The sequence below is a fragment of the Nothoprocta perdicaria genome, unplaced genomic scaffold (genome assembly GCF_003342845.1).
Source record: "Nothoprocta perdicaria isolate Ctin4 unplaced genomic scaffold, notPer1 scaffold_87, whole genome shotgun sequence".
In the NCBI taxonomy this organism is placed as follows: Eukaryota; Metazoa; Chordata; class Aves; order Tinamiformes; family Tinamidae; genus Nothoprocta; species Nothoprocta perdicaria.
The window spans coordinates 2,716,622-2,788,710 of NW_020456165.1; the positions used below are offsets into that span (position 1 = coordinate 2,716,622).

At 42.5% G+C, this 72,089-nt stretch overlaps 1 protein-coding gene and 1 long non-coding RNA gene across 2 annotated transcripts; one reads left to right on the forward strand and one right to left on the reverse strand.

Moving 5' to 3' along the window:
* The first annotated feature begins 12,256 nt into the window (after positions 1 to 12,256).
* LOC112958465 lies at positions 12,257 to 12,596 on the forward strand. The gene is made up of 2 exons (XR_003251423.1): positions 12,257 to 12,433; positions 12,554 to 12,596. It is a non-coding gene; the product is annotated as an uncharacterized LOC112958465 (long non-coding RNA).
* Positions 12,597 to 18,170: 5,574 nt separating this feature from the next.
* TBX20 (T-box 20) lies at positions 18,171 to 52,157 on the reverse strand. The gene is made up of 8 exons (XM_026052332.1): positions 52,031 to 52,157; positions 50,061 to 50,295; positions 48,691 to 48,855; positions 43,578 to 43,686; positions 37,203 to 37,361; positions 33,143 to 33,219; positions 21,752 to 21,861; positions 18,171 to 18,511 (listed from the first exon to the last, which is right to left on the reverse strand). Exons 1-8 carry the CDS (start codon positions 52,155 to 52,157, stop codon positions 18,171 to 18,173), a joined length of 1,323 nt encoding a protein of 440 aa, XP_025908117.1.
* Between the last annotated feature and the right edge of the window lie 19,932 nt (positions 52,158 to 72,089).

Sequence of the window (72,089 nt, forward strand, 5' to 3'; positions counted from 1 at the left end):
TACAAGAATGAAGTAAGGTTTCTGAACAATCCACTTCCGAGTGTGCACATATATTCAAACATATGTGTGTGCATGTATTTATAAGAAATAGCAATCAAAAACTAAAATTCATACAGTACAGCTGGGAACAAAGCCATATTTCAAGTGTAGAAGACAAAGTTATCTTTATTTAACCATTTTGCCATGCGACTGCTAAATCATAAAGTCATAGATAATTTCAGTGATTCTGACTAAGGTCACAGACAAATCCAGAATGGAACTGAGGCTGCACTGGAAGAAGGAAACAGTATCCCAGGCTCTAATCTTGAGTTTCCTCAGGAAAGCTGCTCTCAAAATTGTCCCTTGATGGAGGGAGAAAAGGCAAAAGAACTGAGGAGTGTGGTGGATGGAGTGATGGTCAGTGCTCATTACTGGTGCAAGAACATGTTGTTGGGACTATAAAGATAGTCTATGAAGAAAGCTTTGTGCAGGAGTGAAATGCATAATGACCACTAGCAATAAGTGCTGAAATCGTAACAAATCTTTTGTCTTTAGAGAGGTTTCCTTTTTTGTGCATGCTGAGGCAATACTTCAAAAAGTTCTATCTACTTTTCAAAAAGGAAGAGCTTCACTGTCCGTGCACAGCTCACAAATGACTTTGGGAGCAGATTTAAAGTAACTTGATGTTTACACATACGTATGCAGAAGTGCTTCCCGGGAAACCCAACTCAACCTAGAGACCATCTCTAAGCATGTCAAGGAAAAGATGGTTATCAGAAGTACTGAGCATGGATTCACCAAGGGGAAGTCATGTTTGGCAAACCTGACAGCCTTCTACAATGGAATGACTGGCTGACTGGATGATGGAAAAGCCGTGGATGTTGCCTGCCTTGACTAAAGCCATGGATGTTGTCTACCTTGACTTCAGCAAGTCTTTCGACACCATCTCCCATAATATTCTAATAGGAAAGCTCTGGAAGTGTGGACTGGACAGGTGGACAGTGAGGTGGATTAAGAACGGGCTGGATGAGGGTGGTGATAAATGAGTCTGAGTCCAGTTGGAGGCCTGTGGCCAGTGCTGTCCCCCAGGCATCAGTACTGGGACCTGTGCTGTTCAACCTGTTCATCAATGACCTGGACGAGGGCACTGAGTGCACCCTGAGCACGTTTGCAGATGACACCAAGCTAGGTGGAGCGGCTGACACTCCGGAGGGCTGGGCTGCCATCCAGAGGGATCTGGACAGGCTAGAGAGTTAGGCAGAGAGGAACCTCATGAGGTTCAACAAGGACAAGTACAGAGTCCTGCACCTAGGGAGGAATAACCCCAGGCAGATCAGGGGGTCAGATCATCAGTCCCAATTTGGGGTTGACCTGCTGGAATGCAGCTTCCTGGACAGGGATTTGGGAGTCCTGGTTGACACCAAGTTCACCATGAGCCAGCAGTGCCCTCGTGGCCAAGAAGGCCCATGGGATCCTGGCTGCATCAGGAAGATGTTGCCAGCAGATTAAGGGAGGGAATCCTGCCCCTCTGCTCACCTCTGGTGAGGCCGCACCTGGAGACTGGGGACAGTTCTGGGCTCCCCAGGACAAGAGGGTTGTGGAGCTTCTAGAGAGGGTCCAGCGTAGGGCAACAAAGATGATTAAGGGACTGGAGTATCTCTCATACGAGGAAAGACTAAGTGAGCTGGGCCTGTTTAGCCTGGAAAAGAGAAGGTTGAGAGGGATCTGATCAATATGTATAAAGTTCTTCCATGTGAGGAAGAACTTCTTCAATGTGAGGGTGACAGAGCCCTTGCACAGACTACCCAGGGAGGTTGTGGAGTCTCCTTTGGCGATCTTCCAAATCCACCTGGATGCCACCCTGTGCCCTGGAACAGGAGGGTTGGACTAGGTGGTTCCTAGAGGTCCATTCCAGCTTCAACCATTCTGTGATTCTGTGAACCTCCAGATTTCAGATAATGCTTATCAGCCTTATAGCCCAGGCTATTAGACATGTTACAGTAAAAATAATGCAAAATACACTAAGACTGTGCTGCTTTACTCTCTTTCATTCAAAAATCTCTTTCATTGTAGTGAAATCAATCAACACTGTTGCACAGCCGTAAGGAAACTAAGTGGTACACTGCATACGTAAATAGAAGTTTCATATCTCATGTGTGAAGTCATCTATTGACCCACTTAACACTAGTAAAATCTCAGTAAGGAATGTATCCGAGAATGAGCACTGTGTTTCAGGAACGATACATAGAGCAATTTAAGAACAGGTTTTTGTTTAATTTTTTTTTTCCCTTGTATTATCCTTTTGCACCTTATTGCAATATTTACTGCATTCCAGTTATGGTAGTTACAGAATATACCCTTCAACACACATGTACAGCAGAAAAAAACACAAGGAAAATGTGAAGAACAGCCTGAAAATGAGTGAAATATGGGGAGATACAACGTCAGTTTTCAAATATGCAAAAGGATGTTGCAAGGAAGAGACACAAGCCACAAGATAAGAAATCAAGAGCTAAGATTACAGTGAGGGACTCGCTAGATGTTAGGGCAGACTTCTAAAGTAAGAGCAGCTAAACCTTGCTGCTGAGGAACCTTGGAAATCTCCACTGTCAGAGCTCTTAGGAGCAAATAGGACAAACATCTTTCAAAGGTAGTTTAATTATAAACTCATCTTGGCTTGAGCCAAGGAATTGATCTCTGAAGAAGCCTTCCCACCTTATTCTTTATTATGATAGAGAACCTCAGAGGTGTTGTGGTTGGCAGGGACCTCTAGAGATCACCTAGTCCAACACTCCTACTCAAACAGGGTCTAATGCTCAATGAATTTTATGAAATAAATCTTACTCTAGGTATTTCCTAGCCCAGCTGTGGGATAGAGATGATGCAGATGATCCAGAGCCCCTACTCTATGGACTTATTTTTTTTCCCCTCTGACTCTGAGCTAGCATTCTGCGGTTGTTCGTCACAAAGGCTCTGTATAGCTCAGGGAAGATTAATCTTCTGCAGTGAAATACATAGCAACCACTTCTAACTACGTTAGTGTCTGAGGAAAAAATAAATAAAAGAGAAGAAAATGAACTCTAGAAGCAAAGGAACAGGAGCATTTTCTTGGGTTTTTGTTTTAGGATGGGAAAGATGACAAAGAAAGAGAAAACAATGAGCTTTCAGTGAAAAAAAATAGCTTGGGTCAGAGGCCTGAGTTCCTCTAATGGATCCGCCAGGGACCTTCTCTCCTTTTGCAAGTACAGTGGATGGTCTAATATGAGAGTGATAACAGAGAAGGAAGGGTTTTGTGGCAGTGATGGTTAGCTTGATTAGTCAAGAGACTGAGAATGCATTTTCTCCTCCAGATTATAATAAATGCTGCACTTTTATTTATTTGGTAGAATGACACCCAGTCTATTTGCCACATTCGAAAAATGGGTCTGTGTCATGCCTTTCTCTCTGAAGCAATAAAAGTCTCTTCTTTCCCAAGGTACCAGATACTACAAAGGTGTCTGGTAGGGCATGTACTTCCTCATCATCTGTCACTATTATTGTATGAAAAAAGAAAATTTGGATTCCTCACACTTGAAAGAGAAGAGCCCTAAAGAAGGTAAAGGAGTTCACAACAATAAATCCTTGTTACTTCAGAAGGAAACTTCAAGTTTGTCTTGCATTCATCTTCTTGTTAGCTTTATCTCAATAAGAACTGTCAGATTTCTATTCTGTCTACTCTTCAGAGATGTTTTATCCTTCTCTTATAGCCCCTTTATTTCTGAGAAACATAGAAAGAAACTCCTCTTTCCAAAAAGCCCCCAAAGATGGATTGGAAAGACAGGGAGGAATTCAAACTTCGTGACCTGTCAAGCATGTGTTTCTGCTCCTCAGAGATGGCAAGGTTGCATCTGGAGTTAGACACATGTTCTGTACCTAAACATTTCCATCAAAAGGAGCTTTATTCTCCTTTAACTGGAGAGTCCAGCTGAGAAACTCTCATCCTCCAGCAGAGACTATTCTATATCTTTCAAGGCATGATTTCTTTCTTTTCATTGTGACCATTAGAATAGAGAATCAAAAAAAAAAAAAAAAAACAGAAGTTGAAAATGTAGGTGTCTAAGCTCCCAATTTGTACTTTGTTACCTAAAGAAATAATATTTAAAACTCTGTATATTCTTACATGAGTTTGCCTAGCTGTGTCTGACTACTGTTCAACCAATTTAAACTGAATTTGACAGTCACACTTTACAGTAGTAGCAAGGTGTTTTATTAGCCAGTTGACTTTATTAGCCAGTTGACTTTTTGAATTAACAGTTTTAGTCTGTGCAAATAGTAGAATGAAGAGAAGGTAAAATTTTGGGAGTACTGCAAACAACTAAATCACAGTGGATTTTTTATAGTTCATTTTCATCCTGCCCAAAGTGAAGATCCAAAAATGTATGTAGATTATTTCTCAAAAAGGAAATGCATTCATCTTAATGCAACTATTCCACCTGCATAGCTGTTCTCCGAGTGAAGTGCTAGGGGTGCCACACTACCCAGATCAGCAGCAGTGAGTCCTGGAAGACTATCCTGTTACACAGTTCTGGCATATAAGGAGAGCTGTAAGTGCACACATCTGCTTTAAGGTTTGTAATGCTTCCTGAGCATTATAAATGGGCTTTTGTGTAAATGAAAATAAAGCTCTGTATTTTCTGACTGGTACCATGTGGGGTACATGCTCCAAAAATATTTAAAGAAATCTCCTCTTAAGATATGGACTGGTGTATTTGATTTGCCTACTGAGAAGAAATTAGAAGACATGTGAGTGTGAGCTAATATTTTCTCTTTTCTTAAATAGTGTTTGTTATAGACAACACTAGTATCTGTTGAAAATATGTAAAAATGAAAAATAGTCTTACACCCATAATAGAAAGAGACATTACAAAAGACATCATGGCTTCTTGGTTGGCAAGAATCCAGCTGTATTAAAACATAAAAAATAAAAAAAGAAAGAGAAAATCCCACTCAACTTCAGAAAAAGAAAGGGTCATAAAAAGCTAGCAGGTACAAGTCAGCATCCTTTCACTCATTTTTTGGATTTCACACCTGAGGATCTGATAGAAAATCTGTGAAGATAAATTATGAACACACGTTTTATATTGCATAGAAAAAAAATGATGCCGAAAAAATGCTTGAAACCCCCAGATTAATTTTTTTGCAGTGGTAACAGAGTAGATTCCGGGGTGGGGGATAGATTGTGGGATAGAACTGAAATGATCACTATTGAGGACAGAGGCTGAGAGCTAGGAGAAGAACCAAGGAGTTTGGGGAGTCCCAGGAACAGGGGTGCAGGAAAAAGTCTGGATAGATCTTTTTTCTTTTTCTCCTTCCCCTTTCCCTTCTTCCTCTCTCCCTGCCCCGCATGGCCCCCCTGTGCTTGCAGCTCCCTGGATTTCCCCTAAGCCACAACACGGAGATGCCAGGACACGCATCTCGCGTGCAGCAGGACACGAGCACCGCGCACATCTGCTGCTGGTGGCCCAGGAACCGCCGCCGGGAAGCCGGCAGAGGGCACAGAAAGCGCAGGAAATACGGGACTGCAACAAGGCACTTGGAAAAACACACATTTGCTGCTTCGGGTGTCAGTTGTCTTCAAGCTTTAAGCGCAGGAAGGGAATGATCAGGTGATTTAAAAACCTTAGCTTTGATTAGAAAGAAAGATGGATGGATGGAAGTTGTTTCAGGGCCTTTCTACCTCAGATCTACTTCTGCATTTCTACCTCAGGTGGAAATCTAACCTCAGGTCCAACCAACAGTTGGGGCAAGAAGGGGAGGTAACAAAACCCTCTGGTGTGCCCAAGCCATGGAGAAAAGGGACTGGTACCCACAGCCGGCAGGGAGCTGCTCTGCTCCCAGGAGGCAGCTTTGGGAAAGGCTTCCCAAGGCTTCCGCGAGGCCCGAGGGCCATGGCGAGGCCGGCTGCAGGGGACACCCGTGCCAGGGATCACACGCATGGATATCGGCATGGGAGCAGGGCACAAACTGACGCTCAGCGGGCGCTCGGGAGGGATCTCTGCATGGAAACTGCTGCAAAGGGCAGGACTGCAGCCCCCGGCAGCCTTTGCTATAGCCGGCACCGCCATTCCTTGTTTGTTTGTTTTCCACCTAATGATAGAAGAGTTTAAGTGTGACGACACACAGGGGAGCAGAGCGGCGACTAGGTATTCAAACAAAGGACCTGGCATGGCCAAAAAGCTCAGTAATGACTGAAATTGTCAAATGAATAACCTATTTCCTTGAAAATGAAGTGAGTTTCCGAGTGAAAGACAGACTGAAGGATAGACGGAAAGACAGAAAAAAAAAGTTATGTTGATAGGTGATGAAGTTGATAGGTGTTTTAATATTTCATTTTGAACAAGTGCAAATAAATTACTAAAGGAAGAATGGCAAATATCCTGAGGACACAATCAAATATTTTCAGTGAAGGCAACATTTCAGACCTGCCTGCACTGTGTTTCTAGCCCTTTTTGTCCTCCAACCTCTGCTTTTCCATTTTCAATCCAATCTGAATCAAGTTTACCCTAATTTTACAGTCCAACATCCAACTAAAAAGCATCCCCAAGCCCATTATTTCAGATACTTAAATACACCTGTGTAAACAGCAACACAGAAAAGTCTCTTTGACATTACAGCTTATTTTGATTATTATTAATTTGGTTATTATTATTTTGGGGTAATTATTTTAGAAATGAGTGTATTTGCTGGCATAGCAACATCAGCAAAAATTATTTTTAATATTGGTACTGGTAATAGCAAAAGTTAAATATAACCCCACACAAGTCATGACCTAATTAGAATCTTACTTGTTTTAGAGAGTATGACAATGGTTTGGGACTATGTTTTTAATCTTACTATCATTTGGGCGCAGAGCTTTAAACTAGATTTAGTTCACCTCTATCTATTTGGAAATTTCAAGGGTTTCCCCTTAAAGGAATTTGGAGTTTTTATGAAATTTTGGTTCTTAGAGGTATATTTTCAAGGAGTAAAAAAAATAGAAAAAAAAATTAAAAAAAAAAAAAGAAACATCACAAAACACAGTAAAAATACAAAAGAAAAAAGTCCCAGAGGCTTTTGCAGGAGAGGGAAGCCCTCATGCTGAAATTAAATGTTTCTGTTTTAAAATCAGATTGCGGGGATTGCAGCCATCCTGTATTCAAATTTAAAATGAGCTGTGTACCTTACAGCTCTCCATCCATATGTTCCCTTCATGCGATGTTGGGTGGAGAGTCCTAAAGCATACTGCTTATAACCTCTTCCAGCTATCAACAAGGAAATCCAATTAAAATTGCTGAAACCACATTTAGATTTCATGATCCATCTCCCCGATATAAACTTCCTTTTTTTTTTTTTTTTTTTTAAACTAACAAGCGCATACCCTCTTATATAACATTTCTATAAAGGCTCACTTTTTATTTTTAAGCCTCTGATTTCCACATTAGCTTAAGATATCTCTTTTAAGTGCTACTTCTCAAAGGAACTTCACATGAAACCTATTTTAAGGCATTCATTAATTCACCATTGGTGAGGCATAAAGCATACTAAAAATGAAGTCATTATTCGTTTTAGGATTATTTATGTCATATGCAGTGGTGGGGGATATTTTGCAGAGCTCTGTTTCCTTCCTCAATTTCATTCCAACAGCTTGGTGCACTTATTAATTCTTATGGCTTTCATTATTTAAGTGAAGATGAAGTATAGTCCTCCATTTCCTTTCCTGAGGTCCTTTTTGTCTTCTCCGACTAATTTATCCATCTGGATGCATGCTCAGCCTTTGTCACGATTCACAGATAAAGCAGAAACCCATTAGTTTTTGTCCCATTTATTGTATCTGTCTATCTGAACCACTGGTTTAGTCCTGGCCATGCAAGTTATTTTATGTGGGCACATCCCTAGAACCAGGGAGGTAAATAGGGAATCAGCACTGCAACACAGCAGCTCGGGTAAGCACTTGATTTTCTTGCACTTGAACACAGTTTATGGCTGATTTTTAACATCTGCCTGAATCAGGGTCTGGTATTGCAGAAATTGTCGTGTATGTTTTATTCCTTCAGGTTATATAACAGAACCCTGTGTCCTATGCTACAGTAGTCTTTAATCATGTTGTAACTTTGTTTATGGTCATGAAACTAATTTTTTGGGGTTTTTAAGATTTTTTTGTTGTTTGCAATCTCTCATACAATTTTATGTTTTAAAATGTCTCCCCTGGTCTTCTGTTATCATACAGGGCATATTCAGTGCAAAGTTTTACATGGGCACATAGAGCAATTCATCTCAAAATGACATGTTATTTGCTTAATTTGGTATTTCTATTTACAATGACTCTAAATACCCACTTGGATCTTATTCTCAGCTTCCTATTTATTTCTACTGTAGCATCTGGAAAGTTGCTATTCATGTCTTTCTAGCTTTCCCAGTCTGTTCCTTCTGGTGAAAGTGCCCATCTCATCACAGCTGCATTGTGGATTTCCAGAATAATGCAAGCCTTAAAAATATTTAAGTCAACAACTTTTGGATATCCCATTTGTGGACACATTTCTATTTGCAAAAAGTGGCTTTACCAAAGCCTTACTAAAGCTTGGACTTTGGGGGTAAGTATCACCTCAGCTTCTCACAGCTGTCCACTAGTGTTTTAGCCAAAGGCAGGACGAGGACCTTGCTCAACCCCAACATGCAGTTAGGAGACCGAGCTATGAATGAGGCTTGAACAGCGCAGATCTTAACCTCTAGGTCCCTAGATCACCTCAGCCTTGAGTTAAGCCAGCTCTGCACACAGGCATCAAAGAGTCTGTGTGTTTGTGTGTGTGGACAGGCACACAGAGCAGCCCCAGTTCTGCTACCTACTTTGCTCCCTTTATCAAAGCCCTGTAGAGAAAAGCTTGCTGAGGAGGGTACTCGAATGGCCAAGGCTATTGACGGGACAGGAAAACAAAGACATGATGTTATGGCATGGGATAAAAGAAACTTTAAAGTTAAGTTGCAGGAAGGGATGGCAAAACTTCTAGGTTTTAGTCATCAGAATAAGTAACAAGCCTGTCAAAAGAGCAAATGCGATGCCTAAGACTGTCAAAACAGGATGGAGGAGTTAGAAGCATGATTCTTACTAAAATTAGTGGGATGTGTGCATCTATATACCTGGTTGGATTTTAAATCTCAGCCTATAATATTCCTTATCAATCATTTCTTTTCCCTCTTGCAGGCATCTAGGATGGAAAGCATTTTCTCTGACTGAAAACACAAGTTGCCCAGAAGAATTGGAAACAGTGCCAAATTTTTAGGCAGTATACACAGTACATGCTAATTCATTTAAAAACAACTGAAAAACACTTAAAGCCTTGTAAAGGAAATTAAGGAGGCACCAGCATTTGACTTTCGTAGGTGCAAACAAAAACGTGTGATGTTCCTGGTGCACTGTAAAATGAAAGAGCAGAGAAGGACAAAGGCTTTTACCTTCTAAAACAATCTAATCATCCTCTGGAAATACACTTTCCAGTATTTTGGAGTGACTATGTTAACAGAAAATGGGAATGATTAAATAAAGTTAGGCTGATAAATCTCCTGAGCATAACTAACTTATCTTTAAAATCATTGAAGTCAGGTAGCATGACTGGTGTCTCAAATCTAAAAGCTATGACATTGAGAGCAAGGTGATTGAAGCTTGCCGTTCCAAAGCCCTGGGTATATGTTCAGATATTTTCAATGCAAATTTTACAACCAAAGATTTGCATCTAGATAAAAATGATTTCCTCTTTCAGCTCTGTTGGAATCTATGGAAGAGCAAGGGAAGCAATAATAATAGACTTGTAAGTGACTCTGCATCAATCATGGCTAAGATACAAACAAAAAACATGAAAAAAATCTCTTCACAATCAATTTTTACAGTAAAAGAACATCAGAGATGATGAATAGACTTGGTGTCTCAAAAAAAAAAAAAAAGAAAAGAAGAAAAAAATACAACAAAATGCTGGTGCTGACAGAGGTGAGGAGTCCCAACTCCCTATGGAAAGGCCCCTCACTGATCACGGCCACTTCCAGCAGCTCCTATTAAGCACAGACAACCCATTTAAGAAGCACAGCTCATTGCAGCTCTGTGCTAACGCAAGGAGAGACACAGAGAAAGTGGATTCTGATGACAAGGGCCCGAACAATTTAGGGAGTTATATTATGCATTGTACCTAAAAAGCTGACTGGAAGCCAGTGCAGGCTTTATTTAGAAGGAATCATGAACTTCTGCAATTTCATATTGCTTTCAGGAAAGACACAAAAACTATGATGTGTAATTCATCCTTTCTATGAATCTCTAGGGACACTCGACCATAAGTTAAGCACCTAAACAGAAAAAAGTTGTAGATGCTCTAAGACTTTCATTTTTGAGAGTGTCAACAACTATGTATTCAGTAGCAGATATTTGCCCTTTTCAATTAATCATATTTTTTGATCTGGTTCTCTACAGACACTGACTGAATTAAAACAGATGAAAAGCTAGTGGAGTGTCCTTTGCACATCTGAATCACTGTTATGTGTGTCACCACCATTCCTATTAACCACCTTTTTCTCCACACAGAAGTTTAAAGCAAATACTCATTAACTCAACCAAAACCAGGAGATTTTCTAGGACACAAAAACCTGAAGCCACTCCAAATTAACAGTAGATATTCCTGGCAAGCTTCACAATCAGAATAAAAGCAATTCAAAGTCAATTAGCAACTTAAAATGAGCCAGCCTGGCCGACTGTAATTCAACACTAGAAGAAGATAACACAGAGACTGCACTAATTTGTTTCAAATCTGTTTTCCAACATAGAAGTACCAAATGATGCCAGGTTTTGCTATATCTGCTTGCAAACCTGTGTTCTCTATTTCCATAAAAAGAAAACAGAAAAATAATTGGCAGAGCTAAAGAGGCTGCAGTGACCAGACAATACACTCTGCACTGAAAAAAAAGTTACCCTATATTCATCCTATTCTTCAGGAAACAAACAAAAAAAATTCCTGGCAAACATTCCTATGGAGTTTTGTTTGTTCCTCCAGATACCATCTGAGATAGGAGGTCCCCCAAAGAATCTCTCGCTCCTTGGCCAACACAGTGTATCCAAAACTGGCTTTAAGAAAGATATTAGACCACTGATAATTTAAATCTTTTTCTATAGTTAGAATTGTCATTACTAATTATTACTACATACAAATATAGAGCAGAAGCTGTATAATTTAAGTATTTTTATGCAATTGCCTTTTTACTTGCATACCATTTACTTCTCGGTGGCTAACACGCCATTAAATCATCATATTCACTATATAATATTTCTAAACAGGAAGTTTAGAAAAATCACTCAATTTCTGCACTCCAAGACAGGTAATTTGAATACAAATCTGTTTGCTAAAAAGGACAAACAAAATCCAACCTACAGCCACCATGAGTGTTCATCAGTCTTCTCAGAGTAATTCTGTCTGCTGGGAAAAAAAAAATCAGGAACTTTGTTTTATATGATCTGCTGATTTCTCTGTAATTGCAATCTCCATTCAGTATTGTCAATAAAGGTGTCTGGTGCATGGACAGCTTCTTCCCAAAGGCCTCAGCTCCACAAAGTACAGAGGATTCATTTGCAGAGTCACTGAAATACTTAAGCAATTATTTAACTTGAAGTCAGCAAGACTGCTCATTTTAACAAGGCATAACCATAACTTGAACAAGTATACAGCCAGAATTCCAGATTCAGGAAAGTACCCAAGAACTTAGTTCATCTTGCATCCAAGAATAGATTCTTTTTCTCTTTCTTTTCTACCAAGCAGACACTAAAATATGACAGATACAACAGACACCATATACACTCATTAACTCACCAAACTGTCTCCACTTTCAAATACTTCAAAGGTAAAGAGACACAGGAACATAAGGCTACAACTGAGCACCATTAAAAGCAGGTTGGAATTACCTCAGGCTGTCCTCTCCTTGTTTATATTCACAGACAGAAACCAAATTAAAGCACCTTCAGCTGTTCAGTGGGACCTCATGCTCTTCTATCACACCACATTTCTCTGGGAATCAACTACTGCTGTGAACTAGCTGCAAGACACCCAACAGCTGATCCCAGTTTGAGGATAAACTCAACTTCAGGTGCATAAAAACAATCCTTAGAGCAGCCTGAGGATTTTGTCAGAGATGCTTTAAGGAATAGAAAGCACCTCTACAAATCATTTGTTTTTTCCCAAGGAAATATTAGTTCTATTCACATCATTCTTAACAAATGCATGTCCAACCTGTTGTTAAAGACTTCCGGTGCTGGAAATTGCTCCTATCTTCCCTGGGCAGTGCTGTGCTTTGCTTCACTACTTCACTTTGAATATATTAGATGTCTCACAGAAGTGTCTCTCTTTTGAACATAAGCCTATTAAAATACAAACAAAATCTAAAGCTATCAAAGGCCTGCAGTAAATAGGTAGAATAGTTTATTCCTTCTGACTTCACATTCTTCATAGATTTGAAAATTTCCTGTCCCTTTCCATAATCTTCACTTCTCCAGACTAAATAGATCCCCTTTTCCCTGCTCTTTTCTTAGGCTGTTTTGCCTAGGTCTCTGATCATTATCTCAGTAATTCTGTGATCCTCACATTTCAGCCTCTTATTTGTACTCCTGTGAAAAACAAAGTGATTTTGAGGTCTGTCTGAATAAAAATATGCCCGTAAGGCATTTTAAAAAAATAATTTGTGTAACAATGTACAAGTTACAATTACATCTAATTACGATGTAACTATCACTCCACAGGAACCCAAGATTTAGCCCACCTGGTGCAGATGAGCAGCTCTTCAGAATGCTGCGTGTTCTCAGAGGAATCCATCCCTGGTTGCATTGCACACAGTGATTTGTTTAGAGAAAGAAGGAGAAAGCTTTGGCTAAAGAATAACATATCAAAACACCCAATATTTTAATGAAAGAAACTGAATATCCACACATTTGCACTTCTGTACAGGTTTTGTGATATATATATATATAATTTTAAAGCTGTTTACAAATAACATTTAATGCTTCAAATATTACATAATGTTGATATTATTTTTCTAGCAGAAATAAATATATTGCACTTAAAAAGAAACTTTTCATTAGATGTTGCTTCATAGTTTATGTTCATAACTTCTTTTTTCTTTTTCCATAAAAAGATTTCCCCCCATCCCCACCCCGTACACACAAACACACACTTCAGTACATGGTGAATGTGCTCACGCAATGCATTATAAACAACAAAGTCAACACAGCAAACAGCAGAACTGTGGTACATTCTGTTAAAGAGGTTACATCCAGTTTTTACCTTCCTTATTTTTAAACAAAAGCTTCCCTCCTGTTTCTGAAGGTACAATTAAAAAAGAAAAGTGTTTAAATGTGCTAAAGGTAAAATACAGTAAACTGTATTTTTTGTCTTTAAACTAACTTTAAAAGTTGCTTGCGAGTTTACTTAAATCACTGCTTAGTTTCCTTTTAACAAAGTAAAATAAATGAAAAGAGGTTGTCATTTTATAAAATACAGGCTATATTCAAGGACAGTTTGTTAAAGAGTAATTATAAATCCTCTGGGCAGCAAGTACATGGTTACTAGAAAAAAAAAAAATCTTATGTAGCAGAAAAGGCTCGGTTAGGAATATGGATAGTAAGAACCCCCCAGAAACAAACATAATCTTGCCATGAGTTAATGTCACCCATCTGCAGATGATCAGCGTAAGCGCTGTGGGCACAACGACCTCCCAGCTAATGAGCTGTACGTGTTACATTGATCTCGCTACTGCTTTTCTGTCCGTGGGTAAGTTAGCACAATTTACATTAAGTACCAGTTTTGGAAAGTTGCCTGACTTTTCACCATAGTTTTCACTGATATTGCTATTTCTGTGTAATGCACACACATACATAAAGAGCAGCCACCACACTTAAAACTCTTTGGGGGAAGATTTCCTATTTGTAGACTGTAGTGCTATTACACAATTACCCTTGGACCTGTAAAGCAGCATTCTCATTAGAAAAGCACTCCTTAATGCTGCACTGCTATCCACGTTCTCCTTGCTTGCTTGTCAGATCACACCTAGAAGAGAACCCTTGAAACTGGTGGAACTGAATTTGTATCTTGGACAGACCCTCACACCACATAAAGTAATACCAAAAGTCAAACAGCCAGATTTATTTTTCTAGATGCCTAGCTTCTCTCAGGGTTCCAAAAATAAAATAATAATAATAATAAAAAAAGACAGACAGATGCATCTAAGTAAGTTCTGTTAGTCTCCAAGATGATTTTGTTGGGTAAAAGACCTGAGGCTGTTGAATACCTGTGGATAAAAGGGTAATCCAGAAAACACCCAAATGCACTCGTAACACTTTGCAGGATAATCTTATCATTCTCTGTGAAAAGCACATTCGGGCATGTTCTCTCCACCCTTCTTAAAAAAACAACACAAAAACAGCACCAGCTTACTGAGCCAAGAAAGCTCATAAAGGTGAAGAGCACTTCACATGGGATATAAATGTAAATTAGATTGGAAAATAAACTCTAGATTATATTTGGCATTCCTAGACCATTCGCCAGCAACAGATGTTCTGTACTGAAAGTGATATAATTATGACAAGCAGTACAGCAACTCCTTAAACAAATTACTGAGTTATTGTTAAAATAGAACAGATTGTTTTAGGCAAAGTGATTTCACTCTTTAAGTCATTAATAGCAAATTTACATTCATTTTCTTCCAACTGTGAAATCAATACTAAAGATGCAGCGTCGGTTTGTGGTCCTTCCTGTAGAGCATTGCTGGTATCTCTAGAGTCACCATCCATACGGCTGGACTTCATTTTTGGATAAGAAAGTTGCATGAAATCCTGTCTCCGTTACAGATAGGAAATTTACCACTGACTTCAGCGGGGCAGGAATTTTATCCGTGGAATCATTCACATGCTGGCTATTCCCCATAGGAAGCTGGGAGGGACAGGGAGCAGAAATTCCCCAAGACAGCACAACTTTTCCAGCATGTGCCCTGTGGTTTGTGTGCATTTGATTCCTCCCAGTGCAACTCTATATAATTGGTTTTGGAGACTGGATTGTGAGTGGAAATTAGGAAACATACTTGTTAACCTTATTCCTAGGGGAGGTTCTAAAGAGCTGTCCTCGTTCCTTTGACACCAGCTCTGCTTGGGACCTGCCTGTGATTCTGGAGCAGGGGAAACCCAGTGGGTTTCTGATGCAAAGGACCTCATGGAGGAGAAGTACAGGCCAGGAAACCAAGGAGGGATTTATTCTGTTCAGCAAAATCAGCCTGTGGATTTATGTTTTCTTGCATTTAAAAGTCTTGCAGATGGCTTTGCACAGCCCTTTCCTTGGTGAGCTATAATAAAAATCTCATCACAGAGAATTTGAGTGAGAATTTGGCCTTCTTATGTTTTTATATAGGGAGAGTCTACAGACATATTTTTCTTTCAGACATGGATCATATGTCATTCCTGGTGAAAAACATTTGTCTTTTCATTTAATATTCTTGCAAATGATAATGTCAAATCCTGTTTCATTGTTTCAGGAAAAGCCAGCATAATTTTCTCTGAAAACAGCATCAGAGAAATTTGTGCCAAATACTGATATTTAGAGGATAAGGTCCAGAAAAGAGCAAAAGAGATTGTATACTTTATTTTTCTGGACATGCTTCATGAAGGGAGGGTAGGACATTTCATGAGCAGGCTTTATATAACTTCAAAATTTACCTACATCATTGTGCCTGTTCCAACCATTTCTGAGTTGTCTGAAAGCTGCCTACTTACTTGATTGCTTTTTGATATAAGTATCAGTATTGAAGCCACGGGCTTGAACTCTGAGCCTGAACACTGAATCTCCTGCAATTCCAGGTAACTATACGGTTCTGCAGAAGGAAAGAGATGCAATAAATAAAACAGAATTTCTCACAGGCTTTAGTGAAAATCGTCATGGGATCTTACCTAAGAATGACAAATACAGCTACATACATCTCTTATGGAAGTCAAGGGATTAAAATTTCCTTTCATATCATCCTTAAAATTCTTTGAAGACCTATTTTCTTGTGGGACCAATATCGTCTGATTTCCTGAAAACCTGCTTTCATATAAAAGCAGGTCCTGAGCAGACAGAGGGAGTGCCCTTTGCAACACGCATTTTTCTGATGATGTGAGTGCCTGGAGCAAAATCTGATGGTTTGATACATCAAGCCAAATTCAGTGTTTAATTTTAAGCCCTTTAAGTACTGCAGAGCTTGGCTCATTATACAAACTGGCTCACTATATGGAATTCCTCACCAGCTCATTTGGCTCATTATATGGAACTCCTTGCTCCAGATCCAGAAACTATGAAGGGTCTCATTGCTTATCTTTGTTTACCTGCAGATTGCAAGAATTGCAAACTGCCTTAAGTTTTGTCGTTGCTGTTGTTTCTGTTCAACTGTGAGTAAATTTACACTAGGCAAATATTGTAGGTAACAGATGATCAAAATGGCCAATTTCACAAGATTTGAAATTCAGCTATTGGAAAATATACAGAGATAGCCTTTACCTATGGGATGTATCCACTGGCCTAACAGGAATTGAGGACAATTCTAGGAGGAGGTCATAACTATGTATAGCTGGGCATGTAATGTAAAATAATGGGTATATGTATGGCTCGCTTTTCACTTTACTGGGATGGCAGGTGGGTGACTCAGTGTCTTGCACTCTCCCTACTACCAGATGATTTTGGGGATGCTATCAGGGATTTTACTAGAAATTGGTAAAAAGTAGTGCTAAACAAGTCTGATTACCATTCTGTGTTCTATCTCTACACAGATCTTTACTATACGAGACTGTATTGCTTGTTTTTTAGTTTCTGTAGAGTGCGAGAATTGAGGTCATTAAAGCCTCTTCTATAACTTGGATGCAACTATACACAGCAACTCTGTGTTGACTTCTTATTTACAGTGAAATCCCAGCTCCTGGTGTGCCAAAACCAGCATCATATTGGTGCTCTTTTCAACGGTGTAAAGGATTCCTGCCAGCTCTCTGCAGAGAAGTCATTTTTTTCTGATGACACTAAGCCTGGTCCTTCTGTTGCATGAGACAACAAATACTAGAAAGTGATGACTGTACTTCAATTAAAATGAATTCCTAATCACTGACTCAAAAAAGCACTTAAATTACAAGCAAAGTTCTGAAAATCAGAAGAAGCAGGAAGATATTCCAGTGCCATTTATCTTTCATCAATCTGTTGCTTATATCTACGGAGAAAGATAATAGGCGGAAATTCTTTTATCTTGGTATTTGCAGCTGGACACAGGTCTTCAGTGCCAAGTGCAGCAGCAAATAAAAGCTTTGATTTAAGGATTTGATGACTTTTGGATTCCCAAGTTTAAGTAGCAGATTTTTTAAAATCAGCACTTTCCTTCATCATACCTAACAGACTGTTAAATTGCTCCTCTTGGAGCCTGGGATAGGCTTATTTATAGACTTAAGAACAGAATACATAGAATAGAGTAGAATCCTGTACACAGTTCTTTCTGGAGCAGATAGAGTTTTGTGAAGAAAACAAAAAACAACAACAACAACAAAAAAGCCTTGTTAATAATTTCCTCTTTGGAGTTATAGTAGCAACTATAAAATACTGCTCTTGGTGAATATAAGCCAGTCTTTTAAAAAGGACAGTGACCTTCTCCACCTTGTCCCTTTCCCAGCAAATGTATGCTGAGATATCCTAAAACATGCTCAAAGCTACAGCAATACGTTTTTTTGTGTGTTGATGCTCATTAGTTGCAAGAAGAGATGAAGATGAGTAGGTGTATTGCCTTTTTCAGAAATCTTTTAGCACATGAAAAAACAAAGACCTATACACAGTTAATTTGTACACTGCTGCATAAGCATCATCTCCTCGCACAATGCATAATGCACCTTTGGAGCAACCTGCACGCCGTTAAATATCCCAGGAACTCCGGGATCCATTTCAGCTGTGCCACACATGGATCTGTGAGTAGCTCCACGTTGCATGCCATCTTCTCGAGATCCCTCAACGCAGGAATCCATCTCCATAGCGCATTTCATTAGCTGGTTTCTTATGAGTTTGGCACTTTCTCACCACGGGCCTTTCAGGGAGGTCCCTCGTATTTTTCCTACCAAACTTGAACCTTTTAAATCTCGTGTTCCCCTTGTCTCACGTCAGTCATACGAAGGGCGTCATCACTGCGGAGGAGTGACGCAGTCCCTGGATGGCTGCATACGGACCCTGCTGAAAATAATGGTGGTACCTGGGCATGTGGAAGGAAGGGAAAGTGGGGCCGCTACCTTGCATGGAGCTGGCAATGGCTGAGGGGGTAAGAGGCATTCCCAAGCGGCTGTACGGAGGCAGAGATCCTTGGATGGGATGAGGAATGGGGGTGGCTATGGATGCGGTGCTGGTACCCAGGGCGCTCAAAGACTGCGGATGCTGAAATCCAGGAAAACTGGTTGAGGAGGAGACCCAGGAACTGAGGGACAGGTTATCGGATGTTGTAAAAGCTGATCCTGAAAGCAGAGAGAAAGATGCCTCACATAAGCGCTGCCACACACCAAGAGTTTCAAACAGCAAAAAGCAAGAGGTCTTTTACAATAAGGCTGATTTTTACGGCAAGTTATCAGTGCAAATACTTCCCAAATACATTTCTCTCCTTCTGTCTTTTTTTTTTAAACATCATTATTTGCCAGTTGCTTTCTTTTATCCCTGTATCTTAGTCAATTTTTTTCTTTAAGATGCTGGTTGCAGTAGTTTGATCAGTAAAAGCTGCTTTGCACATTGATGTTGCATAGCTCCTAGTAAAAGCACTATATCATTCTGTTCTGAAAAATGTTCAGTTTGTGAATAGAGGCATAAATTTCACCTCAGTGCTGATATGAACCAATTGGGATCTGACACAGAATTTCATTGCATTACGTCCCTATTTTGATAGCAAGCTTGAAGGCTTTTACATCAAATCTTCTGTAAAATTGAATAAGATTTTCTAAAATATAAATCTGTCAAAAAGGTAAAAAAAAGTCATTTGCAATGCAAGGGCTATTTTTTTTTCACTTTTTTTTTTTCTCTTAATAGAATCTTGCTAGCACTCCATCTTCTCACTGAAATTAGTTTTTCCAAAATTTAAAATACAAAACCTCTAAAATGCCAGAACACTGCTGTTTTTTCATCTGTGTACAGTAGTCTTATAAGCAAGTAATAATGAATCACAGTAAGAAATGCTGTTTTTTAAGTGAAATATATTGAAATATGAGAAACATCCTCCCAACTTAAATATGTACTCATCTAATCAGAGGTTTCTTTGGTCGCATTTTTAATTTGAGAAGTTACAAAAATTCCTCTTTCACAGATCTTCCAACTCTTTAAAATACATTTTCCCTGAAGATTTCAGAATCAGATTTTCAGAAAAAAAAAAAAAAAAGCAAAAAAGCAAAAAGCTTGTGTTTAAATATTAAGTAATAATTTATTTTATTTTGGAAGTAAACTTTCAGGAAAACTAATAAATATTTGTTTTAATAATTATACATGGTCGTTTTCAAATAAGCTGATGCAGATGTTGCCTTTCTCTTTGCAGTTTTTCTATGCATCAGCTTATTAAAAGATTTCTGATTTTTAGGTGTAATGAATACTACGTAATTCTATTAATTATCTTTTATTTTTAGCGTAATTAAATAACAATTCAACTCATGTCCCATCTCTATTTTCTTTCTTGCCCTACACCTTCCTTTGAGAAAAATATTTCTTACTTTAGGGAACACATTTACTGGTAGCAGTATCTGTCAAACTGCAATTTTAAGACAATATTTTAAAATCTCCCCAGACAACGACATCTGTGATTATCATTAGAAGTATTAATTCCATAGATCTAATTCTAGAAGACAGATTCATCCAACCTGTGAAATCAAAGCACATCCAGACATCTCTACGTGAAGGAAGACTTCTCAGAATGATGTGTTAACTCATTATAGCCAGCTTCTCAAAACAAAACAACAAGCAAATAATAATAGAAACCAAAATACAAATTATGACAAAAAAGCATCAGAAATGTCTTCAGGGAGAGATTCTTCAAAACAGAAAGTGATGAAGGTTAGTTCCTCCCCTGCTTAATGATCTAAGTAAAAGAGCCTAGTAACAGAGAGCAGAAATGGAGTCAATCCAGCAGTAGATAAGGACTTGAGTGAAATTCTGACCCTACTCTTGAACTTAACCTGGCTGCTGGAAATTAGGATACAGAGCCAAAATATAAGAATATCATCACACTAGCAGCAAAATCCCTTACAAATCCAGAAATATCTGACTACTATTGCACTACAAAGAAGGCTGCATGCAAACCTGGATTTGTCTACAAGTTTTTCATTTGGCTCAATTCCTTGTAGGAGTTTTAAATTAATGTACACTTTTTCTACTTCTAATCTCTTTGGAAACAGGCTTCCTGTGGTAGATACTGTACTGAAGGCTAAAACCAGTCCTATCTTTAGATGGCTGAAATTGACTGAGATGAGAACACCCTGGAAGGGTATTTAGAAATAATTAGCAGTGATAAACTCTCTTTGTCTATACAGAGGTAAGGTGCCTTGCTCTGGGCATGTTTGGCAAGGAGAAATTGGACATTGTCTCTAATAATAACTGGCCAAGGATCTAAGCTGACGTGGAGTGAAGTAATCCCCTAGAAATGTTTGAAAAAGTGGCACTGTACCAGCTAAGGAGGTGCTCCAAAAAGGCTCCAGGTTAAGGAATTAGTCTCAGAATAGACACGTATGAACAAGCCCAACTAATCACATTTTTTTGAAAGGCAACTCGTGGTTAAAAATAAGCGTGTTTTCCCTGCACAGGTCCAAAGAGCTTAAGTCCAGAAATAATGCTCTTATCTGAGCCACGCTGCATGAAGCTGGAGGACAAGACAAGGGCACTGCCAGTCGGAAGGCAGATGGATAGAACTGTTTTACCTCAAGTGGCTGTTGCATATCAGACCGGTCATGAAGTCACCATGCACAGTACAGTGCAACACAAGTTCATGCCCCATGCACAGTACAGTGCAACACAAGTTCATGTCAGTCAGCGATCCCACAGGATGGGATCTTCCCACTGACAAATTATGGCAGATGCAGCCTGTCCTGGGAAGCACCTCCATGGAGATCAAGCTCCACAATGCCCTTAAATTTGTGACTGCTAAAGCAGACAAACCTAAATCACTTGGGGTGAAATGCCCAAGTAAGGATGACTTCTGGAGACCATGAGATAAAGAAAATAAAGGTCAGTTTTCTAAGGCTGCTGTAGGTTTTTCTTTCTGTAGAGGTAAATCATGGTAATCACAGGCTGGCTGAAGGTGGTTAGAACTGAGTCCTCTGCAGGCAGAAGGCTCTGAGGGCAAAAAAACACTAATCCACATGGTGCTTCCCAGACAGTGCTGAATGCCAGCTACTAACTCCTGCCAAGGGATGGGGAATGTTTTAGCTTGTACTGAGCAGCACATTAACGAAGTTGCCTGTTCTTCAGTCAGCTTGAAGTGGAAGCAGAGAGAGTTTTTGCCTCCTGGCAAAAGCTGGATAAGCAGAGCCGCCTCCTGAACCAGCCACCTGCTCCGGTACCATCGGCATATCCGATGTGGAGAAGAACCATATGGGAATGAGTATCCTTCACTGTTAGTGCACCTTATGCCGGAGGCCAGAGGAGTGTTTCAGGGTACCACAGCACTGGTGGTGGTCCTCCTTTTCTCAGGTATACCTTGAGATGTTAAAATAAGATTTTCCTACCTCTGCTTTGTGTCGCCTGATTCTCATCTCCTAGATCATCTTCTCCTCCGTAGGTTCGAATGGGGGATCGGGCATAGGAATGCTTCTGGATAAGGCTCTCCACACTTTCCCTGTGGAAAAATAAAGAAGATATACTGTAAATAACTTCCTAAACAAGCTCCTGTCTGCTTCTGAGAATAAGCCAAATGATCACTCAGTGTTTGACTTAAAAAGGGCACTAGAAATGTGGATCCTGGAATAAGTAAATGATTTGTTAAGTTAAAGCTTTTGATTAGGGTGCTTTCTCACTGTCCTGATAGTCACTTTCTCAACATTATAATCTTTCCTCAACATTATTTATCAAGTAGGTTACCTCAGAGCATGTTGCCAAACTTGGCCTGTGATGTTCTATCACTGCAGATCACTTCTGTGCTCGGTACTTCCACTTCAGCAGACAACTTAGAATGAACTTCTCCAGGCTGGTTTCAAAGGGAGAACTCCCCTTGGGCCAGCTTTTGTGTCACATGTGGCCACCCCATCCGGCACCCTCCCATTTCCTCTCAAACGAGGCGCAAGAGATAGATGTGTCCAGACACAGCTCACCTCTAAACACACTCCCTACGCATCAGGGCGTAAACCAACCCAGCACAGGAAGCCTGCAGATACTGCGTGAGATCTGTAGTATCTATTCTGGGAGGTTACAAGTGTCTGCCAGGCTCAGAACTCCGCAGGGGTATAAAGCACCGTGAAGGCACCCAAACAATTTTTAAATACAGGAAAGCCATATCTGCAGGATAAGCCACAGCAGTTTCTAAGGAAGATCCAGTCATATGTATTCTTAGCATGTTTCCATGTAAGTAGGTGGTGTTATACTGAAGATGAATCCGACCTAGGCACATTTCCAAAATGGCTTTGACCTTTTGTTCCCATGTAACAAATCTAGGTAGAGATAGCTGTCTAAATCTGCTGCTCAGTGCAAGGCTGGTTTGAACTCTCCATTTGGCTAGTTGCATTTGCTAAATGTCTTTCACTATGAGAGTATGGCTGCTGCAGAAATTCCAAGAAAAAAAAAACATTTTCCAAGTAACAGAATAAATCACAGGGGCACATGTTTTCCTTTCCTACAAAAAGCCCATTATAGTCATTTTGTCCTTGGTCTATCACTGGCATCATTACTTATGCTAGTCTCCTCGAAAAAAAAAATAAATAAAAAGGGGATCTTATCAAAGTGATTTACTTGTGTCAGGACTGGAAGTGGACTGAAAGCAATGGCAGTTCCTACACAGAGGATGATATAATTGAATTACTGCCTTTTAAGTGATTGAAAACAGTGGGCATATCAGGGCTATCTTGAAGAAGATTTTACAAAGAAAAAGACAGATGGCATTGTTTACATTATGCACTGAATGCCTCTTGAAACTTTTTGTTTTAAAGCACAATGTGAAATGCAAAGAATTTTACTTAACTAAAAGACTGTCTCATCTGAGTACAGAAAAATGAATTAGACCACTGTTGTCTAAGAGATTTAGATAGTCTATAAACACACTCATTGCCAAAGAACTACTAATCTTTAAAGGTCTGAAAAATAAATGGGATTCGAGTGACCATCTATATTGTCTCTATTGACCTTATTTCTGCTAAAGGTCTGCTTATAAGGACAGACATTACAGCATGTAATAACATCCTGATGCAACAGAAACAGAAACAGTGCAGGCTCTAGTTCCAGCGCAGAGGGCCAAATTCATCTCTAACCTCACTGGATCCAAAAGAGGTTTGGGGATAAACTCATCCCAATAAATTTACATTTGAATTACCTACAGAGATTTAAAACTAAATCAAACACAATTATGGTAGACTAAATTCTTTCCAGATGGGTTTGTATGCTAGACAGAGAACCCTATTATTCTACATGGTTGTCTTCTTTTAAACAGGAGAGATGACTTTTTAGTGAACCCTGAATCAGAAAGGTTCGAAAATAGGAATTTCGTGGGTAACAGGCTAAAGATTTTAGGAGATTAATTTCCCCCAGCGCAAAAAGCAAAGGTTTTTATGACATAGAGAACAGTTTGAAAGAGGAAACTCAAATCAGGGAAAGCAACTCATTTCACCAGAGTTTTGTGAGGCTGGGATTTCTAATTCAGAACTGTATGTGCTTATCTATGCATCTTATGGTCATGTGGGTGGTTTAAGCTATTATCACAACATGCCTACTAATATTTCATTTTAGAGGTTGAGGCTGTGATTCACAGCATACGTGCAAAGCACTCAGATTCACCCCAGGATTTAGGCACCTGGTTTCCATAGCAATATCCATGGCCTTCAGGTGGATAATTTGCTTTCTACATACACAGGATGCACAGATACCTCCAAACAGATCTGCAAAACACGAAAGGCTGAGCAGAAAACCACTCAGTTGGCCAAAAGTAAGCAAAGAAAAGCCAGAAGTGGTGGATTTCTCCCACATATTAAATCCAAGTCCTGCCACTAGTTCCTTCCACCTAGCAAAGCAGGAGCTCTTGTCCGAACTCAGGTCTCTCCAACCGTGGGTAATTACCTGTCTAGTTAAGCAAAGCGTAACCTGCACTTCCCTCTGCGTCTCAAAGAAATGTGGTGGTGGCCTCCACCCTGGTACAAGTATTTCATGCTTGGAAAAGCCCACTTGGAGTTGATGAGGAAGACAGGTTTGCAACTAATTGAGACTGTGGAAACACGTAGGCTTAGGTGGGAAAGAGGAGCTCAGTCAACATCCTGCACCCCTTGAAGATGCAAGTGCCTCAGGACTTGCTCCAAAGCAGGTCGGTGGGACAAAGTAGAGCTTTAACAGGAAGAGTTAAGTGCCATTGAAATCTACTCAATCTGAGGTAGTAGTTTAAAATGTGGGAATAAAGCCAGCAACCTCCAGTGCAGGTTTCTGCTTAAACCCTTTTCTCAACCAGAACCAAAAGGACTTACGGGTCAAAATCCTCCTGAAAATTGTGTTTCTGTAAATGTGATCTAATTAGGATATCCAGAATATAGTGATATCAATACCCTAAAATATAAAAATAATACAATAATAATAATAATAATAATAATAATAATAATAATAATAATAATAATAATAATAAATAGGGCTTTTTAGTTCTTGATACAAAACACCTTCAACAAGTCAATATAACTTATAGCAAGTCCACTCATATCTCAACATGGTTCAAAGCATTCTGTAGATAATTCTTTGTTTTACTGAACTATAAATCAGTATTTACCATATTATTATTCTTTTATTATTCTTCCCAATTCAAATATATATATATATATATACATATATATATATATATATAAATGAAAATCAGGAACAAAAATAGGATTTAATGGACATTTAAAGCTTTCCTTTAATTTCTTCAGAGCTGATTCATACTGAAATGGTTGAAAGACAAAGTTACTCAATGTGCAACTTCTGTTACTCATGTTGTGATCAGACCCTAGTTATCTAATACTTGGACCTAATGATTTTCGCTTTTTAATGCTTCTTAGAAATCTCCAATGCCTTCTATTAGCAACAATTTAGTAATAAACTTTGTTTTGAGAGCTCAAAAGCTGTCAGCTGGCTTAGAAGAAAGATGTTTTCTTTCTGTCAAATTCTTTTGTGTGGTCTTCCAACCATTTTCAGGCTTTCAGACTGCTTTTCAACTCACTGTTACCTTGTAAATACCCAGAGGGGAAAAAAACACACGTGCACAGGCATAATATATTACTATGATTAAGCTGTGCTGTATGTACAATTGAATAATAGCAGCAGATGACAGGCTGGAAAAATAGCAAGTTTGGGGCTAAAGCTGTCTGAGATAGGAAAGAAGGAATCATTTGCCAGATGAAGAGGGCAAACCCAAGCAGTAACTGGCTAAGAGAAGAGGCTGAGGCAGGATAAATATGTGGGGAGGTAACATGGGAAGGGACCATAGGCTGATCCCTGTGTCCTGCATTATGACAGAAACAAACCTCGAGCCCAACCCTTTTAATAAACCTCTGCTTTTAATAAATCTATGCGCAAAGTGCTTCTCTCCTTGCTGCAAGAAAGAAACTTGTAATTTTGGGATGGAGAATGCAAGGAAGTGGAGGATTGGTAGATTATATCATTCAGCAAGCTTTAGGGTACTTAGACAGTCCCTTGCCATTCTCAGATATTAACCCCTGGACTGAATAGTTCAGTCTCATCTCTGCCAAGAAAGGATTCCAGAGCTAAACTCTCAGCAAAGGATGCTTTCTGTCTCCTGCAGCTACAAGCTGGGTCTTTGGCCTTGTTTAGCAACACTGCCGTGCACATACACAGCAGTTTCAGGGGATATAGACAGGAAGACTCTGACATGGCCAATAAATAACTCACTAATACTTTACAAACTAAATCCCAGATCTTGCCACAGTACTGGATATGAGCTGAGAGACAACAGAAAACCCAGAGCTGATTTGGGAAGCAGTTGAGGAGCAAAGCCCGGTGTGATGACACTCGCTTCTTCTTGCTGTCAGCCTCAAGTTACAAAAATTCCCGAAGGAGATGGAAAAGTCCACGATTACCCCAAGCAGGATCCTCAGTCAAGATGAAAGAACAGTGCTACTTTGTCTGTGCATGCAGGCCTTTCTTGGATGCTCCTTCAAATCATCTGTGGGCCGACTGACACTGAAGAGGGCTCACCTGAGCGCAGCAGTCCATCAGCACGGAGGCCACTACGTGCTCGCACGCATCAGAGGCTATGGATTTTCCTGGTTTTGGTAGAGAGCACCGAGGGGCTGGAGACAGGATGTCTACCATCTCCCTTTGTGCTGAGGAGGAATATTTAGTTCTGCCAAAAGGCATTAGAAAAGCTAATCCAGAGCTATCCTGATGGCACTTCCCGTCTTAGATTCATGGACCCAAAGATGACGGAGTTAATATAACACTAGCTGCCCATTCCACTGAGAGCCTGGATCAACACCTATGGAGGCAATGGGTGAAAGCCAGTCTGAAGTGAGAGAGGGCCAGTTCCAGAGCCAGGCACTCTACATTTATATCGTTGGATGAGTTACTCTCTCAATTAGGAATGACTACAAGGGGTACACATTTTAGAGCAGTGGTGAGCAACCCATTAGTATTTTCCTTCCTTGCCCCAACAATGCCCTCAGAATGCCCTTACACTTGATAGATAAGCAAATATGGAAGAATATCCTCAGATTTTTTTCCCTATACCCAGTATCATGTATTTTTTTTTTGTCCTTTTCTATTAAAGAATGGCAAATGTTAGATTAACAGATTAATAGAAGGAAAATAATAAAACTGGCAACTGTGTTTTGCTTGGCCATTCAGTTCTTCACAAAGAAAAATACAGAACAGGATATAAAGTGTATGAATTATCAGTTTGCAGCCTGAATGGCTTCTTTAGTTCTGCATTTCAAAGGTTTCCTTTTTTTTTTTTTTTTTTTTTCTTTTTTTTTAATAGCTGCCAGTTAGTATGTTTGGAAGAAAGCCCAGATAACAGAAGACATCAGAAGTGAGGTGAGGTGAAGACAGACGGAATAAATGGACTGAGAAGGCACAAAAATAAACTTGTCGGAAGTCATACTGTAGTAGAACATTTTTTTAAGGAAAAGATGAGTAATTTGTCCAAGATGCAAGTGCTAAAAAGGAGTCCAAAAAACAAGCAGGAGGAGCAAATATATTTCCATAACAGCAGATAGGAGTGAACAACAAATCTGTCAGAATTGCTGCTCAGATACCGCTCAGCCTTTATGTTGCTATTCCTTATAGCTGTTACTTGACATATTCACAGCACAAATACAGACACAGATTAATATGGTACCTATAGTTTTTACAGGGGTATATTAATATTACAGACTGACATTAGTGACATAGTCCAGCTCTAACACTGTATGGATCAAATCCAAGAACGAGCACTAGTCCTCTGATTAAAACTGAACTAGTTTTAGCAATGAAGAATCAAGGTCCACCAAAGTTTAAGAAAGAAGGGGAATCAAAATTAAATTATAAAAAGATCTAGATTTAGAAGATTGCAGAAAAAAAAAAAAAGAGCAAGTAGAGTTAGAAGATATAAAATATATCTCCATTTTTCTAACTTAAAAAAAAAAAAAAAAAGACAAGAGACCAGCTACCATTTACAGGGAATGAGAAAAGTGTAGAGACTGTATTTCTCTTTTCTCGCTTGTTCAAAAGCACTCATTTACAAAAGCATATTAAAGCTCTTCTGCAACTTTTTCTCACTTTTTCTCCCCAAATATAAAGATACTCTTAATGCGAACATAACCTTGCAAAGTTCCATTTCCTCCAGTGAGCGCAATCTGCTCTTTCTGATTGCCAGGCAAAGGAAATACAGTGCTGCAGATAAACTGGGACTTGGGAAAGTTCCTGAGAAATTCCCCTGTCCTGAAAAGAGCAGGTCTGATCTGACATTGTCCTGTCCACTTTCGCACTCACTACACGTGTATGAAGCATATGGAAAACAGTAGCAAAATAAAACTCTATACTACTTTTCGTAGGGACAAGAAAACCGAAAATGGAGCTTCTGTGAAGAATGACCTAGAGCATAAGTGCTTAAAAGTTTGGGAATTTAAGAGGTTTTAGCTGGAATGGAGAGATGTCCTGGGGGAAGAAGACAGGTTGCCTAGCTAATAGGAAACAGAGTTGGAAAAAACAGACTTGAAGGGGATAATTCAAGGGTCTAAGCGCAGGTGGGAAGACATCCTAACATATCCAAGCCTCCTGCAAGGGTCTTGAAGGTGTGAAAACTATAGCAAATTTGTCTAAGCTTTTGGAGCAGCAGCAGCTGGAGACTGGGGCAACCACAGGGCACCTTGAATGGCAGCAGCTACAGAGGTTTAGGTACCTGAGCTCCTCGTGGCTCTCCCTAGCTAAACCCAGGACCTCTCCCAGCGGAAACATTTGACATGATCTCCCATGGTTACTGACATATACAGACTGAAAACTGGCACGGGATAATAGATCAGATGTTGAGTTTGACTTGGAGGAAAGCTATGGCCCGACTTGCCCATGGATACGGGAGTAGGTCCTACGCAGTACATACTTCCATCTGTTGGTAGGGGGCTTTCAAGTCTCAGAAAAGTCCTTCTGGACCAGTGGGAAGTAGCGAGAGCAAAGAGAGAAGCCGCCACTGTGGGGCAAGCAGGAATGGGATGGGAGAGAGGAGTGACACTGACAGCACACAATTAAGCACAAGGCTCTGACTGCTGCTTCAACAGGGCAGGACCCATGTCCGGGCATTAGCATCCATTTCATTTACAGCCTTGTAACTCACTGCGATGGATTTCCACATTTCAGTCATGAACGTCCTCAGGGGATAATTCAGAATGTGATTACCATGCAAATCCATTTGAGATGCTGAGTTACAGCTCTCTCTGATGTGCCTTCCCCATCCCCCTTTCTCCTTTCCTTCCTTTCTCTGCTTAGAAAGATATTTGGGTGTGCAGGCCATACTTTTCTATTACCAAGGACACTGCCTCTTGAAGCATGTGTCCACCTCCCTGACCTTCTTATGGGACTTAAGTTACACTTGAGTGTAACCCTTTAGTTCTCTGTGGCACCCATAGGTGCCAGGTACTTTACAGGTCCCTTTCGGTCTCTGTGGCACCTACAGGTCCATCTTCCTGACCTTGCTTATTGTGCACCAGATCAAATTGAAAACCATGTTCAGAAAATGATTATGATCTGCTAAGTATTGTTGGATCATTATTTTATGATTCAGTAGTTGTGTTGACTCACACTTCTGAAATAATCACTTTTTTTTTAAGATTGTTTGTCTGATTTTAACCGTTATGGTTTACTTTATTTATCTGTTTATTTTTTAAAGTTTAACTCTAAAGTGCAGTCCAAAAAATAAACTCAAGCACTAGATAAAAAGTGAATCTGCTGGGTTCCGATTTAGCATTTTTTACGGGTTTGTGAGTTTTCCTTTAAGCAAAAAAAAAAAAAAAAAAAAAAGACATTATCTTAAAACTTCTCTCCAGAATGAATTGTTAATATTAGAAAACCTGCACGAGAGCCTTATTTACAAAGATCAGCATTAAAAAAAGATCAGTCTCAAGACCAGTACTTATACTGCAGTGTTTGACATCTGGTAGCCAACACCACAGTATGTCAAGTTCCACAATCTGATAATTTCTGCTAAATATTCAGTTTTTCCATCATGACCACTGTAGGAGCCTTTTTATAGTAGAAGAAATGTAAATACCCCATAAAAAGATCAAAAGGTGAATCATCAAGTTATCCAAACACGGTAGCCCTAGATAAAGTCTGTCCAGTTAATGTAAACAGATTACCACAAGTAATATATGGAAAGAGTTGATTGTAGAAGGAGCCTCACATTCTACAGAAAATTTGATATATACTAAAAGCACATGCGATTTTTCAACAGTTAAAAGATTTGCATAATTAGCTTTGAGTATGAGGAAGTTCTATAGTGTTTAGACAGGAACAAAAGGAAATGAAAGAACTTCAACAGCCTGCAGTTGCCTGACTCTTGTATCATTTTGCAGACTTCACTACCTTTACATGCAATATTTTGACTCCTGTACATATAACGCAAACAGATTAATCCTAAAGGCATTTGCAGTTTGAATTTCCTACACAGGGATCGTAAATCTAGACTGGGAAGCCTGAAATCGTTAAAGTCACATATTTATAAAATCATATTCAATTAGGTTAAAAAAGTGCAATTTCTGTCATCATGTCATAAAAAGATGTGTTTTTCTCTCAGATCTACTATAAAGAAAAACTCCCTATATTGTTACAGATAGAGGCTGTTTTCAATCAGTTACAAGGAGCAATCCAATTACCGGATGGTTTAGTGCAGTAACTGACTCCAGACTAATTTAATTTCTTCAGGTCTCTAAAGATCAATTGATCTGATTTGTTTCCCTCCCCAAAGGCTGTTTAGGAAAAAGCAGGCTTAAATACCTGGAAATGAAATACAAAGCTCTGTACACTTTCACACTACTTAGGTCATCCTGAAAAGCTGGAACTTGCAATAAATGAGTGCTCTCTTGGCCCCAACATCACAGGCTGCTTTACAGAAGACCATTAAGATCGCTGCCCAACATTGCAGATTAGGCCTGCACACACAGTGTGCCAGGCTGCTGGGGATGCACCGCATGGGAGCTGTACACACAGCTCCAGATAAATATTCATTCCCAAGAGCTGTGCAAATGTGCATTTGCTCTGCATACTGTTCCGGGCAAAGAAACGCTTTTATCAGTGAGCTGTGTTATGGAACATACTAGAATTCCAGCCCAAAGGATTACCTTTGTCTTCCAACACATGCCTCAATCACCATAAAACAGGGAACTCTTCCTGACATTGTACCTTACTTTGTTATTTCTTTTGGTTTATATGAGATATATTTAAACATTTTTTTTTTTTTTTGGCGCTATGATTACCTAGAGAACCTATGCTGCAGAGGAAACCTAGCAGGGGGTGTCTGAGAGAGACACGTTCTCTCATGTCCAAATATTTTAATTCTGGAAATGAATAAAGCCCTTAATATGTTTGGACTGTGCCAGATAACTCAGCAGAGGAAAGATGAAATTCATGATCTCTTACCAGTCCCATTGTGTGCCACACTTTTACTATCTTGCTGCTTGGTGCATTGTGCAGTAGGTTTTCATTGTTGTTGCTGTTGTTTATGTTTTTAACATAATTTCCCCCTAATAAGAACTAAACTTTCCCATTTATGTCAAAATAGATCTGACCCAAACTTGAACTCTTAAAAACAGGTTTTAATGTGGTTCTCATGCACTTCCTATCCCTTTTTGAATTTAGTGTGGGTTTCACACTTGGATACGTTATCTTTCACGGCAACATTCGTGTCTGGGCTAGGCTGACTGTTTCAGGCTCTGTTCTTACACTTATCAATAAACAAAAGGGCACTGTACTTTAAGCTCAGTATTTCTGACTTCATGCCACGTGCTGTTATAATAAGATGTCCTCTGGAAAAATTCCCTGCATATCCAGCACCACGATAGTCAGTTCATCTGCACGGAGGTAACTAGGTTTTTCTCTCAGCTTATCTATTCAGATTCTCTAAGCCCTTGTAAAGCCGTGTCATTAGATGGTGCCTGTCTGCATAAAAAGGAAAGTCATGCATAAAAATCGAAGACACTTCTCTTCCTCCTGTTTTCTTTTCAACTGTTTTTTGCACATAAACCTGATCTCTGGACCTCATTTACCTTCATACACTACCACTATGCCAGGATATGTCATTTCAATTAATCTACTTTGTTTTCTTTCACTTACAATTAAAACTTAGGAAGCAACTTTCACAAACACTGCAAGCATACACTGCACTCAGCAAGCTTTCTTTCTCAAAATAGCTGCTCTTTCACCCAGTCATTAATACTCCTGTAGCTAGTAAGGTATAAAACACACTGCCATTTCCCAGTCATAAACTTGCCGGAGACTGATGTACTTCAGAAATGATGTAAAGACTTTCTCTAGTTGTCTGAATATTAGCAGCTTGTCCGCTATATGCACCCATGGAAAGATGAATCATAGAGACATCTGGATATCCACACATAGGAGCCTGGAGGGTTTCAACCTCTCCAAATTTTCTTTCATGATCATGTTCTTACAGGAAAATTTGAACGTGCTATATCCATCTCCACGAAATTCGCTTCCAGCCTAAAGGATTCAGACAGCTTAATTTGCTTTGTTTGCCAAAGCATCTGACACAATATCATAAAATTGTGATGCACTGGAGGGATACCAAGAGACTGAAGTGTATTTCCTACCCAAATGCGAGTTAATGCCTCAGTCCCTATGGAAGAGGTTTCTTTTAATGAGCTATAACATCCTCCCCCACAGCTCGAGATAACGTTTTCCTCTAATGCTGTACAGCTATGGTGAAACAAAGATGGCATCTTTGCCCATGGAGTGGGAGCTATGGGATTTGTCCTGGTGAGAACAGCAGAATCCCTGCTGCTGACTTTGGTGTCTGGGACTGCTGAGAGTATTTTGACAAGGTCCCCTCTCTCTTCACCACTGTGTGGAGCAGTGGGCAGCTATAAAGACATTTTTCACAGGACCACAGCCCTTGTTTCCAATTCACAGCCTTCAGTAGGATTAAACGGCATGATAAGAAAAAAGCTTTTCATTCTGAAGTTTTATAACTGACTCTCTCTCCCTTCAAGAAACCCCTTCAGAAAGATGAATATATCAGCCTCAACCGAAACAGATGTCAAAACTCAGAACAGCTCTACAGCTCTTTCTTCATAAAGTTTGTAAGTATTTTTTAAGGAGGTAGAGGAGGGTTACTGTATGCAACAAGATAACGTGAAAACGCACAGCTTCTCAGGAGTTGAAAGGATGCTTTTCCTACAAACTCACTCTTCTCTTTATCTTATCTGCGTGAAAAGTAAACAGAAAGTCCCCATTACCTCTCGATATCAGTGAGTCTGGAAGAGTCCCGGAATCCTTTAGCAAAAGGGTTGCTGTCAATTTTCAACTTGGTTATCTGCAAACACAGAAAACAGCAACACAACGTAAACACAGTGCTAAGGTGCTGCAGTGTACAAAGTGTTAACTAGTCTGTCCTCCGGACTCCGCTGCTCGTTTTATCCATGCTGCTTTTGCGTGTGTTTTTTGTGTGTGCGCAGAGCTCAGGAGGCAGAGCCCACTCCCCCTCTCACCCCATGGAAAATGCTCTGATATCAGTGAAGTGACACTTCTGCAAAACTGGTGTCAGCAACAGAACCAGTCAGACATCCTTTCGGGAGCCTTATTTCAGCCAGCTCAAGCAGCAGGCTGCATCATTCATACAGCAACGAAGGACCGAAGGGCACAGCTGGCTGCACAGTGGGGCACAGCATGGGTTGAGGCTTCGTGTTACCCAGGCAGAGGGAAGCCACACACGTACAAGGCTATTGCTTCCAAATACTTGAGCACAAATTAGGCAGTGTTTTCTTTCAGCAGGGCACAGCATGCTGCTAAGATCTGAGCCGCTTTGGTGGAGCTGCACAACAGCTAACTGAGCCCAAGCCACGGGCCAGTTGCCTGCAAACTTGAGAATGAGATCTCAGTTCAGTTCCACCTATTTGTTTTACTCATGCAACTAAAGGCAGACCTACCAGGCACACAGGGCCAGCACAACTATTCTTTGTAGAGCTAAGATGCTGGGGAAGGGAAGGAGGGAGAGAAGTGAGAAGAATCCGTATTTGAAGTGACATAGTCTATGTATTAAAAGGATGGCCCCAATTAAAACCTGTCACAATCCTACAAAACTCTCCTCTCTTCAAATTCAGCTACAGATCTGTTCAGTGCATAGCACCAGCCTTTACTTCTGCCATAGGAACCCTCTGGTTAGGGGACTCCTCCTGCCCCAAAATATCAGGGCTTCCTTTGACTTTACACTGCAACTATTAGGAAATAGAGGGTAGCTGCCACTGGGCTTTTGGAATCAGGAGAAAACACCACTGCCCTTTGGGAATTTTCCAGCTGTACAAATAAATTTGGTAAATAAAACCTGAGATATCACAATGATATTCTGATTTCCCAACTATTCTATTTCTTCTAGGAATTAAAGATGAACTGTAAGCGAGTGGTTAGAATTTGATTGTACACAAGACAAGGTCTGTCCTGCAAGGCAGTGAATGCCTCCCTTGCAGAAGCCAAAGAAAAGCAACAGCTCTCGGTATTTCATACTGAGCAGCTATTTTAGCTTGGCTTTGCCTGAAGAAGAAGGTAAAAAAAAAAAAAAAAAAAAAAAAAAAAGAAAAAGCCTGTATAATAGAGCCTCATTTTTAACAGGTGACTCCTGAGACTCAGAAAGAAAGGGGATCTTTTCCAAATCCATGAATGATCAAATGCTCTCATGAAGTAAAGCTATTGCAGAATTGGGTGGCTCCTCCAAAAGGGAAGAGAGACTGAGCCCAACTTTTTGTTCTGAGAGAGGAGTCTTTTGGGAAGAAAACCTGGAGAGGGAAGGATAGGCTTATGAGAAGAAAAATGAAGCATATGGTGCCAATAATGAGTATTTAATTACTGGTCTGCAGGTCTGAGCTACATCTCTGGACACAGCAGGAGGAAGGGAGCACGACAAATAGAGAGGGAGTCGAGGCTGACACGTGGTGCTTGGAACTGGGGTTCTAGAACCTGGAATGGGAACCAGCTCTCCTGATGTCCTCAGTGCCAGGAGGAGAGTCCCTGGGCACTGCGAGTGGCTGTCCCCAGGGCTGCCACCAAGTCACTCTGCAACTCAGGGCAGCTCAGGCCACCGCTCGACTTCCCTGCTCCACTCTTCCCTTCTTCCCACATGGTGTGGGGAAGCAGTGATCCTTGCTCCGAGGAATCACGCAGGAGACGGATCCCCCCCCCCACTGTGGCAGCTGGGATTTTAGGCCATCTCATCCCAGAAACACAAACGGTAACAACCAGCCTGGACACTAGTCCTGCCACAGGACTAGCAACAGCTCAGCAAGGCGGTTTCGGTCTCCTCCTCTTCCCAAGAGGTCGGCGCCCTTGGCTCACGGTCATATTGCAAGGAGCAATATGAGGCTAGCACCTCACGTGCAGGGAACTGGCTTCAATTTGTAGCAGCATTTGAAAACTACCTTGGAAAAAAGGCAAGCTCCAAGGAGTTCCCGCGACTCAGATCACCAACACGCCGAGCCAACTGTACTGCAGAATAAGAAGAATTTCTATTCATCTCCTGAGTGTCTTTTCACCGATCGCACTTCCATTTTCACGATATCAAAGGTTTGGTATGACATCACAGGAGAAACTTTCCATATCCACCAAATCCAGATGAGGCTCGCAATCATTTATGGCCATATTTTTCCTGAGAGACTGTCTCACAAACAATCAGAGAACATCTGCTAGAAAGCATTTTAAAATGAAATTTGACCTACAATTCAACTCTGTGGCAGTGGTTTGGCTGTTTAAATAAATGCATGCCCTTTAAATCTTAAATTATGAGATAGTTTGTTGAAAGTGTAATGTATTTAGCTTTTATCTAATAACCTGCAGAAATGCAATCAACCCCTCCTTAAAACAGTTCTGAAAGAAATGGCAAAAATGAAAAAAGGCTCCATTTTCATTAGTCATAAATAAAATGACAGCATCAAGCTCTAGGGGTTCCGGAGATGTTCCATTGAGAAATTTTCCAGGACTCGTTGCGTGGACCTTGAGAAGGTTAGTTTAGAAATGTCTCTGATGTAAATAGTATGGGTAAATACAAATCCACTCCACAGGATGAAATTTTGCATTGTTTTTTTGTGTTTGTTGTTGTTTTGCTAGTTTATACAGGAAGTTAAGTGGAAAAACCTTTCCTAACCACAAGTCCAAGCATTTTGCTCTTGAGACTACTGCACGCTGAATCCCTTTTCTTTAACATTCAGATATACACCTGAGCTGACAGTCAAAACATTCTGATATCGAAGCCTTAAAGCTGGATGTGAGATCTGTCACATTTACTGATACAGTCCTAGTACTATTACACTCATTGCTTATGTGGCACAACAGGCACTGATTTCATTTTATTCATGGCACTTAGAAACTTAGAAACAAATTTTTGCCTCAGATTAACAAATGTAAATTCTCATTTTTTTAACATAAACCAACAGATATTTTGGCTCTGTGATGCCACCTGCCCGCATGTTCGGCCGCACTTGTTACATTACTAGAACAGCCTGTCTTATTCTGAGGGAAATCGAGGGGAAAAGAGGCACTTCAAGAAGTGCAGTAGTCATTAAAATATGCTCTGAACTGCACTGAAGCCAACAACATCTTTCCACTGATTTAAACATTAAAACGTGATCCACTGTTGAGCAAAGCCTCTGTTTTCCAATTGTTTATATATGTCCTAAAATTACTCATTAGCAATCCATTGTTATGATCTCCTCCATTTTGTGTATATTATTCACTGGCATGCAAATTGAAATTCAGACATCTGGTTGTAATCTAGGCAGCCCCTGAAAAGCATATCTCTCAGCGATTTCCCTTACATTTGAGCCTTACAGCTTAATTAGTTGACTTTTTAAGTCCATGAAATCATCACATGCAAAATGGAATATCTGCCAGTGACCAGCTCAAAGCGTGAACGATCACTGGGAATCTGAATAGCTCCTTAATGAACTATAATTTCAAAAGCACTGAACGATAATACACAAACAGCTTTGCCAGGACAGAAGGGAAGGCAAAAGAAAACCTCTTTCATGTCATACTCTGCACATTGGAACAATTCTTATATCCCATTGGAGCTAGGAGGACTACCCACATACATAAGAATTACTCCTTAATATGAATTAGGCTGGACAAGATCTACAAGCGTTAGAAAAGAAAGGTAAGTAATAATATCACGACGTTTCCTTCACTCCATCTTGTTGTGGGTAAGTCATATCACAATGCTTCCTTTGCTATATCTCGTTGTGGGTGAAAAGAGGGAATTTCTTAGCTGGGTGGAATCTAACTAAATCGGAGGAAGTTAGCAATCGTACTCACCAATTGATTCTGATAAGCAGTAACAGCTGTAAAAACTGTTTCTGGAAAGATAAATGTCCTGAACTCTTCAGATTTCAGATTTAGCAAAGACGCCGTGTGATCCTTCTTCTTAATAATGTGGACCCTTGGCTGGTACTTGTGCATGGAGTTTAAAATGATCTGCAAAAACACAAGTTACAAAACACAAGTTACAAGATATCATCCTGAGAGGAAGATTAACAAGTCCATTGAAGACAATAAAACTGTATGGAAAAAAAAAAAAAAAAAAAAAAAAAAAAAAAAAAAAAAAAAAAAAAAAAAAAAAAAAAAAGAAAAAAAAAAAAAAAAAAAAAAAAAGAGACACAATTAACACTGTAGCAGGGACATCTTAAATCTAGCTTGCCTGGGGCTGGTTTTCAGAGCAAGCTCTCCAGCTTGTCTGGGCGGGTGCTTCCTTCTGAAAATGAAGTGTAAGAGCAGGCGTTTCAGGAGGCCATTTCCTCTCACCCCTGCGCACTCGTGAGCACTCACTTTTGAAGCATGAATACCTGCTCCTGCAGGTGAGATATTCTACATGTACAGTAAATTATGGCCAGTTTGTGCCCCGGTTCGTAGGTGCCACCGACGAGTGTAAATATTGACTCTTGAAAAGCGCACGGCCAAGAATTCACATTTGTCAAATTGCCTGGGTGACAGAATAAAACCAGGCAAAATGAAATTAAAAAAAAATCTGCCACTGCCAGTCCAAAAAGCTGAAAAAAAAAAAAACCCTCTCCCCCGATCCTTTCATCTTTCAAGGCTTTACAGCAACCTACTTTGCAGATGCTTCTTTACTGCAAACTACCAGAAATGAAATCATGGAGAGAGTCCAGTACAGAACCCTAAACTGGCCAGGTTTTGCCATTTTTTCTTTCGATAATAACTGTTTATGAGCAAAAGTATAATTCCAACCTAATGGACCAACTAACCAATTTCAGTGTTCATTGGAGTCCAACAGAGATTCTCACTTGCTTCAATTAGCACTGGATGGAGGCCTATTTGGCTGCCTCTAACCACAATATTACAATATAAGAATTAAATACAGAGCTCGGCTTGCGCCAGTCCTTGTTTTGGATATAATCACAGTCATAAGACCAAATTGGCAATGGTGTGGGTGGTTCTATTTTACAGGGGCCATAGCGACAGTGCCGCCAGTTCCGTACATCTGGAAGAGCTAATCTGCATTCCTGGGGACGCATTGACTTCAGCTGACGCGCAGCAGAAGTGCAGTATTTCATGCTAACTTTGTAAATAACAAAGATCGCAATTGCCTACGAGTGGGGAGCTTAGAAACTGCTTTCTCGTGGCTGAGGTTGCCTGCAGTGTTCTCTTCTCCTTCAGGGCCACAGATTGCTATGACTTGCCCTGTGGTTGTGGTGGGCTGCACAGGGGAGAGGAGAGCTGCATTGATGAGAGGAACTCATTGCCCTGGAAGGGTTTTGTGACAGCTTTTCCAGTTCAGGTCCTTTCCCAAAATGCTCCATATCAGTTTGCACACAGGCACACAACAGGCACATGCTTCGCAGTTAACATTCCCAGCACTTTTCCCCTTATTTCTGARGCTTTGTCTCACCAGCAGGACCCACCAGCCGCTCTGAACGTGGGCACCAGCCCTAAGCTGTTGGAAAAGACATTTTAAATGAAGACGTGCGTGTGGTGACCGGCTTCCCGAGGGGCTGGCCGGCATCTCCCGGCAATGCGCTCCGCGCCGCGCGTCACRGCCGCGACATCCGCGGCTCTGCATCTGAGCAGCAGCCGGGCGGAAGGAGGAAAGGGCTGCCGTGGAGCAGCTCCCACACATACCCTTTCCTTTCACTCCTCTGCGAATGTGCACTGCGATAACAAAAACTCCATTTTTCAAACAAGACCACGTAATCCTCTATGAAAGCTTTCCAAGACTAAAAGTGCACTTAAATAACATCCTCTACCTCTATCCCACGTATCCCCACCGGAGAAAAGTCGGGTCATCCAGGTACAAAACAAGAACCGAGCGCAGCCAGGAGTTCACAGAAGTTCTGGGAGACCCAAGGCCGATGTTGAGGTCACTGTTTCCTTTTCACTAGGATCTATGCATGTTGTGCTCCATCTGCAGCTCCACAGAGGCTGTCGAGGTTGCAGCACTCGCTGACATTAAAGTCAGCTGGATACTGCACACAGGCACCTCTTAATCTCCATCCATCGCCAAGGCGGCCTACAGGAGCTGGATACACAGCGTGAACCCACAGAGTCGTCCCCAAAGCTGGTCTCAGAGCCAGGACAGTGCCCTACCCGCGCTGTGTATTTAGCAGAAAATATGGGATGGCGGCTTGGAGAYGCTTGGAGAATCTGGGGTGCACAGAGAGACACGTGGGGGATGTGGGCACCSCCCAGCACACGCTCACTGGTGGCGTGGGGGCGCCACAGGCCTCCCGCCATCCCGATGGCCTCGGCGAGGGGACACGGCCGGGATCCTTCCCGGCAGCGTCACACTCACCGCGAGGGCAGGCGGGATACGGAGGCAGCCAGCTGCCGCTGGCCACCACCGGCAATCTGGTTGCCAGCTGCAAAATCCCCTGAGGGCACTTGGGATTCGGGAGCTCTCCTGGAATGAATAGGGCTTCCACACTCACTGAAGGGGAACATTGCTGGGCAAGGCTCCCTTCTGAAAATAACTGAGGTTTCAAAATTCTACCAGCTTAACTTAAAAAAAAAAAAAAAAAAAGCAGTCACCATTCCCAGAGGCTTTTCTGAAACACTTGCTTCAATTTAGGTGGTGTTCACACCTTCGTGTCCATTTCTGTGATGTTCATGCACTCAGGTTGTGGCACGGCTGCCACAAAGCCGTGTGTGCATTTGCACCAGGAAAGCCACTGTGATAATGTACACACTCGTGACTGATCTCCCCGTGCATCAGAGATGATACCACAGCTAAGGGCCATGCAAAGTCCTGAGACAAGCAACTGGTGTGAAAAGTATCACCAGTAATCTGAAAAAAAAAAAAAAATCCTAAATGTTCATAAATGTTCGGCAACCAAGAGAACAGCCATTACTTGCTCAGCTCTGAAGATTTCAGAATATTTCAGAATATTTAAGGTTGGAAGGGACCTCTACAGATCATCTAGTCCAAACTTCCTGCTCAAGCAGGCACACCTACAGCATGTGGCACAGGGTGGCATCCAGGCGGGTTTTGAAGACCTCCAGAGTAGGAGACTCCACAGCCTCCCTGGGCAGCCTGTTCCACTGCTCTGTCACCCTAACAGTAAAGAAGTTGCTCCTCACCTGGAGACGGAACTTCTTGTGCTCCAGCTTGTGGCCATTACCCCTCGTCCTRTCGCTGGCCACCAGTGAGAACAGCCTGTCCCCTTCCTCCCTGCATTCTCCCTTCCTGAACTTATACATATTAATCATATCCCCTCTGAGCCGTCTCTTCTCCAGAGAAAACAGGCCCAGCTCRCTCAGCCTCTCTTCATACGAGAGATGTTCCATTCCCTTAATCATCCTGGTTGCCCTTCTCTGGACCCTCTCGAGAAGCTCCACGTCCTTCCTATACTGGGGTGCCCAGAACTGCACACAGTACTCCAGGTGCGGCCTCACCAGAGCTGAGTAGAGGGGCAGAATCACCTCCCTTGACCTGCTGGCAACACTCCTCCTGATGCAGGCCAGGATCCCATTGGCCTTCTTGGCCACGAGGGCACACTGCTCACTCATGGTTAACTTAGTGTCAACCAGGACTCCCAGGTCCCTCTCCGTGGAGGTGCTTTCCAGCAGGTCCACCCCTAATCTGTACTGATGCCTGGGGTTATTCCTCCMCAGGTGCAGGACCCTGCACCTGATCCAGAGGTGGAAGCCGTTTCTCTGGTGGGGATATCTGGAAGTGTTTCCATAGAGMGAGCCACACGTCGTGCGCACAGAGATAAGACTTCTGGGCGATGCGTGGGGAGAATATGTGCATAGCTGTGGGGTTACACAAGCTGATGAAGACAGACCAGCAGAGAGGCCTGCCAAGTCCAAAAGTCCCAGAATAAGTGAAAACAAACAAACACTAAAACAAGCAAATGCCTCTCCTCTCTTCAGGTGGATTCCTTTTCAGGAAATGAACCACTCTGCAAATAAAACACCACAATTATCGTAACAGCCAAAAATGTCTTTCGGGAGATAGAGAAAACAAGCAACTAGAACAAACTGGAATTAGCTTGGTTCCATCGGTAAGTAGTACTTAAAGACAGTTTTTAGGCCATTAAAACTTCATCAGGAGCCAACATGCCTTATCAACCATAATTAACATTTTAGTAGCTCAATTAAAAAGATCTCCTTGGTGAAGAAGGGTTCTTTCAAGCAGAAGGGAGAGGTTGCAGGACGCATTTCACTTCTCCCCTCCCCTTAGCACACAGGCTACCATCAGCCATAGCTTGGAAGCTTTGGAGAATGAACTTATGCCTTAATTCTACTGAGCACCCAATGATGATATTTACATAGCSTCAACCAGGCAGCACATAAAACCTGACACCCTAATTTGGAACATAAAACACCACAAAATATTAAAAAGGGAGTGCTCCATGAAGGCATAACGTCTGTCACGCAACTCCCAACCCAGTGTCGAGCCTCCAGGGCTCATTCCTAACTCAACAAGCAAAACTTTCCATTGACTTCAGCTGTTCAAAGCCTTAGTGCAAAGAATCTGTTCCACCTCTGCCGTTTCTTGGAAAGTTAATCAGGAGGCCACATCTTCTGAGCTACGGATCATATTCTCCCACTGCGTGTATCTGAAATTATTATATTTTGCCCTGTCACATGTCTTGGTTCCCGACAGTTTCTCAGACCGACTTCTTTTTTATACTCATCTGGACTTCTGGGAACTGCACCAGTCTTAACTAGTTTGCAATATACTGCTGCAAGCCCTTTATTAGAGGCACACATGGCCCCTGTTATGATGAAAAATGCTTCTTTTAAAATGTGCAYGTATACTGCTCTATCATCACTCGATGATAGACCCCACAAATCTTCAGCTTTGCCCTTCTAGAGATTATGAAATAAGAGAAAAAAGACATTCTCTGCCAGGCAGGAAGGGAGCGATGGTGGGAAAAGGATTCAAGAAAAATACATCCACGACAGATYTTTATAAAGGAACAATTCACAGGCATCTAGCTGGACTTCCTTTTGATTTTTTTCTCCCCTTTTTTTTCCCTAGTTTTTGGGATATATTTCAGACTATAAGGGCTGTAGTTCATTTTTTAGATCTTGAAATAAGCAAGAATTCTCTTTCAGATGACAAGTATTTGCACAGAACACAGCTCAGACAAATGGCCACCATGCCAAAGAGAGAGCAGAAGCGGTAAGGAGCACCCTATGGACTGGGTCTTCAGATATCACATGCGTGTGTCACGACTCTTCAGTGTCGTGAAGAGTCTTCAGTGTCACCTGCTTTGCAGGTTAGTTACCCTCCTCTATGCTTCATAGCTCAAAAACAGCCCTGTCGTGCTGACATCTCCTTTATCAACATTCTTTTTAATTGGTCCATATGAGTCAACAACTCTTTCAAATCCATCCCTTTCCTTCTTGACCTCTCCCATGGAAAACTGCCCATCTCAGAGTCACTTTTAGCTCTTCCTTCTGCATTGCAAGGGGCCACCAAGGCTTTCAGGGTCTTTTCAGGTAGCTTCTTAGGGGAAGCCCTTACCATCTGGCATTATCACTGTATCTCTACCAATGACTGAATGAGGGAGCACAGCATGAGGCCACTGCCAGMAGCTCTGCATCCTATTTTCCAGCTTTCAGAGCTTTGGACAAAGGAGAAGTCCCAATCAGTGCTGGGACGGGCTCCCTTTGGAGGCCCAAGCCCACCCTGTAGCATACTGGGTATCTGAAAGTCTAAGGTTATGCTGGGAACAATTGAGTCGTGTCTATTTTTAGAATTCTAGAATTTTGGTGTTAGATTAGCAATTTTCTACTGACTCTCTGTCTATTCTGCCTTAGGTCTAGAAGTGAAAAACGCTACAATCCATGCACCCAACCCTGGTAGCTTGCTTGTAACGCAGGGATCAGAAGCGAGTTCCTCCCAAGCACAGACCGAAGAGCATGCAAGTTTGCTAGACAGAGCAGCATGGCAAAACATACTGCAAGTCACAGCAGAATGACGATGAAAGGAAGGTGGAAAGCTCACCTGCTTCCCTTTCTCCTCCACCATTATGCTCAACCCCACCCTGATTCCTCTTTTTTTCCCCATTGGATGCTCTGCCTCGGACTGGAGAGGGAGCATGGCTTGTGTTGACATTGGCCATACCCTACAGGATTAGTCCTGTGGCACAAGTGAGAAATTCCTCCCTTTTCTTTTATTTTATTATTTTTTCTAAACCCTTTCCCATCAGGAGGGCTACTCACATGGCCATGCTGATCCAGCTCGTTGTTTGTGAGCTTCACTTTCTCGAACGACACCATCTGCTTTAGCAATTGCTCTCCTGTAAATGGTGAGTCAGGGTGCACGTACAGCCTACAAAACACACAGAAAAGGCACGCTCATAAAAATCTCACCACTTGGCTCGCGTGTGGGCACCACCTCTGCAAGAAATTAAAAAAAAAAAAGCCCACAGTATTTTGCTTTCAGGTTTGCAATGATTTCACAGAAATGAATTTCCTGAGAGCTTGGGATAATACAGTTCTGCTGCAACCCACAATCTCCCTAAATTAATGAAGGCCTGCAATATGATCATTAATGAAAGACAGTAGAGCACATAACTTGAGTACTTTCCTTCACTGAGATATAATGAAGAATTCTGTATCCAAGTGCTAGGTCGCTCTCTAACCATGGCTATTATTTTATCTAGTTATCTAGAATGGAGACATTAACTAACATTCACTGTTTTGTCTTTTCCCAAATGAAAAATTGATCATGTCTTTCCCCACAGCTGTACTAACAAGCACTTAAAATAACAGTGACTACAGCTCCAAGAGAAAAACATGGTGTCATTAGCAAGATAATGGGGGAATGTAGATAAAAATGCATTTTTCTTTATATGTAACATTAAGCTGTGATAATGATTTTAACCTGCACTCGATCACACGTTAGCTGTGGTGACGTGTGTTTACAAGAGGCTGAAGGCTGCAGTCYAGCACAGTGATTTGACATTAAAAAATTAATTGCAGCTATGTAATTAAGAATCCACAATCCTTGGAAAATTAAGGAGAAGAAAAGAAAGCACAGAAGACACGCAGATATATAGATATACACATCACAACTAGACTACTTGCAAGTGCAGGGCTATTTAAGAACAATGATTTTGCAGGAATGGAAAATTGCTGAAAATTATTTAACTCAAATGTTCCCCTGTGATATTGAATTAAAAGCTAATTTAGCTCTTGCAGGGTCAAACTGGAATTGTTCCCCTGCTGTCAGGGTTGATTATCGCTCACGGAGGGCCTGCTTCTCTCTYTTCAGATGATGAATATTTGACCTCACTGATAGATCTGTTGCATTAGACAAATAGTGCAGAGATGCAGGGTAGAAAGGGAACCGTCTTTTTTTTTTTTTCCCTCTTTTAAAATGAAATAATTTGGGTTAGGCAAAGGGAGAATTGATATACCACTAAGTGACAGCCTGTSTGGATCTCCTCACCAAGGAGTGCCTGTGCTTTGGGCTTTTGGGAGCACATTGARCTATTGCTCAATGAGGGAAGGTCTGATCCTGGATTCTCTCTTTGMCCGCAAAATCCACAAAAGCCCGCAAAATTTTTCCTTAAAATAACATRAAGCTTGTCTAGTGTAACTATGTCCACAGCAGGGATGCTGTGCCAGGATGCGGATCCGTACCATGGCAAAAGGTTCATAATGTACGCAGGACCTCGCTGCTCTTGCCCCTCCTCATTGTACTGCAAGGCAGTACAAAAAACAGCGATTTATTTGAAAATCCAAGATGTGGAATCCTGTTATGTCAGAAGCATATTACCTTTCATGAAAATTAATTTCTTTCCCTTCCCATGGAAAACTATGAAAATCTGAATCTTTAAAGGATCAAATCACAATGGCAAAACAAAGGGAATTTTAAAGGTATTGCCTCCAACCTCCACAAATTTTCAGACAGTCTTGTGATTTTTTTTTTTTTTTTTATTTTTTATTTTTTAATCCCTGACTCCCTATTCTGAGTGGCTGGGGGAAGCTCACAGTGTTTACTGTGCTCACAGTGTCAGGCTTAACAGGGTTGGGCTAATTGGGACCAAAAAGCCAAACTATTTCAAATATGTTCTTGGGGAATGAGCGAAGATCTTCACGTGCTTAAAAGTTGAGCACAATTGTTTTATCCCGTACACAGTTAATGTCTGACATCACCATCAAGCTGTGGATCACCTGGGTGCTGGCAGAGAGCTAACAAGAAAGTCACTGAAGGACTGGTAGCTGAATATAGTTATTTAAATGTATTATATACCTTGTTTTTCTTTACTGCTTTACTACATGCCTTCAGTCCCACCTGCACACGTGCTTTGCACATGTTTGAACTACACATATATTTCTCCAATGACCCGATGTTGTACAGCCTGAGAAGGAGGATTCAAAGCTAGATGCAATGTGGTCTGGAGCAGAGGGAGCCCACGAGACCGAGTGTGCCTGAGAAAAGGGATTAGGGGACTAAACAGGCAAATTCCTGCGGAGCACACGCAGCTCCTGCTGCAGCCAGGGCCAGCGCTGCCACCGACGGCCAGCYGCACGGGAGGGCTCGTGCCCTGGAATTCACGAAGGCTTCGGGAGCCTTATTTGGATCTAAGTTTGCTCCAAGGTATTTAGTGTTTCGTGGGATATCCACTATTTGGGTGCTGCTTCCTCCTTGTGTGCTTTGGAAGGCTCTACCGTTCTCCCTCTGTTTGGCTTACAGTTGGACCGGTCCCACAAGCTCGCTGTGCATGCAACTTTTAATTACCTTAATGTCACAAACAGATAATTTGTAAAAATATAACCACACTTTTTCTAAAAATTTCCTTCCTAGAGTTTTCTGTAAGCACATAAATATTACAACTTCATTAAACAAATGATTATAGGCAGGTCAAAGTCACCAAAAAAAGAAGAAAAAAAGCAAAAAAAAGACCTCTTTAGGAAAAGAAAAGTAGAAAAGCAAGAATAGGCACTAAAAGTACATGCTGAAACTTATTAAGCTGATATTTCTTTCAAATACTCTTTGCAGCTCRGAAGAACAAAGACTAGAATAGGAATTCTAGCCCCAAACAGCACTTCAGAAGACTTAYGAAAGACTTTCTGAAAAGTACTCTTATTCAAGTGTCGGTGGCAAAATGAAGTTGTCTTAAATGTTGACAGCAGGAAGAGGGAGATAAAATCGTTTTTTGTAACAAGTTCSCCGAAGGACTAATCTTTCAAACAGCACCACACAATACGCACTGACTTAGAGAAAAGTTATTTTCGTGTTTAAGATTTGGTTTTAGAGCAAAAAGAGCAAGAAGCCTTGCATCCCTGCATACCCTGACTTGGGCATGTTTCCCTGATGCCATTAAGGCTCCCTGGGTGAATACAGCAACGGGYAGGGGAGTCAGCACCTTGGCCCCAACACCAAAACCAGGCAAAGGAAAGAAATCATGAGCAATAAGTTTGCTGGAGGCGTCTGTTTCTGGAGCACGACCATTTTAAGGTGGTGGGACTGCTTTTTTTAGTATGTTGGGGCTTCCCATCTCAAAAGATGCCTCCACGCTCCACAAACAGCAAGAGCAAGGCAGCAGGCACCAGCCTTTCCACATYCACCAGGATTTTGAAAGCAAAAAGTGCATGTGCATATGTGGAAGTACCATTTATAGAAATGAAAAGTAATCTGTGCCCATGTTATTATCAGCTCTGCTTTGTCTAAACATCCTGAAAATGAAACAGGATATGCACCATATGTATACATTTGCACATGGGGGCACTGACCCGATGGCRAGCTCCAAGGGCTACCAATATGATAATATTAAACCACAATAAGGTTTGACCCCATCCCTATAAAAGTTGGTAAGGAATTTGCTAATTACGTGGAGGATCAGCCTCCTATCTTGGTCTCATGAGAACTTGTTCCCTGAATCACTCTGTGCCAGCTAGCGTGGGGTCCAGCCAAAGATACCCCCAAAAAGCCAGGGACTTTAAYAGACAAAGGAGGAGGGGAGAACCCTGCCCTGAGACTATTTCTGTCCCTCCTTCTTTCCTTAATTTTTTTGTTCGACTCTGACTGCTTTGGGAACAAAAAGTCCTCTTTTTCCTTGGGGTTTGAGCAGTGCCTATTACAATACTTCAAATGAAGCCCTTAGCTGTTAACCACATTACAAGAAGGAGCTTTTGGCCCCGAAAACAAAGCCAGCCTAACTCCTAGGTTGCCGTCTTTAATAATAGCTTCCACGCATGCACTTTTTCTTTACTTCCCTGAGCTGCCTTCCAGAGATCCGGAGTCAGCAAGATTTCAGCCGAACTATTTATATAAGAAAATTGTTTGGGATTTGGTCCCGCACCCACACCTAAAAATGTGCTTCCATGTCTTCGGCTTTAATTTTAATTCCCGCTCTGTGACACCCGCGCCCGTAGCCCTGGCCTAGGGCACCTGGAGGGGACGCGGGTCCCGAAGGCTTCTCGCAGAGCCGGGACCTGCGGCCCCAGCTCTGGCTCAGCACAGCGGCCAGGCTCGGGCTTTGCTGCCCTCGGGGACCCAAGGGCACACTCAAGTGCCCTGCTAAATACCAAGCACGACGAAGTGAAGGTCTTCGTTGAAGCGCTTTCCTAACAGAAAGCCTAGGGCCATCGCCTCAGTTTCCCAGGGCCAGAGGAGTCAGACATCAATTACAGCAATGGAAGGATTTTAGAAATTAGCTCTCTATAGCATTTTGTTGTGTTGCTTTATTTTTCCCCTTAAGTTATCAGAAAAAAATGCTATGATTACTAAAAAAAAAAGAGAACTCTCCCTTGGGGATACACAAATATTTCTTCCACGGCCGTCAAAGAATGTAACCAAAAGCAAGCATAAAATTATTATGCTAGTAAACATCAGGTATTTGATCAAGAAATAATATAATTTTGAGCAAAAATAGCGTTGTATTCTAACGTAATATTTCTACTTGTATTTGCCTAGTGGTGCTTGGATTACTTTAAATTATAAGGCTGAATTGGGGTGGGGGGAAACCAAGAGACAAATCAAAGACTTTAAAAAGTTTCCTATCTGAAACGAGGCAAATATTCTTATATATAATTTTATATATAATAAATTTATCTAAATAAAAAATATGTTATTAATATTAATAATATACATAAAAGCTTTAAGGCTAATCCTTCTCATCTTTGGTATATTTGATACAAATCAAACCTCACACAGAGATTTAAGGCTCGATTCTGCCTTACAAAAATTAGTCAGAGTTTTGAGATCAACTTTTTTTTCGGCAAGGTCTCAGGCTCTCACACCACTGTTTGCAAACAGCATAGGAAGGTTAAGAGGCTTTTTCTGAAGGGACAYGCACAGAAAACAGCTGTAAAACCTACTGACCTTGCAGGGAGCGGAGGGTCAGCTTTTCCAGCCACTAGCCAGGAAGACCTGTGGTAGGCATATCTGTATCTTTTATTGTCCACAGGAACTATATCCATTAACACAATGTACTTGGCTTCAGGATCCACTCCCGAAAAGGAAACCCTGATCGTAGGGAACATTCTCCTGAAACGAAGGCAGACCAGAAAATAAACACACAGAAAGGGAGCARAAATTTTTAAAAAAAAAAAAAAAAAAAAAAGCTTCTGAAAAGATATTGCAAAATTAGAATTATATTTAAAACTCACAGAGGGGGGGRAAAAAARRAAAAAAAAAAGAAAAAACTTCAATCTCACATATTTCTCTAGTGTGTATAGAAACAACTGAAAAATTGGAATAATTCTTTGAGGTAAATATATATATATATACACATATATATATGCATATATATGTATATATATATAAAAAACAATGGAAAACTAAAAGAGAAAAATGCATTTTTGCCTGGCACTTAACATGCGCAAATAGCCATTTCAGAAAATAATTGTATCGAAGGCACATAAGTTCTTACAAACACTTATTTTTGTGGGACCCATGCTAGGAACGGGGAAATACTGCAAACTACTGCAAGAATTATTGCCATTAGCACTCCCACAAACTACACACGCATCTTGTTTCAGTCTGCTCACAATCGGGGCAAAAAGTATTTGCCACAAGGAAGCTTCTTTCGCTTCGCTTGAATTTCAACAAAATATAGATAATATATTGTTTCCAGTGCATTAGAAATGAAGTAAAGCGACTTAAAAAAAAAAAGTGCTTAACGTTGCAGATTTTACACGGTTTTTTAAATATACGCGGGTGTATTTGGCTAGTCATAAAAATCAGCGGGGAGCTACGTTCGTAACCAGTAACTTTGGAGGCTACAGAAACCGACGCTGGGCTCTTAGGACCGACTTTTGCTGACCCAGACCCACGCTCGGCGCTTCGGGCTGACTAGAAACCCTGCGGGCGTTTTGCACCACACACGGGAGGTGAAGGGGGTAAAGGAGACCCTCACGCAAAGGGAAGGCAACCAAAGAAACCAGAAGGGCTTCCCCGTGCCCCGCACGTGCCGGCGCCGCTCCGCAAAGTCGCAGCGCGGAGCGGGTTTCAGCTGCAGCGCTGACTTCCACTCGCTCCCGGGCCGGGGGCTTCCCTGCAGATTATTTGGACGTCTGGGTTTCCACCCAGAACGCTAAGATTTGTCCGGCACGAGCTGCGGTCCCCGCAGAGGACGGGGCTGTGCGGTGGCCGCGGGGAACAAGGAGCCTCCCAAATGAAGGCTTTTTGGGGCTGTTTGGGAGGTTTCTTGGTGGCGCTTTCAACGCCCGCTTCACCTCGTGCAGCCTCACCTGCCCGACTTGGTGATGATCATCTCGGTGCCCAGCTCGTGGAACTTGTCCCAGAGCTCCTTGGTCTCCAGGCTGCAGGAGATCTTGGCCATCTCCTCGCTGGGGATGCCGGGGCTGGTGGGGATGAGGGGCTCGGTGCAGAGCGCCGCGGGGCTCGCCCCGAACTCGCCGGGCGCCTCCAGGCTCGGCAGCTCGGCCAAGGGCTGCGCGCAGGAGGACTTCTCCACGAATTGCTCTGCGGGGTTGGCGGGACAGACGAGAGAGAGGGGAAATTCAGCCAGGACGGGGCTGAAGGCGACGGCAAGCCCGTCCCGACGGGAAGCCGCTCAGCCTTCACCCCGGCCTCTTTCTGCAGGAGCCAGCTCACGATTTGGGGCAAGAACGATGCTTTTAAGGAGAAAGCAAAGTGCCGGGCACTCCGTGGGACCCGACGCGGAGAAAACCAGTAATAAAGTAATACAAATACGCAAAAAAAATCGGCAATTCTCACGGAAACGGGAGCGCTCGGCCGCGGGGGCGCCCGGGCCCCGAGGTGGCTCCGGGGGCGCCGCGCGGTTTGCGCGACCGTCGCGACGCGTTTCGGGGCCGCCCGGCGCGTTTCGGGGCCGCCCGGCGCGTTTCGGGGCCGCCCGGCGCGTTCCGGGGCCGCCCGGCGCGTTCCGGGGGCCGGGAAGGAGGAACCGGAGCCTCGGCGGCAGGAGCGCCCGGCAAATACAAATACAAATAGAAAAAACGACCCGGCAAATACAGGAGTGAGATGAAACGGGAAGCAAAGCGGCTGCAGAAAAGCCTCAGGGGGCTAAAGCGGGGCTACGCACAGGCGCCTTCCCGCCCTTTCTAGGGGAATTGTGTGCGGCAATGGAGGAAAAAAAAAAAAAAAAACATGAATGGAGTGAATGGTTTGGAGAAAACTTTGTAGGGAAAGAAAGAAAAAAGAAAAGAAAAAAGAAAAGTGATGGATTTAACTCGAGACTGTTTCAACATGTTAAACCGGCGTTTTATAACATACTCGGCCTACACTATCGCATAGATTTTTAATATATATATATAAAATATATAATAAACATACAAGGAATCCCTAGAATACGCGAAATCTATGAATTGATTTAATGAGATGAAGCAGATGATAAAATTCCTTTAAGCTTGAATGAAACCTTGCTCGTTGGCGCACGGAATTTCTAATATTTTTCTTTTTCTAATGCACTCCCTATTCTAATACATTCCCTTTTCTAATACATTCCCCTTTTGCTTTTTCATAGTTTTCCATGAGCTCTTCCACGTATCCGAAGGACACGAGTGACAGAAACGCGCGGAGCGGGGAGGAGATGCTCTCATTTTGCAAAAGGGTTCGGGAATCTGAATCAAGGCGACCGAATAGGAATGAAATCGCTCACTCGAAAATCGCGAAGAAATGATGAAAAAGAAAAAAAAAAAACTATTAAAAAAGGATCATTTCAATGTAATGTAGAGGAGTCCACATGAACCCACATCGAGTAGCTGGGAGACAAGGGCGCTTGCGGATCCACGCACCAAATTTATTAGTCCTCGTTAACAAGGCACCAGAGCGGAGACTTTTTATTCTCTTTATTTGTCTTTTAAAAGCGCGAATGACGCGCAGTAACTATTCAGAGCAAGGCTCATTTCGAAGCAGCGAGGAGAGGCGCCGCTACCTCCGGGTGCGGGATTTTTATTCTACGAAAAGCGAAGCCGAGTGACTAAATAGAGCGGCTTARCCGGGAGGAATTTAGGGAACGGCCCGTGTTGTAAACGGTGTCGTCTGACGAGGATGGTGCGGAATGAATAGGTTACTAATGGATTATAATATATATAGTATATGTAGAGTATAAAATAAAAGAGGGTTTAAGTGGCCTCTGGGATGGAGCTTCTGGAGGTGAATAAAAAAGGGAAACAAGGCAGCTSTCTACGGCCAGCGGGTGCGGAGGGAGGGCGCGGAGCGCTGCCGCACTCACCCAGCGGCTTGATGGTGCTCCCGGGCGCCTCCTTGTCCTTGGCGCCGCCGCTCGCCATGAGCGCCGCGATGGAGAACGCGTTGGCCCGCGACGAGAGCTGCGGCTTGGCGGGCGCCGTGAACTCCATGGCCGGCGGCGCTGCGGGGGCTCCGCGGCAGCGGGAGGAAGAGGAGGAGGAGGAGGAGGAGGAGGAGGAGGAGGCGGCAGCGAAGGCCCGGGGCGCTCTGCGCCCGCCGCGCTGCGCCGCCCGCCTTAACTTGGGGCCGCCGAGATCCTATCGGGCGGCGGCCCAATCGGCGCCGCGACACGTCAAGGGCCCGGGACCGGCCCGGCCCGGCCCGGCGCGCGGCGGGGCAGGAGGAGGGGAAGGAGGGGCAGGGGCGGGCGGCAGGGCCGGGCCTGCCCGCCCCGGGGTGGGCAGGGGGCTCCCCATGCGCCCGCGCCCCCCCGCCCCACAGCGCCGAACCGCTGCCCCCCATGGGGGTGCCGGAGGGCTGCCCAGGAGCGAGGGGGGCACGGGGAAGGGGGAGAGGGGTTCTGCGGGGGGGCGGGGGGGGCGGGGGAAACTATTTATCTGTGGTTTAAAATTAAATTATATATGCTTATATATGTGTGTGTATATTTTTATATAATATTATATGTTTAAGGAGCCTCTTTGTCGTTCTGTTTCTGCTGCTTCTTCTGCTTCTAGGGAAGGCGCCTTCGGGTTGGGCGCGCGCTTGGAGTTGCTCTCCCGGCCCCGCATCCCGAATGTGTGATTCGATCCCAAGGAGATGCAGATGCGCACACATACGCACACATATATATACATACACACACACAAACAGACACACATAAATACACACAGAGACACACATAAATACACACATAAATACACGCATATAGATATATAAGCACGCACACACCTGTGCCTGTCTCGGGGACAGTCTCCCTGAGGGACACTCTCCTTGCGGCGGTTTATGGGACGGAGCCCGTCTGGACCAAGCCCGTCGCAAGGCGGGGGACGAGCGCGACGCGAGGCGGAGCCGGGCAGCAGAGCGCGCCAGGACACGGGTTTAACCGAATCCCTCGCCCGTGATTTTTTTTCTAGCACGTCATGAGAGCAGGCAAATAATAATAAGAAAAGGAGGATTAAAGTGAATAAATAATAATAATAAATGACATTTGTTCGCTAAAACAATTCAGGAGCACCAAAGTGCCAACTTCTCAGCTCAAAACCGATGCGCTTTCAATAAGCTGCCTAGAGACGTGTTGTTGAAAGGAACTCCCGGTTAGATCCCGGCTCCCGCGCGACCCTTCCCTGCTGAGAATCTCGCCCGGTCAATAAGAGGGAGAAGCATATTATTCGGGTCGCCCTGCTGGAATTTCAGCGAGCGGAGCCGGGTGGGAGAAAACGGCGCTTTGGTACTCAGAATCGTGCGAGAACCAGCCGCTGAGCTTCCCCGAAAACGTGTATGTTCCTACGATAAGCAGTAGTCACTATTTAGGAGAGCCTGGGGTGGTTTCAGGGTGGCACCGACACCAGAGGTGGGGAGCGGCAGGGGCGAGATCGGGTCACCAAACCCGGGTCTCCTCCTGTGGCGGCACAGGGAAAGCGAAGCGAAGTAGCCCCCCAAAGTTAATGCAGGAAATAATAATAAAAATAAATGAAGGGGGAAAAAAAGGGGGGGAGGTCCCGAGGGTGAGAGACCCCCTTGTCCTCTCCTTTCCCARGCCAGGAGGGGGAAGACAGCGAGTGCTGCCGGCCCCGCTGCAGCGCGCGGGCTCCGCGCTCCGTGGGGCGAGACCGCCCGTCCTGCACTCGCGCAGCGCGGGCCACGGGGAGCTGCTTGTTCGGGKGGGGTTTTTGGGGACGGAGGGAGATATCTAGTAAATCCAGCTCTTTGTCGCTACCGTCAGCCTTGCATGACAACCCTTTCAGCATGTTTCGTTCTCATTTTTAATTTCCGAGACTCCGACAAGCACTGTTTCTTTTTCCCGTCCCCTCTCCCTGCTCTCTGATGCACAAACTAACGTGCCTGCCCCGCCGCGCTCGCTCGGTTCCCAGCTTCAACCAGCGCCGGTCCCTGGCCCTCTCCTCGGCTGTCGGAAACGGCTGCCACGGGGCCGGGAACGGCAGAAACGCCCCACGAAAACGGGGGTGACGGAGAGCGGGAGCGCTGCGGCTTCGTGCCGGCTGACGCCGAGCTCCGAGACCCGCTCCTTCCCAGCAAGGCTCCCGCCGCCAAGGGAGCGGACATCCTTAGCATTAATAGCGTTATTCCAGCATTTACATCGGCTCCCGCCGCCGCGCTCACTTCCCCTTCTCCCCGACTGCACGTGAGGAGGGGAAAAAAAAAATCAATAATAACGAGGATAATTTCCCCCTGTAATTAGACAGGAGCCCAAGGTGCGGGTCCCTCCAGCTCCTAGTCGCCTCCCGCCCGGTCCTGCTGGGAGCTGGTGCCAGCCCCTTCAGTCYGCATCGCGAGGTAACCCGGAGCGGCTGCTTTTTCATTCCTGCTTCGAGTGTTAAATCCTTCATTATTATTATTATTGTTTATTTAATTCTAGATCAAAACAGCTGCTCCTGTGCAAACAATCGCGCTCTTTGCTGGAGCAGGGCGCTTWGGACGAGCAGCACCGCAACGGCCCCGACTCCAGGTCCTGCTTTATTCTTATTTTCACTACTTTTCTCCCTCCTCCGCCGTGCATCACTGCGCTGCATGCCAGGCTCTCTCCTCCGGCTTCACCCTGTTTTTACACTCYTTGCTGTGGGAACAAGCCTCTTTTCCAGCGCTGTTCGTGCACTGGTGTGTGTGTGGGAGACGTGCTCCAGCCTCAGCTCCCTCCTAAGGAAAAGTCCAGGTGAGCGCGATCCCATTTCACCCCGGCAACATCYCAATGTCACCTACAGCGCGGAGGTGGCTTTAGTGGAGCAAAACGCGAGGCGTTTCTAAACCTATTAGGTCTCTCCCCGATGCAAATCCGGCGGTGCAAGGAGAGAGGCTCTATTAAGACCCGAGGGCTGACAATTAGATTATAGTGCAATTGGCAGCGGATAATGTGCTAAAAGCTTTCCCGCTCGCTGTTACTCCTCGCTGGAAATTATTCACACTTTGCAGGCTACTGCACTCCCGGGCGGGAGACGGCTCTGCCTGCGACTAGGGATGACCCCCCAGCGCACACACACACACACACATATATATATATATACACACACACACACGCGCACATACACAACATGGCACAGCGCTAAACACGCCTATCCCGATCCCAAGCAACGAAAACAGAGCTGGATCCGGCGAAAACTTTTGCGCACATGCGCGACTAAACGTGTATTTAAATCCACCTAAACGTGTGTATACGATCTATTTAAGCGGGTTAAAATTGCATAAGGGCAGCCAGGGCACACGCAGGAGGCAGATACGGCTTTGCTGCCCCTCGCTCGTCGCTTCCCTGCTCCAGCGCTTCCCCCATCGATGCGGGGTTTTATTTAATTCCAGCGATGGTATTTCCACAAGCGGCAAAAATAACCCCGCTTTTGCCCCTGCAGGGGACAACCCGTTTTGAAATGGCCACTTAAACTCGATCAAACTTGTACCAAAAGGTTGTGCTTGCAGGGCTGCCCATGCTGTCGGTGTGCGCTGGTCTGCAGTGCGACCGAACAGCGCGGAGCTCCGCAGGGGAAAATAGAGCGAAAATTAAAAAGAATGAAAAGGGCTCTGCTCGGGCTTTGAATTGGTGATGTAGAACGCTGCAAAACACTCATGTCATGTGTTTTTCCGGCCTCAGTTTATCCCCGTACTACCAATAGCGGCAGGTCGTTACCCAAGGAAATGACCTCCCCGTTTCGCAGATGGCAAGTTGCAATAGCTGGTAATAAATACGGGAATAAATGGTCTCCTGAGGACAGGAGGGCAACCTGGCAAAAATAAACAAGTGAATAAAATAAATCACGCCTAATCGCGCCTCCGTGAGCGCACCAGGCGGGCGACGCTTATGGAGCGCAATACGCCTGAGCGAAACGGGACTGCAAACACGGCGCAGACCAGGCTGGGCGGCGGACRGAATTAAAACTGAAATAAATAAATAAAACGTAAAACAAACAACACTTGTGCTTGCACCTCTCCCTGTGTTTTGGAGAGCGCCCCGCGCCCCGGCGGGCAGCGGCAGCCGCCGCTCACCGGCTTAACTGGCGCGGGCCGCGGCGGGAAGGGGATGGCGGCGGAGCTGGAGACCCCGCTGCGGGAATGGCGGCCGCCCCGGCCCTCCGCGCCACGAGCGGCTCCGGCAGCGGCGCAGCAGCCCCAGGCGGGAAGATGGCGGCRCCCCCCGGGGCAGCTTCGCTCAGCCCCGCGGGGGGGAGCGCCCCGAGAAGATGGCGGCACCCCCGGGGCAGCTTCACTCGGCCACAGGGGTGGAAGCGCCACAAGAGTTGCCTGAAAAGATGGCGGCATTCCCCAACAGGCGGTGCCAGAGAAGATGGTGGCGCCTCTGGGGCGGCTTCCTTCAGCCCAACTTGGTGCCCCTGTCCCCTCAAAAGCCCTATCCCAGCCCCAGGCTCGCACACCCCTTCAGGAGTCCACACTGTGCAATGACAAGAGCCACCCCAGCCACCTGCTAGAGTGGAGATGGTGCCATCCACAAAGGAACAGCAGCCGCTGGGCTGGGCTGCCCACCACCCTCACCAACATCAGAGCCCTTCCTGGAGCCCATCTCATGCCATCAGGGCTGCCCTGCCATAGGGCCATGATGGTGACAGGGAAGAGGTCACCAGCCTACGTGGCATCCCTAGCTCCCCTCCCTTGGAGGTGCCAACAAGGAGGTCTCCATGCTTGTCTTTGCAGCACTATCTTAAATGTGCAGGGCTCCATCCTGACCCAAGGAGGCTGGAGMAGGCTTGCTTGCAGCGAGTTGCTCCACGGCAGATCCACAAGGACCCCAGGATGAACAAGGGGTCCATACATTGTGACACTGGTAGGAAAAGGCACATCTTCCACCTGTATCCAAACTACCGCCTGAGCACTCAAAAACTTCCATTACATCACACTTACCAGTGAACACAAAAGAGCTGATTTACTTCTTTCTTCATTAAGAAAAATTGTGTTTTTCTCAGATTCCAAAGTGTACCTTAATTGGGTTTAAAAAAAAAAAACACACAAAACAAAAACAAACAAAACCCTCTCTCTACTAACAGCCCAAACCCATGCAACATACCATGCATTTCCAGTGACAAAGTACTTGCTTTGATTCCGATCGCTCGCCTTTGTCAGTGGTGTTAATTAAAAGCACATGCTCTTTAACACTCTATTTTCATATACCTATTTCAGTTGTGTTCTCTGCTCCATTTCAAACAAGGGCTTTAGAACCCTTGCACCTGTTTTTGTTAGGATTGCCTTGTTGATAGGATTTATGGATCGAATTAACTGGCACAACTAAGCAGACGGACTGACGTTTTGGTGGAATGTGATCGTTTCTGAAAAGATTCTTTGCAGGATTTGTGAAAAATGTCTGAGGACACAAACTTTTCTGTTTGCAGGCACAAGAGGAGGGGCTTGCAAAATGACCTATTTGCATGATTTCTTTGTGCAGAAAACATACCAGAATCTTCTTCTAAACTTCATAAAATCATAAAATATGACTTCCTTACTTAGTGGAGGAGAGTATTACTTATCATGAAAAGTATATGTGTGTATACATATAAATACACAGAAATCTGCAGTACTGTTATTGCTTTTATTAGTTACTTCCTGTGAATCAGTACACGCAACCCTCAATTTGCCACAATGAAAAACCATAAACTGATGCCACTGCTTTGGACCAATGTTTTACTCAGAAACAAGACTTATGTATATCACTGCTCGCATTGAAGATGTACAAATGTAAGCCAATGATATGAAAACTCAGCATTTCAAAATCCTATCTAGTTCGTGACTTCTGAAGGCTCCCTAAAGTTACTGTAACCTGACTGGCATATGCACATACATCCGTCTACTTGTCTGTTCTAGAAAAAAGGCTGAACTCATTCTGGACTTTTAACCTGAAGATGGAAAAATGATTCCTAGCAGATTGTAAGGATTCCCTCTTTTGAATGTAAAGAGGTATTTTGGTTATAAGTTTAAAACTTAAAATCAAAAAAAACTTTAAACTTAAAATACATCATAATACACCACTACATAGAATATTTAGAAGAATGAATTCAATGAAATAAAAATGTTCCAAGTTGTACTTTTTAATTTTAAAAAATTAGATATTGCACATACCAGTCAACAATTGGATAATCAGATGCACATGAAGAGAATGGGCAAGTTCTTTCTCTGGACTTTAGCAGGCCTTCGATTGGTAGGAGAATTTCAGAGTTGCCCGTAATGGCAATATGAAAATAGGAATAGCGGGAAGTGTAGGTAGGGAAGAAAAGAAACCTCAAGAACAACTAAAAAAAACTTTTTTTTTTTTTTTAAGACGTTTTCTGGCAAATGCTAAGCATTTTTCTTTCTTTTTTTTTCTCACTCTCTCTTTTTCTTTTTTTTCTTCCTAAGAGCAGTGTCTGGGTTTAGGTCCTCGGCTTGAGATATCTTGGGTGTTACTTACTTCATCCKCAGTTATAGTTCCTTAACACTTCTTTTGTTGTGTCCCAAGCTTTGTCCTAAAATATCAGAAGCTAAGAACCTAAAATTAGAGAGTGCCTTTGAAACTGCTGACCTCTGCATATTTTCTCCTTGTGAATATACAGCAGTAGGAATACGCCCAAACACAACGAGTTTTGCTTTGAGGGCTGGCGGCAGAAGGAATTTTAAAAAGCCTATCAGCTCTTTTCCAAAAAAACTTCACCAGTGTATACTTTTCATTTCTTCCTCAGTAATGTATGTACATCTGATGTTGGAAATTTCTCCTCATAGAAGYAGAGAAAATGGTAGTTTGCGAACAAATGAACAAACAAGGGGAAAGAGGAAAAAAAAAAAAGAAAGGCTTAAGGTGGAGGTAGAACAAAGAAGATTTCATTTCTGGCCTAGTGAACTCTGAGAGTGAGAAGCAGCGGAGTGATTTACAGCTCTCCCGGATCATAYGGAGCAGCTTGTAGCAAGGCATGTCCTATGTCCTGGGAGCAGCCCTGCTGTCACCAAGCAGCTTCCCTTGCAGCCTTCGGTGTGCGGCACCACAGCCCCGATCCCCGGCCCTGCCACGCACACGTCGGGCTGCTCGGCGGAACCTGTCTCACCCAGCAGAGAGGAGCGCCAGGTATTCCTGGCGCATTTCCACACCGTAAGGACGTAGGGAGAGGCATTCCCACACTGGTGCACAGCGAAAGGCACCAGCTTCTGCTTGTTTTAACAGTATGGGGAGCAGGATTGGGGTGTTCTGGCATGAAAAGATTTTTTTTTTCTTTTTAAGCACACAGTGCTAAGGGCTGCAATTTTGAAAGTATTCAGGATTAGGCTTGGAAAACACATTTCAGTACCCATAATATACTGCTGATTTATCTGGCAATGGCTAAACTTGTAGAGGGAAATGGGGCTTATTTGAAACAACTTGGTCATAAATAATGTTGGAGTAAAGAAATTCACAAGTTTGTGTAATTCTCAGTATAAGCTCTGCTGGAAGATTGGCACCGAAACAGTTTTCATTTCACTGGTGTGAGGACAACTGTACAAGCTATGCACTTCCTGCCTTGTCCACATAGGTTTTCAGAACAATCAGGCTTGGTTCCATTATTTATATCAAAGCCATGAAACCGATCAGCCTGAAACTCGTGCCATAAAACATTTCTAAAGGCAAGGTAAGTTGCCATCAATGTTCAGAGTATCTGAGGTGAAAGCCTGGCCCCCTTAAAGGGGAGAGCGAAAATTCCCAGCAGCTTAATTGGCTCTACATTTTCTGCAGCTGCAGAAATATCAGCTCTTTAAGGAGGGGACACAAGAAACAGGGAAGAATGGAAGGCTGCCTATCCATGGTGCTGTCCCCCTATCCCTTATGTGCACATGCTGAACTCTGCTTCACTGGGAAGCCAGTCTGGACCTCCAGGTCCCCTTGGTCCTCCCTCACCAGGGCAGGTTGGACCTCACACATCCCCTGTGCCACAGTTTTGCTGCTCTGGCCCTCATGACGAGTGATCTTGTGGCCAGCTGTATTTAATACACATAATCCTGCCCTGCAGACCCTGCTGTGGCTGTGTATTAATTTTGTTGTTGTATTTATTTTATGTGGATCAGAGAGGAAGCTGAATCAGTACCTCAATTCAACCTTATGAAATTTGTCAGGGTAACCAAATTTATGTAGGTTTTAGAACTTGTTGACTGTGTGTTTGTGGTCTATGTTAAAGCTTTTAGCTGTAATGGTTATGATAATGTACCAATACAAATCAATTAGACTTCTGGATGACATGGAAACTAACACAACATTTTGCCAGGACAGAAATGAGATTGTAATGGTTTATATCTGATATAAACAAATGTGTATTTTCTGTTAATGCAGAATACCTACAATCTTGCAGTACATGAATTTGTTAGTTTGAAATATCACCAGAGTAAATAAGGATGTTAACTTCAAGTCTACTTTCAGGATACAAAGTTAGGCTGAATTTTTCAAGATACTCAAAAAGTTACATTCAACAAAATCATATCTGGTGTTACTATAAAACAAGAATTAGATAAAAATATCTCAACAGACAGTTATCTTCATATATGTGTTGAGTACATAACCAATAAATATAAGTAAAGTTTATACATGCATATAGAAACTGGATATTTTAGAGATAAAAACAACAGGAAGTATTGTTAAAAGTATTGAGGTAAAAGTATTGGTAAAAACGGCTCCTTTCCACAAAATGAGATTGCTTAACACCTATCGCAAATCTTAATTTTTCCCTTGCAGAGAAATTATGGTCACTAGTCTTTTATCTTGGTGAGTCTTTGTTGGACGAGAGATGCCCTATATTCACAATCCAGTGTTATTTTTTGGCTCCACATTAAGAAGATAAATGGAAAGCTGTTTAAAAACTGCAGACCCAAAGGACTCCTTATTGTGCAAGAGCACTATCTGGTAACAAAGCCAGCACAACTGGCCCTAGACTTGCCTCTTCCTCCCCTCAGCTAGATTACAATTTCTTTGCAGCAGAAACAGTATTTTTGTTTGTTTGTTTGTTTTGTATAATTACCTCCTATCACAACCAAATCCCATGATAGCATAATTTATGTTTAGTAGCAAAGGCAACCCTGGCTTATGGTAGTAGTTCATTGGCTTCCAACTGTCTGTCAAAAGAGCACAGAATGATATAATATTCCTTAACTCCCACCCACTGCTGAAATCTGTCCCAGGTCTGGGCCAGTTATCTCAGCAACATACTCCTTTGACTCCACAATTTCTTCTTAAATTTATGGTTAGATACTTTAGATACTTGGTGTCTTTTTTGTGTGTGTGTCTCTCTCTTTTTTTTTTATCCCCACTCCTTTAAGAAATCTATAGTTGAGGAAAGAATGGATGAAAATCATCGTGAAGCTCTATATTACAATTCTAGTTGTATGAGAATTCAAACCAAAACATAATTTGTCAAACAGTGTATCTACTTTWTACTGCTAATACAAGGAATGCTATGAGAGCTGGTGCTTTGTAAGACAAAGCTCGTCTCAGAGGTCTGAAATACTTGGACATAAGCGTTCCTGTGGAAGGTGATCTTGACCTTTATATAGTGCACAAAATGCTAAAAAATGCACATCATGATTCATGTGGATAGTCTAAAAAGGCCTAGAATAAATGAGAACAGAAAAGTTCCTTTGGTCCTACCAGAATATATCATATGGATTTCCTAAGCGGATAGTAAGCTACTGTAAAAGGCAGAYACCAATTTAAAGTATGCTGTAGGAGGGAGGGGATGCCTGCACACAATTTAGTCAGTATATTGAATTAGATATTTTATATCAAAAAGGGAAAATTGAAGTTAATTCTGGCAAAACAAACAGGTATATATGTCACTTCACTTGGTAATGGGGAAAAAATAAGACCAAAAGATTGAGAAGGAGAAGATTTGGCGGTTAGCCTCAAGGACATAGGGGTGCTTTTCCAGGTGCTACTTGTTAGCAGAACAAAGTAACTTAAGTGTGACTAAACCTTCACAGCTATAATGATAATTTTGTACCTCAGGTAATGCTTCCACCCTTCCTTAGAAATGCTACATTTGCTCTCAATTTTATGTGATAGTAACTAGAGCGTAAGAAGAATTTATTASTCCTAGATTGCAGACCTAGTAGCCCGGTGTTGTAGTTCTTTTACACTCCTGTGTTTTGCTTTACCTATTGATAAAAATAGACTTAATGATACCAACTTGCTGTATAATGGGCTTTGGAGTCTGTCGATTGAAAGCACTGTGCAGAGAGCTGGGGTTAGTCCTGCTGATAGAACAGGATGTTTGGAAGGTAACTTGATTTGCAGACTCTCTCTGAGCTTTGACAAAGAAGATAGATTCTATTCTTAAATCTGGTGTTGCTCCTTACTAAGAGCTGATGACACTATGACATTCAATTAGGTTGGATTTAAGGGAGCTTTTTAAGTATTTCTGTTATCAGAGGAACCGATGCTTGAACCCATTCTTAAGTTCAGTTTCAAAGGGTTCTGATCCTTCCACACTAATGTGTTTCTAAGGATTGGGAAGTGCAGTTATATGTTTAACATGGACTCATATTTTCAACAAAAGAAAGGCCATCTGAAATCTGTCACTTAGTATTTGCAAGCTCCATGGCATCCTTTTCTGCAGTTTGACAAGGGAGATCATGCCCACAAATAAACATTCTCAATAGTATATTCGGGCTCTTACTACTTGGCATCTGTCAAACAACTTGCCATCAGCTCTCTAAAATTGACAGTTTCAGTAGATTTCTGCTAACCGTTGAAAAATAGGTTTTTTGACCTCTTCTCTATTGATGATTCAGACACCAGCTGAGGCAGCTGTCCAGTTCATAGTATGATATAAGGGAAGAGGAATTAACTAAACAACAATTGAATTTGGAAATGTCTTTAGAGAAGCCACTGCCTGCTACAGGAACGGGAGTATTACTTAGTTCTGCCGTCACTAAAATGGATGACATGTGCTAATCTACCGTGACTTATTCCTCTCTAATGTGTAACCTAAACACTGGAAGACTGAACGGGTACAGACTACAGTCACCAGCACAACAAAATGGTCACCATTACTTTGCTGTTATTTTCCTCTAAAAACATGAATATGTACAGTTCTGAATAACATGTGACCATAGTATTTTTAGACTCTCATTCATGTTCTTTTGCCCGCAAATGTATGTCTATTTTGGGTTGATAAAGGAGCAGTGAGCACTTGTGTCATTGAAAATAGTGTAGATGGCAGTGATAARGACTAGAAAAGCAGACACTGTGCAGACAGTATCATTTCTTGTACAATGCCGTTGGCTTAACCTGTTATTTTTTGGCTGGCAGAATTGTGTTGGGTGCAGTTGGGGGTCTCCTCATTATCACTCCTTGGTACAAGAGGGATGTGGAACTTTTCACAGAATCACAGAATATTCAAGGTTGGAAGGGACYTCTAGAGATCATCTAGTCCAACCTTCCTGCTCAAGCAGGCACACCTACAGCATGTGGCACAGGGTGGCATCCAGGCGGGTTTTGAAGACCTCCAGACAAGGAGACTCYACAACCTCCCTGGGCARCCTGTTCCGCTGCTCTGTCACCCTCACAGTAAGGAAGTTCCTCCTCACCTGGAGACGGAACTTCCTGTGCTCCAGCTTATGGCCATTACCCCTCGTCCTATCGTTGGCCACCAGTGAAAACAGCCTGTCCCCTTCCTCCCTGCATTCTCCCTTCCTGAACTTATACACATTAATCAGATCCCCTCTATACTGTACCCTCCAAAAGGAGAGTGCTCTCTCCTTTTGGAGGGTACAGTATAGAGGAAAGAAGGTGCTTGAGGGACTGGAGCATYTATCTTATGAGGAAAGACTAAGCGACCTTCCAGACTGTTTAGCCTGGAGAAGACTGAGAGGGGATCTGATCAACCTGCACAAACACCTGAGGGGAGAATGTAGGGAAGAAGGGGCCAAACTCTTCTCGGTGGTGGCCAGTGACAGGACAAGGTGCAATGGGTACAAGTTGAAACACAGGAAGCTCCATCTCCACGTGAGGAAGAACTTGTTCACTGTGAGTGTGACCTCCTTCCCTGGAGGTCTCCCAAACCCACCTGGATAACAGCCTGTGCCCCATGATCTGGGTGACACTGGTTGAGGAGGGAGGTTGGCCTAGATGATCTCTAGAGGTCCCTTCCAAACTCAACTATTCTGTAATTCTGCGTGTGTGTTCCTAAAGCTGCRTCATGCTGAGACAAGAGAAATAAGCCTCATGGGAATGAGAGGTCTTTGAAGGAAAACTGAGATCCAAGAAGAACTTTTGATTGTACCTGTAGTATAAATGAGAACTGCATGGGCTATGAGGCTATGAGGATAGAGAAGAGAGGTCCTGCATGCAGAAAAGGAAGTCCTTTTGAAAGCCATCTTTTTTTCTGTCTTTTCTCAAGCAAAGAATCTTCAGTTTACTCAAATACTGCTTATGACATATCAGTGCTACCTCATGGCCATCAGTGGAAGTCTGAAGCCCTCAACATCTGTAAATGGCTTTGCTTTTATCAAAATAAATAAATATAAAATGAGAACCAATACCTGCTGTGAAATACCAGGTCTCTTTCAGAGCACATAAGCTTTGAGGAAAGCTTAAGCATCCATATTTCAATCACAAGATCGGAGCAGTTAATAAGCAGTGACCATCCTTGAATATTCTTCCTGTGGTCTGTCACTGTGGTATGGTACATTCTTAACCAAAACCAATTGTTTAGCTGGAGCTTTTCTAAACACCCAAGTTAGTGGCGAACATTGTCGAAACATTCACAGGAAATATATGTGATCCAGCAAAAGATAGGGTCATTTCAGCAGTTAACTGTATTTCTGAATTGACTTCGTGGTGACTTAACAAAGCCTGTCCTAAGAAATACAGATCAAGTGGAAAGAATCATAAGAAAACTACTTTTCAGCCAAACCGGGAATGTGTTACACTAATAAAGTAAATGAGACTGAATTATGGATATTTTATTGACTCCCATGACTGACACCAGAAGCTAGGGTTAGTCATTAGTCTGCTCACCTAGGTTCTTGCACCATGCCCACTGCTTTTATCACAGTCTCTGCTTATTAAAAGGTAGTGGGGAAATGAAAGTCACATATTACTGTCTGGCTCTTGTACAGAAGAGACCAGAGCACTAGCACTTTGAATCTTGCAGGGCGGAAGGGGCATGGGAGAAATAACAGAACTGATGAAACTTGAGGACACTGATGCAGGCTTTTCCTGTGAAAGGAAGGACTTCAGAGATGGCTCTGCATATGGAACCCAGATTTGGCAAAAGCTGGGTTCCTTTTTTTTTTCTTAGGAGACTGAAACCAGATTTACTTTCTGTTAAGCAGACTTTAATATTAACTTTCCACACTGATAGCAAATAACTTTAGACATATCTAGGTGTGGTCCTGTTTGAAGACTTATGGGAAGTCTCCTAACAGTCCTGTTTAGTCCTTCAAGTACCAGGGACTGGAAGATGTTTAAACTATTGTATTAYAGTTTGCACCTGTAGCACAGACAAAGCTAATTTTCCTCCTTCTGGTACCATTTGAGATTACTTTTTTTTTTTTTCTTTCTCTTTCCTCCTTCTTTTTAAACACCATTTATGACAAATGAAACAATCACATAAACCTGTGTAATCAAAGCAAGGAAGAGAACCTCAGATCTTGCAAAACTCTTTATGCTGGGAAASTAGACTCTCTTTATGGACTTGAGGTACAAGCCTAATAATATGCTGAGCTTACTGAGCACCAAACCATTGCTCTACAACACAGCGGTGCACGCAGTATGGTCAAATACAGGGGCAGTCTCTAACAAGCATGTGCAAAGTATTTTTCTCCCCAGTACAGGTAGTAGAACTTCGGGAGGTTTATCATAAGTTTATTTCTTATGACAGTTTTCTCTGTTGAAAATTCATTAAGTCATTCACTAACTCTGTTGTAATCTTTCCCTCAATGGAGGCACAAAGAGAGYCTCTGCCTCCCAATATTAAACTGCCTGTATCCGTTAAGCACACACACATTTAGTATCTTTGACATTCTGTCCCTCTTCTCACATCTCACTGAAATTAGCTGAGGAGTTCACAGTTTTGGGGGTTGGGACGGACGGGCGGACAGACAGACACAGAATTCCTTCAGTTTTGTCTGTTTAGGAAGCTGGTTAAAAAATCAGGCCAACCCATATTGCCCTCATGATAATATTGCAACAACAAAGCATATCTGCTTTGCGTTACACACAACAAYATAGTGCAGTGCTTAGACATCACAAAGTCGGTGAGAGACTTCAGAATGCCTTGCAATTAGCCTGTATGTTCTCTGTTAAAAATGAAGCTCCTGCAGGTGACTCCTCAGGTAAGGGGACACTGAGGATAAACTGCCTAGCACCAGGGTCAGCTGGAATGTTAGAAGACTCAAAAAGCGAGAGACCGTCTCAGTCAGGCCAGATGAAGAAACTCTGACATCTACTTCTGCACTGTCTCATAGCCTATGGTTTTGGAGAGGGGAAAAAGAAAGAAAACAAAAAAACCTCCAGCATTAATAAGGTAAGAGCAGAATACTCCAGGAACTACCCTTACTTTTTGCAGCTTGACCACCATCTGGTTTAAGAAAATAGTGTAGAGGTGGGAATATTTTGCTCTTGGCAGCAGTGCAGAAAACCATATAACTTATCCAATATGTCAGCAGATTGTTAGCAGCAGACGTGACCCCAGTTGGGTGGGTACTGCCTCTATGCAGAAATAAAATGGCAAAGAGAAGAGCATAATGAGAAGCAGGCCGAGCTGCAGCACGGTCCATGTGGAGGAAGGCTTTCTTTGCAGTCACTGCTCTACGTCAAGGAAGCGGAGCCTTTTGTGAGTCAGCAGCAGCGACATCACTAGCGTTCCCTCAGAGGGACACTGCTGAAATAGCTAACAGGCCTGGACCAGAGCTGGAAGGACTGAAAATACACGGTTACATCATCTGAAACCTTGTCTGTGAGCATCGCATATGTGAATGATAGGAATGCTCAACTCGCTCTATCTTCATATGGAGCTACGGAGCATGCGAATCCACTGGCTCTTTTTCTCCTCATGGAAGTCCTCAGAGCTTTGCTAAGCAGCAAACTCTCTAACACAGCAAGTAGGTAAAGCAGGCAGAAAAACAAAGCTGATGCAGACAGCCAGCCTTAATTAAAGTACTGCATGCAGATTTGGGGGAACTGTGACACATATCATATGACGCGTATCTACAACCAGTAACATGCTGCTGGCCAACTGTTCTTCCTCCCAGCCCCAGACATACACACTTCTCCACATCTTGTCCATGGCTAGACTCAAAGGTTTTTGCATCATGGTCATTTTCCCCCATTAGTGCTCTAAGCACTCAGCACTCCATTGACTTTAATACTGTTTAACAGTGCTGGTAGTAGCCCTGTTCCTAAACTTGTGCACTGACTTACACTCTTAAAAACACCATCTAGGYATAGAACAGTAGGGATACAGTACAAGTAGATGACTTGTTGCTGTTGCTTTCATTTTTTTAAAGAAAAAACTACATTTCAATCTTCAGCCACCTCAGGAAGACACCATAGTTTGTTGGGCCAACAGCAAACAGTTTTAATGACTAGGGAAAATTCCCTACAAGATGCTACTCGTATTAGCCAGATCACTCCCCTGAAGTCTGCTGGAGTCAAATGTAAACTTTATGGCTGAGCTACAGTATTGGGCAAGTGTTTATGCAGCAATGAGKGTATCAGCACAAACTCCTAATGTTCCTGTCCCCTCATCTAGAAAACAAGATGCCAGAGCAGGAAACAAGAGGTCCAAGGAGTCTGCGAGGGAAGGAATTTGGGTTTGCTAGCATCATGAAACAACAGAGAAATTCAGCTGAGCTAACCAACATAGATGGTTACTTGAAATCTCCAGAATATTGTATCTATTGATTCTGTTCTTTTTGAGAACCTAGAGAGATATCTGTAATTGTTTTGTTTGTATGGTTTTTGTTTGTTTGTAAAAAAATATGGCATGGTCTCTAGGTAAGCAGCAAATAAACCAGCAGATAAGACTGTCAGCCTTTGAGAACATGCCACAGTAAGGATGATAACACAAAGGGACTTCTGCTACACACACATTTTATCCCATCGCACTCTTCAGACAAAGTGTGCCAGCAAGCATCGTTTAAAATACAAGCTTTCAAAAGCACCAAACATCTGATTTCATTTAATTAATAGGAGGATCTGCTTGAAAAAAGAAGAATGAGGCAACTCATCTGAATACCAGGGAGCTGCAGCTTCACTGGTGAGCAGGTGGCCTTGCATCTGTGGCACTCCGTACATCAGAGAAATGAGCCTTTTTTCCTCCCTCTTTCTGCCATATGAGCAACAAAGAGCTCAGCTGTACACTCTCAAGTTTTGGGCATTTGTGCTGAGGTGGAAGTAGGTCTGGGGGAAATAACGAAAACACGTACTTTATAAGGAATACAGAAAGAGAATAACAGCTCTCCTCGTGACCATGTGCTTAACTCAAGCCACAGTTCATCAAATCACTTGTCAGTGCTTATTCATTAATAGGGATAGCCACAAATAAAAAGTTCTGTTTTTTTTTTTTTTTTTTTGAAGCACTTTTCAATGATACATATGAAATGCCTTGGAAAAAATAAAGTCATATTCATTACAGATAGGAAAGAAGGGGTGCTGCAAACCTGATTATCCTCTAGAAGGTGAATGCCACAGTAGGAAAGGCACTCCGGTCTCAGGAGGCTCAGCCCAGAATTACATCAATTAGGATGTCTACACTTCTTCTCCATATATAACCAATGGAACTACCTGAATAGAGATGCTTGGACCAGTATGGACATTCTCCAGACATGCCAGGAATCCCCTTCTAAAGAGGCAACTCGATCCATCTCCTGTTGGGTAAACAGCAGGAGGTACTTCTGAGAAACAAAGCCACTCTGGTGACTGGCAGCCACTAGAGAGGGAGCAGATAACTGTCCTGTTGGACAGAACTAATGTCAGTGAAACAAGAGCATGGAGCACTCTGGCTACAGAAAACAGATACACACCCCCCCCAAAAAAAAAAAAAAAAAAAAACCATACAAAGAAAGAACACAACATTAGAAAAAGAAAAAAAAAGTGTCTCTATAATGAAATTGGTACTGATGGACTTGATGCAGCATGTCACCATCATGGTAACACAGTGGAAGCTTTGTTAAAAAAAGTTGTAATGSAAGGGTACTACTTTTTCCTCTTAAAGATATAAACTGCAACCCCTGTTTTACCCCTCTGTAAAAGCCCATTATTGCTGGATAGATTATTCCTTTTCCTTGCCAGAAATAAGCAGCATTGTTATAAAATATACCTTATGCTCAAGAATGAAATGTGAATTTAGAATTCCTAGCATGACACATTTATTTCATGACCCATTTCAGAAGAGTTCCAGTACATATCCAAAGTTCACTGCTATAACAAACAAGGATATAGCCCAGTGCTTAAACTCATACAGCTAAATACACAGTCTAGAGTTTGAACTGCGCTGGTATAGTTAAATCAACTTCGGTATTTAGACAAGCCTATTGCGGGTCTGGGGCCTCGAGATTTATTTGAAAATTCTGGGGTGGAGATGTACACAGGAATATTGATCTGAATGAACTTATTAAGCAGATTAATTAAACCACATGATATCTCCATGTGGATTCTCCTATTCAAATTAAAGAAGCTTTGATTTGATTTGCTTTACTTCCAAAGTAAATTAAATGAAATCAGATTAGGGATATTGTAATTCCGAATTAGGAGTCTGACACAGGAATCTTCTTAATATTACACCTTTACTTCATCTGGCTTGTTYTTCTTGTGTGTAGACAAGCCCTTAGACTGCATGAGCTTCCAAGTCTTGTATTGCATTCAGACTGAATAAAATAGGATTCCTAATTTCAGCTCAAGCTGTTAGTCACTATCCAGATACTATGCTAAAATTACTATTAGATTTTTTTTTGAGCTATTTGTCTTGTCTGGTAGATTCTGGGAGTGTTTTGGTTCATAAAGAAAAAAAAAGTCAGACACATACAGTCTCTCAACTAGCACAATTCTCTGAGATTAGGAGACTGTCATTCAGCTTTCATGTCTAATTTTTCCCTTTGTTCATTTTTCCATCTAAACAAGAAGTGTTATTAAATCAAGATTAACAACAGAATTAATGCATTTCTAAAATGTGCTTTGCAAGGAAAGATTCTGCAAACTATTTGCAAAGCAAGCATTCATAAATACACTGCAAGACACATGCAAATAAGTGTTGCAGAAAAGACCATTGCTTAAAGAAGCCATTCAAACAGGGCTACCTGTTCTCAACCTAATTTCAGTATTATGTTAGGGAGAGCAGTCTCTCTGTACAAGATCTGACAGGCATGTGCTCGTGAGGAAGTGGAGGGGAAGCCCTCCGTTCATATGACTAATTAGACAGACTTCACGCTGGGTTGCTCTTTTTTGATGCTGATCCCTCTCCTAATTGTCAGTTTGTTCCTTGGGAAAGCAAGGTTGAGTTCAAATGCTGCAGTGCCTTGTTCCCTATTAGCTTTCCTGACCTTAGACTGATGCGAGTTGACAAGGAGCAGACTGAGGGAGCGCGAGCAGTTCATTCCCCTCGCAGAGTGCCCACTTTGGAGCTGATTCACAGGAAGAACCAGGAACGCAATTAACAGGGAGCAGTTACCACTTAGATAAAATGGGCTCTTGTGCCCCTGAAGCATCAGCAAGAAGAATTTGGGGAGGAAGGGGCAGCGCGAGTGATGAGCGTTCACCCCTGTCTGAGATTCTGCCGCTGCTTTAGAAAAAGGCATATGGTTTAATTTTTAACTGGATYTCTGTGATCAGATTCTTCCCCCCCCCCCAGCTTTTCTTCTGGTTAGATCTGCAACAATTTAAGACCAAATTACTGCAGCTGAACCAGACTCACTTCCCACCAGCTGCCTTTTTTTTTTTTCTGTTTCTTGCTGGGGCTGTTTCAGCTTTGGTCAGGCTTTCATGCAAGGGGAGGAGGGGGAAGATGGGGAGCATTTAATCACATCTGACATTCAGGAGCTCGATCCTGCAAGGTACCGAGCTCATTGACCTCAGTCCAGCAAAACAATATACATTGGACTTCAAAGGGGATACTCACATGCTTAAAGTTAAGCAGATGTCTAAGTGGTGCATTGGACCTGGGCCAGGGAAAGCAGGACCTTCCAACAAGCTAAGGCACTCCAGTGGGTTCGGGTCTGCAAAGTGCTACCTTTATCGGCTCAGCTCCCAGCGTAGCTCCAGAGCAGGTGTTACAATTATAGCAGGGTCCAAGATGAAAGGAGCCCCAGGGCCTGGCTGCAAAGGTGGAAGAAAAMCAGCAGTTCTCCCAGGCAATCGTCCCCATTCCATTCCTTGTAAAATAGATGCTATGCTATTTCTGATTTAGCATGAAGCAAAAGAGCTSCATTTAAAGCCATGAAATAATAAAGTCAATTGAAATTTTTTGAAATACTCATTTACAATTTAGGCACAAATATTCTGCAGAGGAAAGATTATATGAATTGATTTCAATCTGTGACATTAACAGAAAAAAAGAAAAATCTCAAGCAATGACCTCTCCCAYAGAAGCAGGTAGTAGATGATGATCTGCTCAGCCTTTTTTTCTTTTTTTTCCTCTCCTGTCCCAAATTCACCATTTAAATATGTCCCACACAAGCACATATGCATACACCTATGCATCTTCCAGTTCTTAACTTGCAGCGTAGTAGAATTTGGACAATTGGAATGTTTATTGCTGGACAGGGCACAGATAATATTTCTGTCCACCTTAGTCATGGAAACATCAGGGAGTTGGAGGGATATAGATAACACTTGAACCTCCAAAGAAGTTAATTCTTAAAAAAAATCAACCATCTGGACAAGAATTAACCAATTATAAAAGATCTGTAAAATTCCAGCCTTTGAAGAGTCTGTGAAATGCATA

Excerpts from the sequence above, each read along its gene's own strand:
- TBX20 (XM_026052332.1), bottom strand. The coding sequence starts at position 52,157 with ATGGAGTTCACGGCGCCCGCCAAGCCGCAGCTCTCGTCGCGGGCCAAC. Across the intron at positions 43,687-48,690 it reads GACCCTCCGCTCCCTGCAAG|GCTGTACGTGCACCCTGACT; the intron begins GTCAGTAGGTTT and ends TGTGTTTTGTAG. Across the intron at positions 18,512-21,751 it reads TCAGGCGACACAAAGCAGAG|GATCAGCTTTTACAACATCC; the intron begins GTAGGAAAATCT and ends CTCTGCTTTCAG.